The 72,089-nt window shown below is 35.7% G+C and overlaps 1 non-coding gene and 3 pseudogenes across 1 annotated transcript; all 4 read left to right on the top strand.

Moving 5' to 3' along the window:
* Positions 1 to 26,615: 26,615 nt before the first annotated feature.
* On the top strand, positions 26,616 to 37,420 carry LOC149190708 (uncharacterized; annotated as a pseudogene).
* Positions 37,421 to 37,799: 379 nt separating this feature from the next.
* LOC149190707 (uncharacterized) lies at positions 37,800 to 38,918 on the top strand (annotated as a pseudogene).
* A 167-nt stretch (positions 38,919 to 39,085) lies between these two features.
* LOC149190706 (metal tolerance protein 8-like) lies at positions 39,086 to 39,909 on the top strand (annotated as a pseudogene).
* Positions 39,910 to 55,985: 16,076 nt separating this feature from the next.
* On the top strand, positions 55,986 to 56,058 carry TRNAK-UUU (transfer RNA lysine (anticodon UUU)). Its single transcript has one exon. It is a non-coding gene; the product is annotated as a tRNA-Lys (tRNA).
* The last annotated feature ends 16,031 nt before the right edge of the window (positions 56,059 to 72,089 follow it).

Here is a 72,089-nt window from a genome sequence, read left to right as displayed (position 1 = left end):
TTAATATAAATCGTAGTGAATAATTTTGTTAGGTCCAGTCCTTATCACATATCACAATCGAAATGGTTCTTGCCATTGCACGGACGCAGGATTTCAATGAAGTGAAGTTGATAATCCCTATGGGTCTGGTCTTAATCACATCACAATCAGCGGTGGGGTATGGACTTAAGCCTTTTTAGAACCTGCAATGGTCATGGATGCGAGGTTTTATGAATTATAATGGATTTTCCCATTGGGCCCAGGCCTAATTGCATTTCACAAGTGAGCAAGGGAAGTCTTATATAACTTTGCAATTTGCGATGCGATATAGTAATGTGACCTTGTGGGTCCCGACAACCTTGGATTTATTTGTTTTGCACATCATTCCTTTGTTAAAAATATTTAGGACTACAACCCATTTCCTTTGTATTTTTGCGCTTTGACCTTAAACTTTAACTTCCGATTGTGGAGGTTGGGTTTTGGCTTTGGGGATGATTCCTTTTCATGGTTTTTTGTGATTTTGGTCTAAAAAGGGGGCGATTCTTGGTATAAAAGGGGATATAACACAAAACAAAGAAATTTTTTTTTTCTTTTTTTTTAATTTATTAAGGGTCCCCATTTAAATAAAATAAATTTCATAAGAAATTTATAAAATAGAAAAATGGGGGGTTGTTGAATAGCACAACATGTGTTTAAGGAGTTTCAAGATAGGGAACATGTGTACTTGCACATTAATCCCAAGAAGAGCTCCTTGAGGATTGGATCATGTGCAAAGTTGGCACCTTGATATTGTGGACCTTTTTAGATCCTTGAGAGGATTGGACCAGTGGCCTGCAGACTTGCACTGCCTCCGAAAGATAAATTCCATGATGTTTTCCATGTTTCATTACTTAAAGGATATGTGAAAGATGTTGATCATGTGATTGACTGGTTTTTATTGCAGGTGGAACCAAAAGGAGAATTTCAACCGGAATCTAATAGTGCATATTGCAACAGTAACAACTTATGCTTTAGAATCGAGCAATCAAGTAAGTTAAAGTGCAGTGGAGGCACTTTAGGCCGGATGAAGCTACATGGGAGATGGCTGATTAGATGCGGGATATGTATCCTTCATTATTTTCTAATTGAGGCAAAGGAGTTTCGATATATGTACATATCTATGTAGGTTTTTTATTGTAAATATCGCAATGAGCTGTGTTATAAAGCTCCAATAAGCGGTATGATTGTCATGTTGGTTTTTCTTTTCAGTACGTTGTTTATTGTAAATACTGCATCGAGCTAAGTTATAGAGCTCCATAAGCAATATGTTTTAGATTTCAGTGATTCTGTTCTTCATAGGTGTCATAGAACCCCAAAGATGGTGTTGCCTTAAGGGGGAGGGATTTGTAACATACCTGGATTAAAGTTCATGTAATAAAGTTAATATATGAAAAATAAGACCAAGGTCATGGGACATGTATTCCAAGATGAATATTGGGAAAAACACCATAGTGGGCATCACTTGTTGTTTATTATGGCTAAGGAAATCGGTAAAGGCATTGGAAAAGAAAAGAGACATTAATTGGCATTTTATTTATGAAAATAAAGGAAAATAGGAGCACGGGGAGATGAAAGGTCACAGGTTTTCATGAGAGGAAAATTGAAGGAAAATAGAGGCCTCAATGATAAAAAGGCTTATGAGGATTAGTTCACAACTTTTGCTCGTTAACCTTTTGTCAGTTTAGTTTTGGAGCTCTCTCTATTCTCTCATATTATTCCACACTTAGAGAATTTTTGGAAAAGGGAATCAAAGGAAGGACAAGGAAAGAAAAGGACAAGAAAGGAAGGTTGGATCAAGTATCTTTAGCAAGAAGACTTGCAGGTAACAGGTTGCATGTATGATTTCCTAGCTAGTTTGTGAATGCCTGGTACATGCATTTGTGTGTTTGGTTTGTTGGAAATAATACTGAGAGGGGGGGTGAATCAGTATTATCTAGCAATTTAACAAATCTTCCTTATTTGATCTTTTGAATTATTCTTGCATATCAGTACCATAAAATAATGAGCATGAACAAAGAAAATAGACAGTCACACCAAAGAACACAAGATGTAAGGTGGAAACCCAATGTGGGAGAAAACCACCTGCTGCAATATGTCTCTATCTTCTTTCAATTTAGAAACTTCTTTTACAATGATTTTGTACTGGTGCAGTCCTTTACCAGTACGCAGGCTGCAACCTGCAGAGAGCTACAACTCTCTCTCTTTCTCGTTTTCCAGTCTACTCCTGGAAGGGAGCTACAACCCCCTACTTCTTTTCATAAAGCATCAGATGATCAACAAGTACATAACAGATATAGACCACTACAGATATCAGATCAGCAATAACAGAACTAACCCAGAACACCTTATCAACAGAGAAATTCAATCAACAGAACATCTTAAAACAGAGACGCAGTTTTTCCTTCTGTGGCCTGCGACCAGACGCAGTAAACCTTCTGCTACTCTGCGTCCACACGCAGATATCCTTCTGCTGCGCTGCGTGCCCACGCACTGTTCCTTTAACTGCTCTGCGTTCTGTTGCTTCAGGGACGCACCCAAAGATACTATCGCGCCGCGTCTTTCGCTACAGAGACGCACATGAACACACTATCGTGCCGCGTCTTTTGCATCAGAGACGCACCTGAACCTTGATCGCTCTGCGTCCCCACGCAGATCTACAGTCACTGCGCTGCGTCCCAGACGCACCTGAACTTCGTCTGCCCTGCGTCCCCACGCAGATCTCCAAACTCTGCACTGCGTCCCGGCGCGCTTTCCTTTCACTGAACCTGCGTCCCTTCAGATATAAATGATATGAAGACTTCAGGACTAACCCAAATAGTCAGATCTACAGATCTGATCATGCGCCATAGAGATCACAGTCCATTAGAAGATTCGCCCTCTTAGATCTGGACTAGATCTCACCAAATAAGATATTCAACCAAAGACAATGCTCAATCCAAATGAACTCCTTTGCTTTATATAGGCAAGCTCCTCCCCAAAACATGGAACAATACCACGAGCCGACACCATAGAAACACAAAACCGTCGGCTAGATACCACACAAGAAACCCCCACATGCTTTTTCTCTGCCTTGAAATGTGTGCACTGGGTGGACGCACCCCCGGAACGGCTGGCCAGCGTCGCTGGACGCGGACCCTGCATGGTGTACCTGCGGGTACGCACCTCCTGAACTGGTTTCCTGCGTCCTTCTTAAATTTCAACAAACTGAGAGCCTTGCCACTGGAGTTGCCATCAAGTACAACATCTGTAACATACAGTCATACCAGAAAACATAATGCCAACAATCTCCCCCTTTGGACTTGATGGCAACCTTACAAACTTTCAGCTTCATTCTCCCCCTTTGACATCAAGGGCAAAGGGTATGCTCCCCCTAAGCTCATGCTCCTCCAGATCTGCAACAAATAACCAGAGATCCACCATGAAAGAGATAGAGATATATTGCAGCTATTTCCAAGATCTCTTTCTCCATAATGCCAACAATGCATTATGTGCTCCCCCTGAGCCTGTACCACCAATAAGAAGATGTTCAACAATAAGATGATGCATCAACAACCCCCAGCTTTTGCCTGAGGTATTCAAACGTGTCCCTGGGCAATGGTTTGGTGAGAATATCAGCAACTTGTTCCTTGGAAGGAACATACTCCAACTTGACTTTCTGTTCAAGCACTTGTTCCCGGAGAAAATGGTACTTGATTGGTATGTGCTTGGTTTTTGAATGCATAACAGGGTTCTTTGAGATGCTGATTGCACTTGTATTATCACATAAGATGGGGATTGGTGGTGTACAAGTGATTTGAAAATCCTGCAAAGTCTGCATCATCCAAAGAAGTTGGGTGCAACAAGATGCAGCAACAACATATTCCGCTTCAGCTGTAGACAAGGCAATCGAACTCTGTTTCTTGCTGAACCAAGATACCAGTCTGGAACCCATAAAGAACGCACCACCACTTGTGCTTTTCCTGTCATCCACGCTTCCGGCCCAATCTGCATCTGTATAAGCATGAAGAGTAAGATCTGTGTCTCTAGGATACCATAAGCCATAATTTTGAGTCCCTTGAAGATATTTGAAGATTCTCTTTACTGCCTGAAGATGAGTCTCCTTCGGATTTGCCTGAAATCTTCCAACTATTCCAACTGCATGCATGATGTCCGGTCGGGTACCTGTCAAATATAGTAAACTTCCAATCATAGATCTGTAGGTTGGTTGATGTACTGCTGCAGATTCATCATTTGCACTGAGACTACATCCTGTGACCATGGGTGTACATACTGGTTTTGCATCTTCCATGCCATATTTCTTCAAAATCTGTTTGAGATACTTGGTTTGAGATAAAAAGATTCCTCCTTTCTTTTGTTGGATTTGCAAACCAAGGAAATATGTCAGTTCTCCTAGCAAGGACATTTCAAATTCTTTCTGCATGACCGAGGCAAAACTTTGACTCATAGCTTCTTCATTGCTGCCAAAAATAATGTCATCTACATACACAACAAGTATTAGCAATTTGTCATTTTCAACTTTTATATACAGATTGCTATCTGCTGAACCTTTTGAAAAACCTTGTTGATGAAGATATTTGTCCAACCGGTAGTACCAAGCCCTTGGAGCTTGTTTGAGACCATAGAGAGCCTTTTTCAATCGGCATACAAGATTTGGATCATTTCCAAGAATGAACCCATCTGGCTGTTCAACGTACACTTCTTCTTCCAAGTCTCCATTCAGAAAGGCTGATTTCACGTCCATTTGAAATACTTTGAAGTTTTGAAAACTTGAGAGAGCAAGGAACATTCGGATGGCCTCAAGTCTTGCAACAGGAGCAAAAGTTTCTTCAAAGTCTATTCCTTCTTGCTGCGCATACCCTTTACAAACAAGTCTGGCTTTGTTTCTAATTACTTCTCCATTTTCATTCAATTTATTTTTGAAGACCCATTTTGTTCCGATAACATTTTTATCCTTTGGTCTAGGAACCAGCTCCCAAGTGTTGTTCTTTTCGATTTGCTCAAGTTCTTCATCCATTGCTTTTACCCAACATTCATCTTTGCATGCTTCTTTCACATTTTGTGGTTCAGTAGAGGATAGTAATGCCAAATAGCTTGAGGCTTCTGCAACTGTTCTTCTTGTTTGTACACCTGCTTCTTTCTGCCCCACAATCTGAGATTCTGGATGATTCTTCTGAACATATCTGGATGGAGTTTTCTCTTCTATTCTTGTCTGCTCCTCTGGTTCTTCTTGAGGTTCTTCTTGAGGTTCTTCTTCTTCATCATTCTGTCTTTGAGGATAGCCTTCATCTTCTTCGATATCTTCCCGATGTACTTGCCTAGGAATGTATCCCTTCTCATCAACCACCACATCAATGCTGTCAACAATTCTGCCAAGTCTTTTATTGTAGCACTTGTATGCTTTGCTATGTGGAGAGTAACCAAGAAGAATGCCTTCATCTGCTCTAGGTTCAAGTTTGCCAAGCTGCTCATCAGTATTCTTGATATAGCATTTGCTCCCAAAGATTTTGAAGTGCTTTACCGAAGGAGTTTTACCACTCCAGAGCTCATGAGGAGTTTGAGTGCTGTTCACCCGGACATTTGTCTTGTTGAGAATAATAACCGCAGCATGTGCAGCTTCACCCCAGAAAGTTGCGGGAGTTCCTGATTCATCAAGCATAGCACGAGCCATTTGTTGGATTGTTCTGTTCATTCTTTCAACAACTCCATTTTGCTGAGGAGTTCTAGCTGTAGAGAATTCTCTCCTTATGCCATGTTCATCACAGAAATCGAAAAATTCATTTGAAGTAAATTCCCCACCTCTGTCGGATCTGAGGCACTTAATTTTGTGACCTGATTCATTTTCAACCAAGGCTTTGAAGGATTTGAATTTTTCGAAAGCTTCATCTTTGTGCTTCATAAGTCCTAACCAGACAAACCTGGAGAAATCGTCAATAAATAATATCAAGTATTCCTCTCCTCTAGGTGTTCTTTTCCTGAATGGACCACATGTATCTGTATGTACTAGCTCAAGAGGCATGCTAGCTGATCCTTCCTTCTCTGGAAAGTTAGTCCTGGTTTGTTTTCCAAACTGACATGATCTGCATATGGTGTTGTCAGGAATTTTGATATCTGGAAGATCGTGAACTGCCTGATATTTGCATGCTTTCCTTATTTGTGAGAAGCTTAGATGTCCCAACCTTCGATGCCATAACCAGTGCTCTTCATCCTTGCTCAGATAGCATTGTTGTTGTCCTTCTTCAAATATGTACAGATTATTTGGAGTTCTTTTGCCTTTGAGTATTGTTTTACCTGTATCAAGATCACGAACAAGACATCCATTCGATCTGAAAATAACCTCGGTTCTTTGATCACACATCTGGCTAACACTTAGAAGATTATGCTTCAATCCATCAACATACAAAACATTTCCAGCCTTGACCTTTTCTTTTAAAGGAGCAATCCCTTTTCCTTTTATAGTTGCAGGAGTATCATTTCCAAAAGAAACTTTCTTTCCCTTTTCTAAAGTAGAATAAGATTCAAGTTTTTCTTTATCACCTGTCATATGTTTCGAACATCCACTGTCAATGTACCATAGATTTTCCTGTCCTTCTGCATAAAATGCTATCCCACATCTTTCTGTTTGAGGTTCCTTTATTCTCCATGTTTTGGTGCTTGTGGCTTGTTCCTTTTTCCGCTCTTGTTCCTCTTTCTCCTGAAACCTGCTCCTGCATTCAGAGTCTTCATGGCCAAAATTATTGCAAATAGAACATTCAACTTCATTTTCAAGAGCCGAAAAGTTGTTATAGGTCCTTTTTGTAATCCCTGTCATACTTCTTTGTTTTTGAGCTTCCCTAGTCATGATTGTTTTATATGCAACACATTGAGCTGCTTTGTGACCAAAGTTATGGCAAGAAAAGCATTGTCCATTGAAGAAGCTTCTGCGGTTATTGAATCTACCAGCCAACTGATTGTAATTTCTATTTTCATCTATTCTTGAACCAAACTGAGAAGATTTTACCTGTGGCTGGTTGTAGCTTTTGTTCACCCTTAAGATGGATTGCCCCTGATAGTTTTTGTTTGTAATTCGTCCCTGCTTTACCTGATTATCTTCATTGTTCTTCTGCTCATTTCTTCTTGCTGCATCAAGATAACTTTTTGAGGTGGATGCTTGAGAGGTTTCTCCACTATAGCCCAAACCTGTCTTGTTTAGAGGAGACCGCTGCACATTGATAATCTCATCCAAAGTTTCAGATCCTTTGACAAACTTAAGATTAATAGCTTTTGTTTTCTCAATTTCTTTTCTGAGACCAACAATTTCACCTTCTAGTTTTTCAAGATGTTTTTCCTTTTCATCAATTTGAAATTGTAGAGTATCAATGATCACATTCTTTTCTTCTATACATCTCTTGAGTCTAGTAATTTCATCATAGAGATTATCCACATCTACAGCATCCTCATAATCATCATCTTCAAATGCCATTAACAGCTTATATTTATTACCTTGTTCGTCTTCATCACTATTTGATAAGCCATCACTATCTTCATGGGTGTAGTAGCTTTTCTTATTTGTACTTTGTTTCTTATTCCATCTAGCAGGTTCCTTTCCTTTATCCTTATAAGGACATTTTGCAGCATAATGACCTACTCTTCCACAAGCAAAGCATTTAAAAGGTAGCTTACCTCTGAACCTCCCAGAACCCCTTTGAAGATTTCTGACAAAGTTTGATTCTTCTTCCTCTTCTTCTGAAACACGGCTTGCTTCATAGTAATCTTCTTTGCCTGATGCCTTAAAAGCAGCTTCCCTTCTGTCTGATGGACCTCCCTTTCTCATTTCATAAGCAGTTAGAATTCCATGTAGCTGAGACATAGTGAGAACACGGAGATTTTCCTTTTCTTCTATTGCAGATACTTTAGATTCAAACTTGGGGGATAATGATCTTAGAATCTTTTCAACTACTATAGCCTCTTTTATTTCTTCACCCAAATTTTTCATACAATTAACAATCTCATCTACCCGAAGAAAATAATTAGCCACACTTTCATCATTATACATCTTGAGAGTCTCATATTGAATCCTGAGAGTTTGAAGTTTAGCTCGTTTTACCTGTTCATCTCCTTCATAGCTCGTGACCATTTTGTCCCATATCTCTTTTGCTGATTTGAAGTGCATTACCTTCATGAATTCTGTTTGGGATATACTTCCTAATAGAGTACTGACTGCTTTTGCATTTGTTTCATACTTCTTTTTCTCAGCTGGATCTGTAGGAGTAGCTGAAGGAAAAGCATAGCTTGTTTCTACAATGTCCCAAACTTCTGTACCAAGAGATTGAAGATATGCAGTAACTCTTACCTTCCAATAATTGAAGTTTGTCCCATCAAAAATCGGTGGCCTGATTGATGCTTCTCTCTCGTAGTTGCTCATGATGAATGATCTACCTTCAAGCGATCAAGCTTTTCTGAAGGACCTGCTCTGATACCAATTGTTGGAAATAATACTGAGAGGGGGGGTGAATCAGTATTATCTAGCAATTTAACAAATCTTCCTTATTTGATCTTTTGAATTATTCTTGCATATCAGTACCATAAAATAATGAGCATGAACAAAGAAAATAGACAGTCACACCAAAGAACACAAGATGTAAGGTGGAAACCCAATGTGGGAGAAAACCACCTGCTGCAATATGTCTCTATCTTCTTTCAATTTAGAAACTTCTTTTACAATGATTTTGTACTGGTGCAGTCCTTTACCAGTACGCAGGCTGCAACCTGCAGAGAGCTACAACTCTCTCTCTTTCTCGTTTTCCAGTCTACTCCTGGAAGGGAGCTACAACCCCCTACTTCTTTTCATAAAGCATCAGATGATCAACAAGTACATAACAGATATAGACCACTACAGATATCAGATCAGCAATAACAGAACTAACCCAGAACACCTTATCAACAGAGAAATTCAATCAACAGAACATCTTAAAACAGAGACGCAGTTTTTCCTTCTGTGGCCTGCGACTAGACGCAGTAAACCTTCTGCTACTCTGCGTCCACACGCAGATATCCTTCTGCTGCGCTGCGTGCCCACGCACTGTTCCTTTAACTGCTCTGCGTTCTGTTGCTTCAGGGACGCACCCAAAGATACTATCGCGCCGCGTCTTTCGCTACAGAGACGCACATGAACACACTATCGCGCCGCGTCTTTTGCATCAGAGACGCACCTGAACCTTGATCGCTCTGCGTCCCCACGCAGATCTACAGTCATTGCGCTGCGTCCCAGACGCACCTGAACTTCGTCTGCCCTGCGTCCCCACGCAGATCTCCAAACTCTGCACTGCGTCCCAGCGCGCTTTCCTTTCACTGAACCTGCGTCCCTTCAGATATAAATGATATGAAGACTTCAGGACTAACCCAAACAGTCAGATCTACAGATCTGATCATGCGCCATAGAGATCACAGTCCATTAGAAGATTCGCCCTCTTAGATCTGGACTAGATCTCACCAAATAAGATATTCAACCAAAGACAATGCTCAATCCAAATGAACTCCTTTGCTTTATATAGGCAAGCTCCTCCCCAAAACATGGAACAATACCACGAGCCGACACCATAGAAACACAAAACCGTCGGCTAGATACCACACAAGAAACCCCCACATGCTTTTTCTCTGCCTTGAAGTGTGTGCACTGGGTGGACGCACCCCCGGAACGGCTGGCCAGCGTCGCTGGACGCGGACCCTGCATGGTGTACCTGCGGGTACGCACCTCCTGAACTGGTTTCCTGCGTCCTTCTTAAATTTCAACAAACTGAGAGCCTTGCCACTGGAGTTGCCATCAAGTACAACATCTGTAACATACAGTCATACCAGAAAACATAATGCCAACATGGTTCTCTTATTGTCATTGGCATGGGTTTTGTTGGGTGTGACAATGGTTTCATCCTTGCCTTGCCATTTATAGATAACCATGGTGTGATAACTTTCTTTTATTTGGTTTAGCTTTGGACTGCCAGAATATTTTGGAACCAGATGAGGTGGTCAACTAGGAAAATTCCCAAGGGTTGGGGGTGGAGGTGGTTTAATCTCCGCGAAGCCCTTGAAAGGTGGGTGGAGACAGGAAAATTCCTCAAGGTATTGGTGAAAAAAATCAGAGGCATCCAAGCTTGTATTTGGCTTAGTGATATCTTGTTTGGTTCTGGTGAGATCACAGTAGCCTGAGGGTGGAGGTGGTTTAATCTTTGGGAAGCCCTGGTTGTTTATATTTTGATTTGATTATGTGATCTCTTGACCAGTTTTGGCAAGATCATGAGAGAATTAGGGTGGATGTGGTTTAATATTTGGGAAGCCCTAGTTGTTCATGTCTTTAGATTCCACAATCATGCTTGGAATATGGCACGGGGGTGATTGGTTGAAAGAAAGATTTGGTTCAGCTCAATCTATGGTTCGGCGGTACGTGGAAGTCCCTAACTTAGTTGTCTTTTGCATATGTTAATAAGATCTCTTTTCCTATTGTAGTCTATGAGTACTTGTACTTGTTATTATGTGGCTTTGATGGCTATTCTATCATGGTTATTACTCTGGTTATATGTTGGTTATAAGAATGGTTCCATAATAGGTTATAGTTATGGCTCTTGATATGTTTGATTAGTTAATGAATGGTTAATGAATGTAGGAGATAACAAATATTATTGCAACTTTTATGGGAGGGCATTATACCTTCTTAGTGATTCTTAGATAATTTTCAAACCCCTATGTTTAGATATGCATTCATAACCTGTAGATTACATTTTCACCATATGTTTGAAGAAATGATTGTCATGGTTAGGTCAAATACTTGATCAAATTTTGTATGAATGGATTTTTCCTGATGTTATTTATCATTATGGAAAGTCTCATTGACTTCTGGGTAGTGGTCTAGAGTATAGCCTTAAATAGTGGCTCAAAATCTGGGACCACACCCTCTAAACTAGAAGTTTTGGGATATAATCGCATCCTTGTAGGCTTATGCATGCAATTGAAGGCTATAACTGCATGGAGACCTTGGAGTGCATGTAATTTTGGTCCCAGGTCACTAAAAAATAAATCTAGCTCAAGGTTTGGGCATTTGGAGTGGTTATTTATCTCCTAGGTGTCTTGTAGCCCCTCAGGAAGGTCAATAAAGTTCCAATTTGTCGATTCCACTCCCTTAACTGTACTTAGGAGGTTGGGTCATGCCATATTAGCCTTCAACTCATGTTTAGTTTTGTGGGATAGTTGAAATGGATGAATATGGGAGGAGGCATTACAATTACTAATCCCCATGCAAATTTGGACACTAGTTTTCCCTCGAGGCTTAGGAGGACCCCTTCTGCTCCTACCTCCCATGGAAAAGATTGATATATATATATATATATATATATATATATATATATATATATATATATATATATATATATATATATATATCCAAAGAAACATGTTAGAATTTGATATTAAAATGAAAATTTTGTTTCTAGTCAGAATCCTTAGATAATTTCTTGTTCCATAATTAGACTGCATTCAAAAGTTCAAAATATTGATAATATATGCTTATGACAATTTTTACCTATTGTTTTAAACATATGCGTGCTATATTCTTTACAAAAAAACTCCTAATAACAACATGTACCTACATAACATCAAAATATTCCAAAGTGTGATAACTTATATAGCAGATGGTGGTCCTACTTCGGTAACTTCTCCTTGTAGTTGAATTCATCATCCTTGTTTCGTTGTTCCTACCCCCGTATGTTTTTGGCCTTTTTCTTCACTGGTCCCTCACTAGTCTCAACCTCTTCGAAAGTCAATTTTGATCCATTGTTGAAGTTTTCCTCAAAATCTATCAATCTAATGTCTATAGATGCCAATTTTGTTTGAACCTCTGCCTCGAATTTTTCAATCTTGCTCTACAAAAATTAATATTTGGTGTCCATTAACATTTGGTATGTCTTCCTCTCCTTTTCCTCTATATAACTCCTTTGCTTTAGGGTGTTCAACAACCATTCCATTGAATCCAATAATTGTTATAGGAGTAGATTCATTTTTGCTTGCTCGTTCTTGTGGAATGATGTCCCTAAATCTACCATGGAAGGTCGTTGTTGCTCCACTCTTCGAGTTTAAAAAGTTAACGAACACCACCACTCATGGTTGTAAACTCTTAGCAACTATGTATATCAAGTTTGTAAGTGAACATCATTGAGCCACATATATTCTCTTTGTTGGGACAGGGTCCCCTAAGGTCAATTTTGGAGCAAAAGCCCAAGTTTTGGGGCTGAAATCCCAGTTTTTTTATATAAAGAGTAAAGTCTCCACAAGATGTGGTCGCGGAGCGCGTAGATGTAAAGTGTCATAAAGGGTTTTTACCCTTCATTTATGTAATATGTGTCAAATTTAGAAGATATACCCATGGTTCACGGACCTTGGGATTGTATAAAAAGGAAAGTCTTAGAAGAGTATAAGGCAATAGTTTAGTAGCGAAATATATGAATGTAATGGTTCAGTAGAAGTGAAGAGTGAAGAGTCTTAGAATAGAAGAGAGGCTATACAACTATGTGCGTAGAGGCCTAGACTAGAGTCTGCAGATGAGTGTGCGGACCCCTGTAGTTGAGTGCGTAGGGTAGTTGAGCTTCATGGAAGTGAAGAAAAGCTTCTCTGAATCTTCTACTTCAGAAAGTCAGGATAAGTAGACTGAAAAAATGGACCCATCCATGCTTACTACCTTTTTTGGAGACCTGTATGAAGGTTCTTGATGCAGGAAAACCTACGAATACCCACAGTATGCATATGTTATGCATATATCCTATTTGCCCCAGGAATTTCAAACTCCCTGCCAAGTCAAATCTTCATTACTTAAGGTTTAAGGCCCCTTAATTACTTCTCATGCGGAACGATTTCATAAACTAACCATAGTATACCCTTAGATAATCCTTTCCATCAGGATTCTATACACCCCCATCATTAAACCTTTGTTATTCCTTAATGTCGACACATATAACCAACCCCACTCTATAACCTTGGTTATATTTGGTCTTACCCCATAAAACCTTCTATCGCTCTATTTCTATTATAATCTTCGTATAATAGAAATCTTTCACAAAGCGTACGAAAATTTACCTTTTTGCATTTCCTTGGCCTTTGCACATTTACCAAAGCTTTCCTTTATCGCAGTCACGGGGTTCAAAGGACTCTTAAGAACCTACATTCAGAACTCCCGATTTTGTGAGAAGCGATTGCTCTTCCTCCATTCCGCGACCTTTGTATATATCTCGACTCTCTATATTTCGCATCCATTCCCCACCGTTGATTTCGTCCACTAGATCAACGGCTATCACAATATTGCATCACACCAAATGTGACTTCATCGCATTCCCAAGACTTCTTCTCTCGCATGCGATATGCAATAACGCAACCGGACTCCAAATAAAACACAACCGCGCCTATAATATTCTCAGGTCCACTCTGGCCCAAGCCTTATTGCTTCAATCTCCATTGTCGATCTTGCTTGTAATCTGACGATCCATAAAGATATCACAAATCACAATCGTAGTTGCTTAAGGTTAGGGTTGATTTGCTCTTGAAATATTGCGATGTGATTCATATCGCACATCACAAATCGCTTAAGGCCATGGTTCTGTCACTTGTGAAATATTGCGATGCGATCCATGTTGCACATCGCAAATCGCTTAGGGCAGGGTTTACTCACTCCCGAAATATGTTGTGATGTGATTCTAATTACCCCATTCTATGCAACTTAATCCTGGCCACTTATCATGAACAATCTCGTATGTTGATCTGTTAGATCCAACGACTCCTATGCATCAACACTTCACTTCTTGTTCTTCTCTTTACTTGGGTTTTTATGCCATTTCATCAATGTTATATTGTGGTTTCGGATTACTTCAGGGTTTTGGTCCTTTCGCTGTTCTGCTGTGCAACTCCTCCCAAGCTTAACTTCGCGTGCTTCTTTAATCACTGTCCCTCCAGAGCTTTTACTTTGATCCTTTAATCGAATTCAAGATCCATTATGATCCTCCGTATAATTCTTCTCTCTATGTTTTGCTCGAACTCCACCTCCATACTTATACTATGCAAACCTCCGATACACACATAGTTTATCATCAATACTCAAAACGCACACTTACACAGTTTCAGAATTAAATCTCTGTATATGTATATACAAACAAATGATTACATATTGAAACTCACTGTCTCCCTGGCCTGATGTTCTAATGTCAGTGGCCTCTATTTCATAATCTTCCCATAGGCTTACAGTCACACTCTAACTACTAACTTGACTTACTAACCAGCTAACTAGCTAACTCTTTTCTATGCCTTTTTGGCTTACATTTATACAAAAGGATTCTACAACCAATTCCTGGTTTAGAGCCATAAACTTCTCAACAAAATCCTAAAATCTCTTCCTTATCTCTAAGGATCCTCTCTAATCCACAAAATCATGAACTAACTCCTGATCTAAGATTTACAATTAATTCTCAAATCCCTCAATCTCTCAACTATCCTAAATCTCTCATATTCTCCTACATTCGAGAATATTTATAGATATGCCTCACTATTCTTAATTTAATCCTATTCTAGCTTCTCTCATTAAAATCACTCAAAACCTAAATAATTACATTAATTCAACACTTAGGAAACCAAATTCCTTGGAAACACAAGACCCCATATGTGTACTAAAGTACAATGATTTTTCTTAAGCTAAATGCTCCTGCATCAGACTCCCAAAGTAAAAAATATTCATTATCTCCTAGTCATGTGTGTGTTCAGATGTTAATAGAAAACCTCCAGGGTCCCAAACTTTAGTTTGTATCTGCCCAAATGCCTTGCACCTTTTCTGTTGTTGTATGTCTGTTGTCTTCTGTTTCATCTTCCTCTCCTTGTCAATCAGGTTCAAACTCTGATTGATCATCTTTCCTGCTACTATTAATCTCCTCCATATGGATTGTTTCATCATTAATTGCCATAATTCTTCAATCTCCATTTCCAACACATCCTTGGACTGGCCCATGTTCTACCAGTTACTTCTACCTCTTTCTCTTTGTTTCAAGTTTTTGTTGTTGTCCATTAACTCTTCAATCTGTTGTTCTTCTCCTTGAAGTTGTCGAATTCTATCACTTACTCTTTTTCTGCTTATTCTTACTGCCTCCCTTTCATCCTTACCCTCTTTCATGGTTATCTCTTTCTACATTGAATCCTGGCTTTCCAGCATTCTCTCCAGCAATTGAACGTCTTTGTTCCATGGATTAAAGTCTTCCACAGAATCCTCTTCTACCATCTTTACTTGACTGCTCATCTGTGCCAAATTTCCTCCAGCATCTGCAACTACACCTGCACTCACAAAACAATTATTAAAATAAAAAACATAAGGCCTTAGTGCCTTTCTTCCTTTGGAAACACTTCAATATGCTTCTCTGATTTCTCCTCTTCTATCAGCACATCAGTATGCTGATTCAACCCCTTTAAAGGATTCTCTAAAGAACTCTCTAATGTACTCTCAAGACTGTCAGTTAGTCTTCCCTCCACATCATTTGCTCTAATGATGTCTTTCTGATCTTGTCCACTGTCCTGAACTCCTTCCTCTGCAATCACACTGTCATACTCTGAATTTTCCAGCAAATACTCCAGAAATTCAATTTCTCTATGACACTTGATAAGTACTTTATCATTACTTATGATTCCTGCATTTATACAAAAATTATCAATTTGAAAATTACATGGTTCAACAATCTCAACTGTTGCTTCACATATCAGTTCTTTAGACTGAATTTCATCTCCTTTCACAATAAATTTTTCCTGTGTTGTCACAGCTTCAAACATCAATGTATTACTAAATCTTTTCTGCTGCAATAATTCAACTTGATCTTCATTTGAAAGACAGTCATCGTCATACTTTTCTTGGCAACTTTCATCTTCATTCAAGACAGTTCCATAGGTTTGTCTTCAGCAATACCTGCATTCATGCACAAATTGTCAGTTGTAAAACCACAAGACCACATGATCTCATTTGATGATTCAATCACCAATTCCTCCTGTTGTTCTAAGTCCTTTACATGACTCAGAAATATTTTGATGGTCTTCTCCTCAAATCTCATCAAGTCCTTTACTTGATTTCTTGATATCCTTCTCTACTTCTTTTAGAACAGAATTTAGATTCTACCTGTCTTCTTCCTTCTTTATGTCAATATCAAAAAAAATTTATCCTTCACATGTTTCACCTGCAAACATACACAAATTGTCAGACTTAAAATCATGTGACCCTTTGGTCTCACTTGAAGTTTCAGTCTTCAAGTCTTCCTCTTCACCCAGAAATTCACCCTGCTCTAGTTCACAAATGGACACTTCCATTTCCAACTCAGCTTCTCTGAGTTTTTCCATCAGCCACTTTACTTGCCTCTGTTGTAGCCTTCCTTGTAACTTATGCCACTTCACTGGATTCTTCTTTAAGACCCAACCTTGTCTCTAGCTTTCCTTCAGTATCCTCCTTAATGCATCGAGTTGTCCTTTTATCTCAGCAATCTCTTTGTCAAATTCCTCTTGACTCATCCTTTTTCCATTTACCTTGGCATCCTCATTCTTCACCTTTCTTCTACTGTGGTCTTCCTCAAAACCTCTACTATGACTATCAGTAGTCATTTTCTCCTCCATCTTTATGAGTTCCTCACTCATTCCCTATGAGCTACATTAAAGTCTCTGCAACAACGACTCCTCCTTGCTGCCACTTACCTCACCAAGCTTTCCTCTATACTTGGGCTTTTGGTAAGCCCTTGGTTCTCTTATCTCTAGAACCTCCTTTGAGCACTTCTTTCTTCTCCTTCTAGGCTTCAACTCATCTGCACCTTCCAAGAACACAACTATCCTCTTGTATTTCAATCAGAATGAAATACTTGGTTCTGACCACCTCTTCTTTCACTTAGAAAATCTTATTAGCTTCCTTCGTTACTTAGAAATTCTACCCACATCCTTTGTGGAATTTCCCTTATGATCTCTCTGTGAGCTACAACAATACCTCTGCAGTAACAAGTCTCCTTCTTGCTACATATGCATCACTAAGCTTCTCTCCTCTGAGCTCAATTTGTTAGCATTTCTCTGGTTCTTTTCTCTGGAACCAATTGAGCACTCCTTGCTCTAGGCTGCTGCAATCTTCTCTCCTTCTTATGCTGCTACCTGTGCATCATTATAAAAACCACACATTCTCCAATCTTTAAATCAGATTAAAACAAAACATATCATCTCACCTTCAAGATCTCTGCATGATCTTGTTCTACCATTCACTTGCACTTTGAATGGATTGTCCTCTGTCTCTTGCATCTACAAGTCTCCCAATGTTCTGCTATACCTTACCTCTATGTGCTTACTGTTTGTCAGATTAGAATCTGAACTCCTCTTGCCTACTTCCATCACCATTCGCCTGTATAAACATCTTTACACATAAATCTGTTCTAAATTCTTTTAAAAGAAATTTTCACACGGAATTTCTTTGTGTTGCCTTAATACCAAATGATTCAACCACAATTCAGCTCCGATACCAAAATGATGCAGGAAAACCTGCGAATACCCACAGTATGCATATGTTATGCATATATCCTATTTCCCCAAGAATTTCAAACTCCCTGCCGAGTCAAATCTTCATTACTTAAGGTTTAAGGCCCTTTAATTACTTCTCATGTGGAACGATTAAATAAATTAACCACAGTATACCCTTAGTTAATCCTTTCCATCAGGACCCTATACACCCCCATCATTAAACCTCCGTTAATCCTTAATGCCTACACATATAACCAACCCCACTCTTTAACCTTGGTTATATTTGGTCTTACCCCATAAAACCTTCTATCGCTCTATTTCTATTATAATCTTCGTATAATAGAAATCTTTCACAAAGCATACGAAAATTTACCTTTTCACATTTCCTTGGCCTTTGTACATTTACCAATGCTTTCCTTTATTGCAATCGTGGGGTTCAAAGGACTCTTAAGAACCTGCACTCAGAACTCCCGATTTTGCGAGAAGCGATTGCCCTTCCTCCATTCTATGACCTTTGTATATTTCCCGACTCTCCATCTTTCACATCCATTCCCCACTGTTGATTTTGTCCACCAGATCAACGGTTGTCGCAATATCGCATCACACCAGATGTGACTTCATCGCATTCCCAAGAGTCCTTCTCTCGCATGCGATATGCGATAACGCAATCGGAATCCAAATAAAATACAACCACCTATAACCTTCTCGGGTCCGCTCTGGCCCAAGCCTTATCGCTTCAATCTCCATCGTCGATCTTTCTTGTAATCCAACAGTCCACAATGATATCGCAAATCACAATCGCAGATGCTTAAGGTTAGGTTCATTTGCTCTTGAAATATTGCGATGCGATTCATATCGCACATCACAAATCGCTTAAGGCCATGGTTCAGTCACTTGTGAAATATTGCGATGCGATCCATATCACACATCGCAAATCGCTTAAGCCAGGGATTACTCACTCCCAAAATATGTTGCGATGCGATTCTAATTACTCCATTCTATGCGAATTAATCATGGATGCTTATCATGAACAATCTTGTTCATTGATCTATTAGATCCAACGACTCCTGTGCATCAAAAACTTCACTTCTTGTTCTTCTCTTTACTTGGATTTTTACGCCATTTCTTCAATGTTCTACTATGGTTTCAAATTACTTCAGGGTTCTGGTCCTTTCGTTGTTCTACTATGCAATTCCTTCTGGGCTTAACTTCACATGCTTCTTTAATCACTGTCCCTCAAGAGATTTTACTTTGATCCTTCAATCGGATTCAAGATCCATTATGATCCTCCATATCATTCTTCTCTCTATGTTCTGCTCGAACTCCCCCTCCATAAATATACTAAGCAAACCTCTGATACACACATAACTTATCATCAATACTCAAAACACACACTTACATAGTTTCGGAATTAAATCTTTGTATATGTATATACAAACAAATGATTACATATTGAAACTCACTGTCTCTCTGTCTTGATGTTCTAATGTCAGTGGCCTCTGTTTCACAATCTTCCCATAGGATTACAGTCACACTCTAACTACTAACTTGACTTACTAACCAGCTAACTAGCTAACTCTTTTCTCTGCCTTTTTGGCTTACATTTATACAAAAGGATTCTACAACCAATTCCTGGTTTAGATCCATAAACTTCTCAAAAAAGTCCTAAAATCTCTTCCTTATCTCTAAGGATCCTCTCTAATCCACAAAAGCATGAACTAACTCCTAATCTAAGATTTACAATTAATTCTCAAATCCCTCAATCTCTCATATTCTCCTACATTCGAGAATATTTATAAATATGCCTCACTATTCTTAACTAAATCCTATTCTAGCTTCTCGAATTAAAATCACTCAAAACCTAAATAATTACATTAATTCAACACTTAGGAAACCAACTTCCTTGGAAACACAAGACCCCTTATGTCTACTAAAGTACAATGATTTTTCTTGAGCTAAATGCTCTTGCATCACTGCTACACGATAGCAAGGCCATAAAGGGATTACATGAGTTGATCAATAAATGTGTTGGTAATGCCCCTGAGGGACCACGCATGGTCAGGAAAATTGGTAAGCATAAGGCAAGAACAGGGCGTGAGATGAGGCTCACTACACAAATAGGAGAGTATGAAATGGACTACACTATTCTAGATCTTGGGTCAGATGCGAATGTTTTGCAGAAACAAACATAGGAGAGAATGGGGAGACCTGCACTGTAGTGGTCTCCTATTCAATTAAGGATGGCGAATCAACAAAAGATTATCCCCATGTGAATATTGCAGGGAGTGACAGTCAATATTGAAGGCGCGTACGCATTGGCGGATTTCGAAGTAATAGAGATTGTGGATGACAACAATCCCTACCCTGTGCTCCTTGGGATCGACTAGGCTATCAACATGAATGGGGTGATCAATTTGAAGAAGTGGACGATGTCATTTGAAAGAAAATATCTTCCCGTAGTAGTACCTTTGGACCCCACAGAAGGACCACGCTATACTAAACCGGTCTGCAAATATGAAAGTGGTGATGATTTTGACCAAATTTATAAAATAATGGTGTGAGATCAAGATTGGGTGAATCTGAAAATTGATGGATGTATTGCATGGGACCACGAAAGTTCTTGCACATCATATTTAGATGAGGAATTGGAACACTCACATAATAAATTGCATGAAGTGTCTATGTTGCACTATAACATGATGACCAAAACGCTGCGCTGCATACCATCAGAGGTAAGAAGTCTATCTTATTATGATGGCTTAACTGACGTTGACAAATTTTTGGATGCATTTGAAAGAGAAGTGTCAGAGAAGCATCGCTTCCAAGCCTTGGACTTGGCGCTACGCAGGCAAGATGGTGGGGTACGCATAAAGAAAATTTTGACAGATGGTGTGAATACAGAATACTGATGAGGGTGTGGTTTGGTCACCCAAAGGTATGATTAACAGAGAAATACGATGGAAGGAGTGATCCACGCAACCACTTGGCAAAATCAACTGATGCTTATGGAGCGGAACTGCAACTGGAGTGGGTGCATTTGTTATGTCACACTTTAGACATGATACCAATGAATTAGTACTTGGAAACAGAGCTCTGCCATGGCATAGACAAATGGGATATTTTGAGACAGGGATTCTTGATGATATTCAGCTCTGAAGATGGATTCGAGTGCATTGATGAAGTGTTGTAGGAGGTCAAAGCAACGATCTTTAGAATCCCACAAGATCCCTTGGATTTGATTCAACCAGATTGGACCACCCAGCTGCACCATGCATTGGAGTGCTACATTGTGACTACTGAGGAAGAAGAGGAGGATCCAAGGAACATTAATATCCCAAAGATAGAAGGTCGCCGCAAAATTGAGGGGCCATAGATAGAGAATCTCGATATCACCGTGGTGCTGAAAATAAGACATTGAGTGAACATTGGGACAAAGGCGGAGCCGAAGTTTGCGAAGATAGGGGACTACTAGGATTATGGTACGGTGGGTAAGGTCGCTGAGTTGCTCCGCGAGTACCGGGATTTGTTTCCTACAAAATTTTCAGATTTGAAAGGGATAATAGGCGATTTAGGGGTGATGAGGATAACGTTGAAACCAAACGTGAAGCCTATAAAATAGAGGCCATATCACCTTAATCCTAAATATAAGGAAAGAGTTTGTTTGGAGTTGGATAAAATGTTAGCAGCAAGAATCATTGAACCAGTGGAGGAGTTTGATTGGGTCAGTCCTATGGTAGTTCAAGAAAAGAAGTAGAAGGATGAAATAAGGATATGTGTAGATCTTAGGAAGCTGAATGATGCTTGCGTGCATGACCCTTTTCCAACTCTGTTCACCGATGAAGTGATGGATGATCTTGGCGGACATGAAGCATATTCATTCACTGATGGGTTCTCTGGGTACCATCATATCAATACCGTGCCAGAAGATAGGATTAAGACGACGTTCGCGACAGAATGGGGATGCTTTCAGTATACAGTAATGCCTTTTGGACTGAAGAATGTGCCGACAATATTTTCGTGTGTAGTCTTTACGGCGTTCAAATAGTTCATTCACAAGTTTTTGGAGGTATAATTTGACTATTGGACAGTGTTTGGGATGGTAAAACGTCATGTAGCTAGTTTGCGCTTGATGTTGGATACATGCTGGAGGTATCAGATCGTGCTAAACTTGAAGAAGTGTCTATTTTGTGTCCCTTTCGGAATCTTGCTGGGTCATGTAGTATGCAGACAAGGATTAATGGTGGATCTAGCTAAGATCGCGGTTATAATCAATTTGGAGGCACCAAGAAGTGTTAAACAACTGCGTGCAATGTTGGGGCATATTGGTTATTACCGAAAGTTCATCAAGAGTTATGCCCAGATTACCGCGCCGATGGAAAAATTGTTGAAGAAGGATGCTACATTCTGTTGGAATGAAGAATGTTAGCAGAGCCTAGATGTGTTAAAGGAGAAGATGGTCACCGCGCCAATCCTAGTCTTCCCAGATTGGAAGAAGGAATTTCATGTGCATGTGGATGCATCATGTATTGCATTGGGAGCAGTACTAACACAGGCCGGTGAGGGAGAGTTGGATCACCCTATCGCATTTGCAAGCAGGAATTTATTTAAGGCTGAGAAGAATTATTCGATGACAGAGTGTGAAGGTTTGGCTATGGTGTATGCGCTCCAAAAGTTCAGACACTACTTGTTAGGCAGACACTTTAAAATGTATACAAACCATTTTGCATTAAAGTACCTGGTCAACAAGCCTGTGTTGGAGGGGAATATGCAGATAGTTGTTGTTTTTTCAGGAATACGATTTCGAAGTCATTGTGAAGACAGGGCAATTTAATGCAGGACCGAATCATCTATCATGCATTGAAACAAGGGAGGAGACTACCAATTTACAGGAGGGGTTGCTTGATGCGCAACTCTTTGCGGTGCGTGTAGCAGTCAATCATTTTGTAGACATCATACACTTTATGACTACAGGAATGGCTCCAAAAGGGTACACCAGCCAACAAAAGAAGGAATTGGTGGTGTGTGTGACAAATTTTTCTCTTATTGTAGGTCACTTGTATAATATGGGAGCGGATGAGATATTGTGACATTATGTGCTTGAGTTTGAATGAGCAACATCCTAGTCGAAGCTCATGGAGGGGCTGCATGAGGCAATTATGCAGGAAAAGAAACAGTGCAGAAGATTTTATGCGCTGGGTTGTGGTGGCCGACACTGCATAAGGATTCCAAAGCTTATTGTAGGGCATGTGATCCATGTAAGAGGATGGGCAAGCCATCAAGGAGGGATGAGCTACCTTTGAACCCGTAAGTGTCATTGCAACCACTTGAAAAATGGGCAATTGATTTTGTAGGACCGATTCAACCTCCAGGAAAGAAGATGGGTGCCCGGTATATCATCACTGCGACTGCGTATTTGACGAGATGGGAAGAGGCACAACCTATAAAGGATTGTACAGGGGCAACAACAGCGCAGTTCCTATTTGAATATGTGCTGACTAGGTTTGGTTGCCTGAAGATTTTGATGAGCGATCGTGGTACGCACTTCCTCAATGAAACGATTAGTGTGCTTACAGAAGAGTTCCAAGTTTATCATTAGAAGAGTATGTTGTATCATCCTTAGGCTAAAGGGATGGTGGAAGAATTTAGTAAGATATTGGAGAATGAATTGACCAAGGTTTGCAATGCGCAGAGGAATGATTGGGATGTGTGCGTGCCAGCGGTGTTATGGGTTTATAGAACTACTTGTAAGAAGCTAACTGGACAGACCCCTTTTCGACTGGTCTATGGCGTAGAAGTTGTGATGCTGATGGAGTACATTGTGCCTAATCTACGGATAGCAGAGTTCATAGGTATGGTGGATCGCAGAGCCTTAGAAGAGAGGCTCGCGTAGCTAACAAAGCTGGAAGAAGATAGATTCTTGACTAGATTCCATCAACAAGTTGAGAAGGAGCGCGAAAAGGCATGGCACAATCGACACATCAAATTGCGCATCTTCAAGGTAAACGAATTAGTTTTATTATATGATAGTAAGTTTGATAAATTTCTAGGAAAATTTCAGATGCATTGGCTGGGGCCATATGTGATCAAGGAGATTACTGATGGTGGAGCAGTTCAGCTTGTGAAATTGAATGGAGATTCATTTCCTGGGAAGGTAAATGGCAGCCGATTGAAGCCATACACCAGGCATCCGACTCGATGGCTATATGATGGTAGCACAGTCTTAGTGCTCCAGGTAGCTGCAAGGAAGCGCATGACTATAAACTACACTGCCAAGGTTGTAGAGCTGCGCGATGAGGGGCCTGCGCGAAATAGAAGGGTGTCACAAAGTCAGCAGACACGTGAAGGGAGCTGCACTACAAGAGCAGAGACCGCGCAGCATAGCCAGGAAGTGACCGTTACCATCACCGTTCATGATTTGATAGTGAGAAAATGGCTAAGAGGAGCGGGGGGGAGGGTGGCGGGCGACATTTAAGGCTGAATTTAAGAGCAACATCTTTGAAAAACTGCCGCCAATCTAGCATTTATGAGCGGATTTTGGGGGAACAGTCGAATTTGAATTCGAATTTTCCTATAAATTATAGATGGTCATCCAACGAGAGACAGTTTGTATTTTAAGAGTTTATGTGTCGTGCTGTCTGGTGTGCATGAACCGTGCGTTCTATGAGGACTTGGTGGCTAGTTATGTGTTTGACAAGGTACCTGAGGAAACCCAGCAGCTTATTAACAGCTTCATGTATGCTCCCATGGAAACTGCAAGTGCTGGAGGGTCTATTGCCTCTAAGGGAGTTGCCCCTGAGGTCGTATTTATGGAGGTTCCCGCAGCAATGCCGCAGTCACCGAGGTCTCCTAGGCTGAATCCTACGCCAGCAAGAGAGGTCCCTAAGCCGAAGAAGGATAAACAGAAGAAGACGTTGTTGGTGCGAAAATCACCAAGAAAACATCAGAGAAAAGAAAATATCATCGCGTAGGAGAAAGGCAAAGTAGTAGACCTAGAGGCTGAGGAGGGTGCAGAGGACATTGATATTGAGGGGGAATACCCTATTTTGAAGCTGCCAGAGTACATCCCTCTACGCCAGGGCAAGGTGAAGGTCCCGAAGGACCTAGATGAGGGAAAGTTTCTCCTTAACACACCCCTGCTACCATAAAATATCACGTTTGAAGGTCCGCGCTTGGCATGCGTCCCACATCTGAAACTTGAATATTGGGACTTGGGGGACACTGAGAGGTTCCTCCACGTAGCTACCGATAATTTCATGAAGTGGGTATTCTACAAGGAGTTTGGTGTCACCATGCTAGAGCCGGTGGAATGGATTTAAGGGGTAAATAAAGCAGGATTGTTGAACCACCTATGGGTGCCCCATTACCATCGTGCTCCCATAAATTTGATTGTTATCAAACAGTTGTTGTGCTTGGTGCACGACGGGTGCCTATGGTTGGAAGAGCTAATACCAATCACGGATATGTTGATCCATCGGATCACCTTGCTACCACATTCAGGACTGAATCTGGCCAAGGCATTTGGTGGAAAGACGGGCAAGCGCGACCTCGCTGAGAGGATGAAGGACAAGTTCAAACTTGTTAAGAAAGCACGTGGCTATTACATATCTAGAATTAACGACCCCGTAGTGAAGGTGGCCACCCAGATCTTGGTTGGCAAAATAATGAGAAAGTGTCGCATGGACGAGGTGCCAGCACTAGTTTTTTCACTAGCGGCCCAGTGCGTGGAGGGTGTACAATTCAAATAGCGTGCTACCTATGCAATGAGTTCCTCGCGAACTGCAGCGAGGCACAGGACCAGAGAAAGATGTTTCATTATTCATTACTTTTACTATCAATTGTGCTAGTCGCATAGAAGTTTTTGGAGGACAACTAATTTCCTCCTATTGAAACAGATTTGCCAGAAGCAGAAAAATTTGCATCGTTGTGGGCTACCAAGGACGCTGAGCGGGTCCGGGAGAGCAAAGTGTTTTGGGTATTGATGGAAATGAGCATTAATATGGCCATCAACTATAAGCCATGATTGTCACCAACTGTCTTTGAGCAGTTTTCTGGGTACGTGGAGTTCAAAGCGGACTTCCATTGTATTTCAATTCGAGTGCGGAAGGATCCATTAGAGAAGTGGTATGATTTACCATATCTAGCGACGGATGATGCCATTGCAGAAGTCCTCGAGTGGTGGCTAGCAGACTAGTGCACAACATCATATTTATCTGTCGAGACTAGTAAGTCTGTGAAAAAGCAGAAAAAAGAAGCGGCTTGATTGAAAGTTCAGCAGTTGGCTTAAAAGAGAGAGCAGGAGATTGAGGATAAGGCACACGCAAAAGCGGAGTGCACTGCCAAGGAACAAGAAGAGCAGGAAGAGTGCATCTTTGAAAGGAGCAAGAAATCCTCTTCACCACAGATGGAGGAAGAAGAGAAATCAGAACAGGGTAGTCGAGATCTGGAAAGCACTCCCTTCCAAGTGAAGTGGAACAGGGAACAGGAAAAATAAGGACACGGAAGAATACCAAGGCCTCTAATTCATCACTCGACCCAATCACCTTGAGAAAAGGTGACTTAGACAACATTGGTGACAAGGTAAGGGACACAATTGCAGAACTGCTGCAGCAGTTTGAGCAACAGCAGAAGTAGGCACTCAGTGCCATAATGACGGGTCTGTGCGAGCTACATATCCAAACAACCAGACTCCAAGAAGGTATAAGGCAGAGAAGCACGACATCAACTAGTTTCACATCAGGGACCACTCAAGCCGCAGAGTTGGTTCAATCCTTAGATCTCCAAGCAGTCGCATTGTCGGATGGAGCTCTAAGCGTGGAGGCAGAAGCTGACAAGGCTATTGTCAGCATGCTAAGGAATGTTGGCCTCAACTTGGCCGCACTCCCCAGTGAATTCCTTCACACCCTACAAGCAGGTGTTATTGAAGATCTTAAGGCCTAAGAGTAGCGCGCGCTGAGCATGATCAGTGAGCAGAAAATTAACAACGAACAGATATTCGTTGAGAAGACAGCAGCGCTAGAAGCCTGGAAGAAGGTTTAGGAGAAGAATGAACACACCACAGTAGTAGTGGCTAAAACATGCAGAACCATTTTGGAACTACATATCCCAAAAGAAGCGTCAGTGTAAGCAAAATTAAGAAATTGGTTGCAAGTGTGCGCAACACGAAGACCAAGATGGCCAAAGTTCAATTTGAGCTGAACCTGAAAACTACAGAGCTTGAGTTGAAGACACCGCCTTCAACTCCACCATAGGTCAAAGAACAATGTGAAGCTGCTGTGAGGGATGGAGTCACTGCAGTAGATGTCGCGGTGGTAGAATGCACTGTGCTCTTCAAGAATTCTATGGATCTAATCATGAGTCTGCAAGAAGATCCTAACCTGCATAGATTGAACACAGAGGCCCGGGAACTGCAGCAGCAGTATGACGAAGCAAAGGCGACAACGTGTATCGTTGTTGTCATGCAAGATTGGCAAAGTTGCAGGAGGCAAAGCAACTGTAAGAACAGGTGGAAGTAGCGCAACGGAAAGAGGCAATCCTTAATGCCAAATTGGGGCCTTGGTTAGAGGAGGCCTTTGTGATCTTTGCCACCATTGGGGAGAAGTTGGCCAGCCTGCAGAGAACTCAGCAGAAGATCCAGGAAGATAGCGCAAGACTAGCAACCAAGCAGCTAGTGGAGCAGGTCAAGCAGGCAGCTATGCAGTGCACATCTGAAGTTGCAGTGGTGCAAGTGGAGCTGGGAGGTCTTCACAGTAAGATCTCCATGCCAACAGAGTGACTCGAGGGTGAGTCACGATATTTGTGTTGGGGTCCTATTGGGACAGGGTCCCCTAAGGTCAATTTTGGGGCAAAAGCCCAAGTTTTGGGGCTGAAAGCCTAAGTTTTCATATATAAAAAGTAAATTCTCCACAAGATGTGGTCGTGGAGCGCGTAGATGTAAAGTGTCATAAAGGGGTTTTACCCTTATTTTATGTAAGATGTGTCAGATTTAGAAGATATACCCATGGTCCGTGGACCTTGGGATTGTATGAAAAAGAAAGTCTTAGAAGAGTTTAAGGTAGTAGTTTAGTAGCGAAAGATATGAATGTAATGGGTCAGTAGAAGTGAAGAGTGAAGAGTCTTAGAGTAGAAGAGAGGCTCTGCAACTATGTGCACAGAGGCTTATAGTAGAGTCCGCAGCTGAGTGCATAGGGTAGTTTAAGTCTATAAGAAGATATGAAGCATTAATAAAGAGATTGTTTTGGAAATATCTGTGTTTTGTCCTTTTACTTCTATTATGAATGAATGCGATTATGTTATGATGAATAATGGGTCTATGATTTAATTTTGTATTGATGCATGAATATGTATGTTTTACATTGTTATACGAATGCAAGTCATAATATTTGTTTATGCGAGAATATCTTAATGCATGTTAAAATTATCAGATACTTAAGCTAATCTGGATAAATATAGAAGTAGAAGCAATCTCAGAAGCATGTAAGTAGTTGATTCACTTGTTTAAGGTCCACGAAAGTTAGTCATAGACCTTCACGAAGGTCTAAGGGTGATTAAGAGAAGTATATCGATAAGCCCTAAAAGGCTTATAGATCTGCACAAAGGTAGAGTTATGGCATAAAACAACATTACACTAATCTTTGGGTGCAGAAACTTGGTTCCAACATCCCACCATACTGCTTCAGGTGGGACTTTAGTCCGCGCTCTGCGAATTGATGCCGAAAGGGCTAGTAGTGTAGGAATATTTTTGGCTAACTTAACATTGAACCTCGGTCAGGACCCCCTAAGTCAACACTCTTCAACCTTTATTTTGCCACCCTGGAGCATTAATTTTCAAGGCTTTCAAATCCATGCCTAAATCACAATTAATTCTTTAGAATGGTTATCAATTGATATAGAGGGAGAATAGAAATAAATCCATTCTATGATGAATTGAATGTATTAGTAGGATCGAAGTTCCATTCACTTGTGTATACCATTTCCTACCTTGAGAAATTAAAACCTATGGCCACCTATGTGTGCATGTTGCTTCATTCCTTCGCCAGATGTTACTGTGATATAGACAGGGGTGCACTTTCATTGATCTTCGTGGATAGAAATTTAATGAAGGACACCATTCCTTTCTTGAAAGCACCAGATTGCGAGCTGAAATATGATTTCTTGGATGATGAGATGATTGGGTGTCCTCATTTTTGTATGCTTAATCGTTTATTTGACTATAGAAGCCTTTATGTGTAGTTTTTTTATCATATACATTTTTCATTAGCTTCATGGTAGATGTGAGTTTCTTATCAACGTTTGATCCAATTATAAGTATCCATGTTCCAGTGTAGATCCTTTATGTTCCAATGAATCAACTTTTGCATTCAGTTCTCTATACACCTGAAAAAATTAAATTTGTTCAAATTGCAGTATTTGTAAAACAATCCTTTGTAACATAGGAGGAATAACAAAGTTTTGTGATCCCCTTGCTTTCTACGCTTATCAAATTACAATCATTGAGTATTCGAACACTAAGACTTCGGATATTTTCCTTTCTATTGCTAATTCCAGTCCCTGCCATAATGCTAGATATTCAACTTAGTTTTTGGATGTTACATGTAGGTCCCAAGTGTTTTTTGTCTCTATTTGTTCATCAAAGCGAAGGATAACATGTCCCTCTCCTAAAACTCCTGCAAACAAAATTATTTTTGAAGGGGATGAAATTTTATATTTTGAATCCATGAGTGATATAACCTAAGTTCAATAAAGTTTTCAAGGCCTTTAATTCACTTTGTAACATTAAAACATGCAAATTCCACAATTTTCATACTTAAATTTTGTCTATTTAAGTGTCAGTACTTAATATTTACAAATAGAAAAGGGTTGAGTTTTGACATTGACAAATAAAAAAGAACTAAAATGTTAGTTTGTCACTTCAATGGAATTACATTTTTTTAATTGAAATTGTGCAATTTGGTGTCATGGATGACATAATTAGACTTTGTTAAGTTACATTGTCACTAACAAAAACCCACAAATTCCATAATTTTCATGGGAAAATTTAATAAAATTGAAATACACACACACACCAAACTCCAACATGGATACTATGACAAGGGTTAAATTTAGTGGAATCTTTTTTTGGTCAAATACTATCTTTTTTAAATTGACATAAGGCATAACCCAAGTCTACGAGGTTAACAAAATATGAAATTGCCATAATTTTCGTATTTACATTTATTAAAATTTAATTTAATTGATAGATTTCACATAAATGGACAAAAAATATAACTCCAAGTGTTAGCTTAAGCTGTCTAGAGCTATATGTGAAGTTCTTTGATATTGTTGTTGGTTGTTGTTGATCACGGGTTCGACTCTCTTCAATTTTCTTAGGGTCAGGGCTCGTAATCAAGGCAAATAGTAAGAAGTACTCCAAATTTCTTGTGCTAAAAAGATAATTAATATTTAACATCACCAAATTAATCTAACCCAAGAGTATAGTTCATAAATTTGATAAAGTATTAAACAAATGTGATATGTTGTGTTGCTTCTTAGTATATGTCAGTGATGCAAAAAGTAATTGATACCAAAATAATCCTCGTGAGAATAATTATAGGGTAGTATAATATAGAATTACTATATTAAAAAAACGTGGAAATTCGATTAATTAAAATGCTCACCTACATGCTGATGGACATAAAATAGACAATGACAGGGTATTCTGTTAAGGCACTCCATGCTGAAAAGGTTATCGGTTCAAAACCCCATCGATAGAAATTTAGCCATGATAAGGGTTGGTGTGGCCCAAGCCAATTGTGATCTTGAGTGATTTTGAACCCTTAAAAGCCTCGGGATCCTAGTTACTCAAGTTACAAGATAAGTGTGTCAATCATCTCAAGACTCACAATATCTCACAAATAAAAAAATTAGTCACCTAACTTAAAAAATAATTATTAATTATATAAAAAATTAAAATATTATATAGAAATTCATATAATAAGATGTATATATAAATTTTTCCTTAATTATAAAGATTATTATTAATTTAATTATTAATAAAAATGTTTTAAATTTAAAACAATTACAACAGAATATTGTATATAATTGTTATAATATTGTTATATTAATTATATTTGCTATATGAACCAGATATGCTTATAAAGCTGACTTACGTACTTTTCTTTTGTAGCATTATTGATTATTGATGGCATAAAAATCTACACATTAAAAAAGAATATGAAATATGGTAATCCATTTCCTGCATTTCGAATTGGCATGAATCGATGCAAGATTGCATAATGGAATGCATCAATATGGTGACAACAATCGAATGAATGCACTTGATCGAAAACACACCCTAGCAGGGTATACGATAGACCATGATAACCATAGTAATAGTAATAATAAGACCATGACAGTCGGGATCACTGACCAGCGAGTGCAAGGAAATTTAAGGGCTACGTCCGACCAAATGTAACTGTTGAATGGCATTTTAGCCAGAGATCAATATAATTACATACACGTTCCTGTTAAAAAAAAATAAGAATACTGATTTGTCAAGTTAATTAATAAAATAATTAATGGTTAAGATATTCGACAAAAAATGTAATGTTTTTATTCCAACAGACCCTGTACAAATTTACAATATTGTAATGTTTTTTCTCCCTTTTACCGCAGTTTAGTTGTGGGACAATATTGAGTAGTGTTTTAATTATTATTTATCATTTTTATGAGAAAGTAGTATAACGCTTCTTCAATTATTAGGATTTTGATGATCGATTCTTGACCACAATAATAATAACACCATGACAACAGTAATATAACGTATTTATTTGTCACTTTAATCAATAAGGTAATTAATGGTTAGGAAATTTCGCAAAAGTGTTTTTTTTTTACAATTTTATTGGTGACAATTCTATTTAAAAGTAGATAAAATTAATTATCTTGTACATCCGTCAATTAGAAAATAAGAATTTCGATGGAGGTTTGGAAGTAAGCAGGAGTTGATCCCCTTACTCACCCAAGACCTCATAGTTTACAACCGAGACTAAACCATTTTCCCTCATCTCTTTCCCCATTTTTACCGCATTAATCATTTCCCTCCTGCCTTGACCCTCACATTCATCCCCTCTAAAATATTTTAACTGCATGTCATTTTCCTTATTCCTTCCACACCATCCTTAATAATCCTCAACTTAAAACTAGAACAATTCACCCCTGTAATAATAAAACATTAATATCCTATCATAAGATTGAAGTTAATAGTGCATTAATAACAACTCTTAACTTTATTATTTAATTATTTAATTTAATGATAATGATATCATAAACTTCAATACCTAATTTAATCATTAATAACATACCATAATAATAATTACCCTATCTATATAGATTATAAACCCTAAATAATTAAACTTTTTTATATATATATATATATATATATATAACTTTATTATTATTATTATTATTATTATTATTATTATTATTTATTAACTTTATTATTGGTAATAGATAATAATTGTTATTAATAATGATAATAATAATAAAAATATTATTAACTTTATCATTAACGATAATTATTCTATAATAATAATAATTAATCATATTAATTACTAATATCTTCCCCATAATAATTTAATGAATTTTCTCTTTATAATTTATGTTGTAATTAATTTTAGAGTTAGATGGTTGGTTCTTTTTTATTTTTTATCCGTATGTTCCATATTTATTACCCTTCTTCTTTGCTCTTATTTATGGATTTGTCTTTATCATGAAGTTATAGACTTGAAAGGTCGACACAAAAATGGCTAGACACTCGAGAATTTAGATTTTAAAAAATAAAAAATTATATTTTTATTTTTCAAAATATTAATTTTAATATTCAATTTTTATATGAATTTTAATCAACATTATAAATTGTTTAAAAAAAAATTAGAATTAAAATTAAATACCAATTGCAATATAACCTAAATAATATTTAATCTATAAAAAATATTTAACATATTATAAATGAAATTTTTTTGCATAGTCTAATTTATAGACGAAATGGTCTTCTTTTTCATGACATTTTTTCTAGTTAATTTAATCAAAATCAGACATAGATTTTTAAAAACTTGATTTTAAATTGTTTAATCTCCATAATTCCAGTGATCAAAAAGCTTTTCAGAGTGTTGAATCCATTTATACATTCAAAAATATATTTTAAATTAAAAAAAATCTGAAAACTTTATTTTAGTGAATTTTGGTAAAAATTATTATTTTATCTCTAAATTAGATTACAATATTTTTTATTAATAAACCAATTTCTATTTGCCAAAATCAACTTAAAATAATAATAAATTATAATAAACAAAATCCTATATCTTAATGATTTTTCTTAAAATAAAAAAATTAACTTAAAGTAATCGATCATACCATTAACTTATTTTCTTAAGACAGAGACTTAAAAAATGTGAATTAGAACTTATTTCCAAATTTTCAGTTAATTAAATCATTCATAATACCAATTATTATTATAGAAAGGTTAAATCACCCCACTATTAAAATATTGAAAAGAATATTTCAAATTTTTATTTAAAGTGTATATAGTCAATTAATGTCATACCATTTTCTTTTATTGATTACATACAAAATTGTTATAAATAGTGAATCCTTCATTCATTATCAATAATTATGTTTCCATGAATCTTTCACCTATTATTAAAGCAAAAACAAAAATGAAACAAAGATGAAGAGAAATAGAGACCAATCTTTTTTAAAGAGCTGTGCTGGTTAAAGAGAAATTAGAATTTATTAAGAAATATATAATTAAATTTATTTATTTATTATTATTATAATATTAAATTGAAATTAATTTTGACTATTTGACCATAATTATGATTTAAATTAAAAAATAAATAATAGTAAACTATTAAAAAAGTTGAATTATAAATAATAAATTACTGAAGTATTAATTCTTAATAAGACTAAGTATATTATTAAACTATTAAATATTAATATTTACTAAAAAATGAATTATAAATAATAAATTTCTGAATTGAATTCAGGTTTTGTGATCCATAATGAATCAAGAAAAGTCTTTAGGTAGAAGTTATATAAGATAAATTTTTTACCAAAGCGTTTGGAACAAATAATATGGTCCCGATGATTTCTACCAAAAGACTTTTCTAAATAATAAATTATTAAAAATATTAATTTAAGACTAATTAACATTAATAAATTATTAAAAAGTTATAATAATTAAAAACGAATATTAATCTATAAAAGTATTAATATTAAATAACGGATAGGACTTGTAATTGTTAAATTTAACTTATTAGTAATTGATAAAAAATTAATAAAATAATAACTACTAAGATAAATTAATAATAATAATAATTAAATAACTAATAAAAGGAGAAAATGAGAAAACTATTATTATAAAATAATAATGTTAATAACCAGATTAAATTTATAAGGATGATTACTATTATATTAATATTAAAACTAACTGGTAAATAATTAATATTATAATTATTAAAAATTAGAATGATTAAAATATTTATAATATTATTATATTAATATTAAATTTATTTAGTAAATAATATATTAAATATTAGAATTTGGTTAAATATATAATGACTAAAATATTATTAAGACTTAAATTTGATGGAATACATAAGTAAAATAATGATTGATTAATATCAATATTAATATAAAATCAACCAATATTATTAAAAATGAAGTTGATTAAGATACCTATATTGATTAAGGAGCACATGCCTCATAATATCCATAATCGGGTCTCAAAACCAGCCATTGTTGAGCACTCTCGTAATACCAAGCATCCATTGTTAAGCACTCTCATAATACCAAAAATCACATTTGCTTTGATAAAGTGAGAATCCTTGCCTCTGCTTCCTTTCACACCACCCATCTAATCAGGGAGGCCCTTGAAATTGAAAAGAACCCTAACAATTTTAATCGAGATGATGATTTTAAGCTTATTCAATCTTGTCGTCCCACTATCCATTGTCTTTTCAGCAAACATTTCTTCCAATCTACCCAACCCTAAGCTATTCCTTGGCTCCCCTTCCCTCTTCCCCTTTTGCTATTCACTTTCCCCTCTATCTTCTAGGTTTTCTTCCCAATAGCTTCTTTATAACAAGTATCATAAGTTCCTAATTTCTTTTATTATTATTTTTGTTTTTAATAATATAGTCATCTTAATCAATTTCAATTTTAATAAAATTAGTTGATTTTATATTAATATTTTAATAGTTAAGATTAATAATATTAACCAATGAATCATAGTTTTCCATCAAATTTAAGTCTTAATAATATTTTTATCTTTATATTTTTAACCCATTTTTAATATTTATAATATTAATTATTTACCAAATAATATTAATATTAATATTAATATAATAATAATATAAATATTTTAATAATTATATTTTAAACTAATTTTTAATAATTATAATATTAATTATTTACCAATTAGCTTTAATATTAATATTAATAGAATAGTAATTATCTTTATAAATTTAATTTTGTTATTAACATTTATTTTTTAATAATAATAGTTTTTTTATTAAAAAAAAGGTCTTTCGGTAGAAATCACATAACAGAAATTTTTTTACCAAAGCGTTTCGAACCAACAAGTGTGGTTCATCATCAAGGCCAGATGAAGAGGGAGACCATGGCAAAGGCTTAAATAGAGAGCAGTGTACATACCATAATTTAAAGTAACAACTATATTTGAACAATAATTGTTCAAATATAGTCGTTACTTTAAATTATGGTCTCTATATTGCTCTCTATTTAACCTTTGCCATGGTCTGCATGAACCACACTTGTTGGTTCGAAATGCCTTGGCCAAAAATTTCTCTTATGTGATTTCTACCAAAAGACTTTTCTTAATTCATTATGGATCACAAAAGCCTGAATTCATAAATTACTACCCTATATGGAAGGGCCACTACTATTAAAGTTTTTCATTTTCTTTTTTAATTAATTATTAGATATTTAATAATTATCAATATTAATAATTTATCCTATTGTTTTATCCATTTATCAATTACTAGTAAGTCAAATTTAATAATTATAAATCCTATTAACTATTCAAATATTAATATTTCTATATGTTAATATTCTTTTTTAATTATTATAAATTTTTAATAGTTTATTTATGTTAATTAATCTTATTAGATATTAATATTTTTAATAGTTTATCATTTATAATTTAATTTTTTTAAGTAAATATTGATATTTAATAGTTTAATAATATACTTAATCTTATTAAGTATTAATACTTTAATAATTTATTGTTTATAATTCAACTTTTTAATAGTTTATGTTTTATAAGTAAATTTAATTATTTATATTTTTAATAAATTCTAATGTCTAATCTTTGATGGGTGAAGGGTTCACCTAAAATGTTAGACATTTCAAAGATCATTAACACGACATCACTGCTATTTAAAAAGGATTGGTCTCTATTTCTCTTTTTCTCTTTCTCTTGCTTCACGTCCCTGATGATGGGTGAAGGGATTTTCCATAAACTTATTATTCATTAACAAAGTTTTTCTATAAAATTATTATTCATGATGTATTACAACTTTGGAAATATGCATTCAAAGATTATATTTTATTTTATAAATAAAATAAAATAAAAACCAACCAATTATATTTTGTTTATAAATAAAATAAAATAAAAACCAAGTATAGAAGAGATGTCATAATGTTATGAACAAGCATGTCATTAATGGGACTAGAACCCAAGTGGGGATGATAATAACAACTCCTCCCTACCACCCAAGCTACACCCTATCATGTAAGCATTTTGACTTTCTAAATATAATATAATATATATATATATATATATATATATATATATATATAGTCTAGATCCATCTTAATTCCAGATCTATCAAGTTCCAAGAGGGATCAAATCTCTCAGCAAATATTTCCTCAAGTTTTGCATTAAAAAAAAGGTTTGCACTTTAACATATTTGATCCCTCTCTGTACATGATATATACTAAGTTAAAATAAATATAGACTAATTACACAAAATGTGTTTTATCTACAAGATTGGGTTGGGCTGACACTATTTGGCCTAGCTAATTAAATCAATCAATTTTCGTTCTCTTTCGGTGAATCATTTTTTACCACATGGCACTGTCCCATCTTTATATTCAGAGTCATATATAGCCTGTATTGGGTCCATAAATATCATTTAACAATTGTTTTTGTTCCTTTCTCTCATCTCTTATGCCAGAGAAGCGAATCTGCGCATGGTGTTCTCTCATTACTTGCTCTATGCAAATGATAATGTGCAGACATTGAAGCCAGAGATACAAGTGGCTTAGAGAAAAGACAATGTCGCCCTCAACATCAATGTTGGGTGCCTAACACTTGTTGGTAATATCTACCAAGATGCCCAGGAGGTACGCTTTGACTTCAACCTTTTCTTCTTTGTTGATATCCACAATGACTCTAATGGCAACCTCAACCCTGCCAACATTGTCGAAATGATGATCATATACAAAAGCCACTCAAACTAACTATCATTCCAAAGAAATCAGTTCTTCTCAACATGGTTGGGCAGTGATGACTCTAGTGGAAATCCTACACTACTAGTTATTCCTTTGCACTCAGCGGCTGGTAGGACGTATTCACATGTCCTGGCGACAAGGCGAACTATTTCTTCGTGCCCTTTTCCCCGCCAATGGAGCTCTAAGAAACGTACAGGTACAACTCAACCAATTCAATGATATCATAGATGGTCTCATAGCATGGGACACATCCACTTGGCCTTACTACGACTTGGCTCTCCAAATCCCCTAGGATGACAGGGAAAAAAACTATATGAAGGCTTATAACGAGAAGGGAAAGGTGTACATGGAGATAATGCCAAGAGCCTGATGAGTTTCACCCACCAAGCATACTTGGATCTTGTTGAGCATTAGATTTGATGGTACAAGACAGGAAACAAGACCATTGTGACATATGACTCTCTTTGTTTGTTATATTGGATTTTAGGGGGTCGAATGTGAATTGGGTCGAAGTTAGTTTGGCAAGAGGTGGATTAATTTATGATGGGTACCACTCCCACTTTCTCGCCCTGAAACCCTAATGGTCATATGATTCCTTACACATTCTTCCAGTTATGTATCAAATGGAGATGATGTTGTGTGTGTGATGTTTGTTTTCATATATGCTTGTATGATATTTTATCATGAATGAATTTCCAAATTTGAATCCCTTCAACATAGGCTCTTAATTCACCTAATTCTTTGTTGTAATGGCCCCTTCTAGTGATTCCCTTCACAATTGCCCTCTTACCCCCACTTTAATTCATCCATCAGTTTTGTGGGAAAAAGTTTCTTTCAGAGAAAGAATTGGCATGGCTTCCTTGTATATAGTTCCATTCGCAACAAGGTTTGTTTGAACAAAAATTGCCCCTCATGGGCCAATCGGAGCTCTGTCAATATGTACTTGTCTGCTAAAGCTTATCTTTGGCCTTGAGCTTTTGTTGTTAGGTTTTCTTTTCTACTCCCTTATTCTCTGGATTGCCATGAGATATTTGGGGTCCCATCTGGATGGAATGAATATTCAATTCTTGAATCTAATCCCTCTGATTCACTTTATTCTTTGTTTAAGAACCCCTTAAAACATATTTTGAGTGAAAGGAAGTCATGGAAGATCACACTTTTCCTTTTGATAAATATTGTCTTTATGGCGATCCAATTCATATACAGATTCATGAACAACAACCTGGAGCTTATTCTGGAGGCTTACCACATGTTGTTCGATTGTGCAGCCTTTGCGATTTGGCTCTAAGATTCATATATTTCTTGGTTTCCTGCAAACAACATGTTCAATTATGGTTATGGGATGTTTTAGGTTCTTTCTGGGTATGTGAATGTTGTTTTCTTTATCTTGATTAGGTCTCTCATAGTTTTGGAGTCCATTGAGTTAATTCTAGAACCCAAAAGAAATTTCTACAGATTGTTTATTGTTTGTTTCAGTCGGAGGACTTGTGGTCAATCTTGTGGGGTTGGAATTTTTCCATGAAGCGCCTCATCACACCCATGGTGGGGTTTGTTCCCATTCTCATTCTCGTGAAATTCATGGAAACAACCATTCCCATTCTCATTCTCATGAGAGTCATGGAAACAACCACATCTTCACAATTAATGATGCTCCTTGCAGTGGTAGGGATCAAAAAAACTTGAAAGATGGTGATAGTTTGGATGACGGAAATAGTTTCCATGACATCCATGACCATAGCAGTGGTGTTCATAGTGATTCTCATATTAGGTGCAATGATCATAATCATCATGAGGACAAGTTTTTTCATCAAGTATCACATGATAATACTTGTAATAGCCACAGTCACAGTGCCAAAGATGGCAATTGAACCATGAGCAACATCAACTGATTGTGTCATCACATGAACACGGTAAGGATAACCACCCTTGTGCACATGATAAGATAATGCAGGGTGAATATGAGCATAAAAATTATCTAGATGATTCAAAGAAAAAATATGGTGCTCTATAGGGTGAAGAAACAAGATTCCCCTGTATGTCTCACCGTGTTGGAAAAACAAGTGAACATCATCAACATTGTGAAGACAACCATTTACATACCCATTCTCATTTTGGACACGAGCATTCTCATTTGGAGCATAACCACTCTCATTCAGGACACAATCATTCTCATTCGGGACACAAGCATTCTCATTCGGAGAATATAAATTCTCATTCGGGACATGGGCATTCTCATTTGGAGCATAGCCATTCTCATTTGGGACATGGGAATTCTCGTTTGGAGAAGAGTCTCTCCAACTCGGGACATAAGAATTCTCATTCTGGACATGGGAATTCACTCATGGAGAAGAATTTTTACAATATTGGGCATAATATTACATCAAAACTTGGAAAGTCTAAGAATCACCAACATTTTCATCACAATATGGAAGGTATTTTCTTGCACATATTAGCAGATACTCTAGGGAGTGTGGGGTTAGTTATCTCTACCCTTCTGCTAAAATATAAAGGTTGGATGGTAGAAAACTTGATTTGATCAATTTTCAAATAATTTATGATTATTTCATCTTTCGTCATCTTCTTATGAATTCATCAGAGATATTGTTGCAAAGAGTACCTAGATTCAATGAGCATGACATAAAGTAGAAATTCAACATTATCCAAAACCTAAAGAGGGTGCATGGCCTTAAAAATATCCATGTGTGGAGCTTCACAAACAAGGAATCTATAACAACTCTTCATCTGTATATTTCAGCTGAAAGTAACAAGATTTCAATTGGGAACCAGGTCACCCACTTGCTTCATGATGCTGGAGTCAAGGATTTTTCACTTCAAATGGAATCTTCGAGAGATTCCTAGGTACGAATTTTAACCATCATTTGCATCAAATGCATCAGATAGATCTATTTTATGGTGTCTACAAGTAATAGGCTTACTTTTTGACATTTTACCTCACTTTCAAGTAGGTTTTAGATTATTACTTTTAAAGTTATTTGTAGTTGTGATTCATCTGATCTGAAATGTTTGACACATCAAATCCTTTGAACTATTGTAGAAGGAGCATCTAAAAATGTTTTCTTTGCATTGAAAAGTAACCTAAACAAATCTATGTTGCATCCAAAACAAGATCAATAGTATACGCCTTAGAATAAAAAATCAAATGAGTGGATTCATAAAAACAAATATTGAGGAAAATGAGAATCTAGGTTTCAATTTAAAATTCCTCAAGCAAGAAGCTTTAGTCTAAAATTTCTTAGGAATCACGTTTAAGTTGTGTAGAGCTTAGTACTCTGACCATACATAACATAATTTACTTTAATGCATTGGAATTTATATGAAGCCCCTCTTTTCCAATCATCTAGAAATAATAATAGAATGTTAGGGATATGTGGATAATATTCTGATAGTGTATCTAGCGATCCTCGGTAGGGTGTGCAGTAATCAATGCATGGATTAGACTGGATTAAGTCATTGTGGAAGTAGATAGGTTTATTTTTGGGGAAAATTAGCAATCCACTAATTAAAAGTAATCACATGGATCCATGAGAAGGCATTCTAGACTACCTTGCTCTCCTATAGTCAATTTCGAAAGGGCCAAGCTTTTAGGTATGAATTTTCTCATCTAGGTAGAGCCTCATTGAATATATTCATGTAACAATCTATAAGCTAATATTTTCTTTGTATGGAACATGTTTATGAAGTGCGTTGTTTTAAAATAATCACTTCTAGTTTCTAGAATAGCTTTCTAAACTATTACCAGTGTTATGAGTCGCCACTCGATGTATCTTAAAGCTTGCAATTGTTCCATTGTGTATTAGAAAGCTTTCATTCTTGAATCTCCGGGCTACAATCAACCTTCTTCATTTGTTCATATGTATGGTCCTATTTTATCAATTTCAATTTTAAGTAGATACATGTATTTTATTGTAGATTTATAAAATAGTCAAAGCAATTGTAGAGATAAATTGGAAATTTGTTTTATCCAACAAACTATTTAGTTGAAAAAAATTAGGTCTGATTGTAATATTAATAAAATTATGAAGATTCATCTAATCAAGATTGGAAGAATACTTGGATGTGGGTGACATTCAAGGGAATTTATGATGAATTTGATGAATGGCGGCGAGAGGACAAGCCACTTGGTCGATGGCGCCTCTTCCCACACCCCTCTGAGCCGATCTCATGACACACCGCAGGCAGCATTTAATGCAAGCTCGGGACGTGAAAGAGCTTTCATCTGCTCGAACATGGACTCCCCTCGCCATTTTGTGATTCCTTCTGCTCTGCTCCGCTGCAACTGCCCACCTCAAGCCATTGATTCCAGCTCCCGCACAGTTACTGGGCGTCGCTGTTGGTTAACGAGTTGTATCGATTTCGGTAATGGGCATCACCATTCCCATTCCAGGCTCTGTCAGTTAACCACCCCCTAGCAGATCCTTGTTCCCCTTCTCAATCCATCCACCATTGCTTCCACTGAACTCTTAGCCAGTCATTCTGATATGGTTCGACATCGAATGAGAAGTCGAAGAGGAGGGACACGGGGAGGTAGTGCCCGCCCTCAGACGGAGCATAATCCTGAGCCTGCTGACTCCTCTCCTTCCCCTGAAATGTATCACCCCCATAGCTATGGTTCAGGAAGATATCCCAATACTCGTAGTCATCGGGGTCGTGCTATGTCTCCGAGTGAAGGTCGCAGAGAATTTGTGGTTCACACAACTAATTTTCCTTTACCCCGTCACCCTGCTCCCCACTCAACCCAATTCAGATTTTGTAGCACCTTGAACAGACCAGTGATTACTACTACAATCACCATCCTCTTCACTGAAGATAATGAACAGCCTGATACCCAGGCAGAAAACTCAGATTTGAGGGAAGAGGAAGCTCTCAGACACAGAAATGGTTGAGACACAAGAAAGAATCTACAGAATGAAGTAAAAATTGTTTTGCATGGCCAAACCACGGGTGGAGGCCAGCATGCTGAGGGTGGTAGTTCTGGTGCCACGTGCTCGCCAAGTGGAATAGGTATTGAAGGGCCGGATTCAAAGGCCACTGCTAGCTGCCATGGTGATGTCCAACTTGAGGGTGAGCCACACGACGGAGCGTCGGCGAAGGAGGAGGATGATTGGATGAAGTGTGCCTATCCGGTTGTCGAGGAGCCCATCCGGTTATCGAATGATATTGCATGGCTGCCAGGTGTCATCTGTCTGGAATTTTTGATATGTTAGTTCTATTGGATTTTGTCTGGATCTTTCTGTCTATCACGGAGAAACTTCTCTGGTTTTTGTTTTTCCCGGTCTTAAAGACTGATATTCCATCTGGATATTTTTGTCTCTGCGGACTAGTTTCCCCAATGTTGGGGTAGTCAAGACACTTTCTGATACTCTCTGTTAGGCACTGTTGAGGCCCGAGCCTCATTGTACTTTTTGGTTACATATTAATAGATTAAATTAACTTAGAAAAAAAAATATCAAGATTGGAAGAATATACATGGTTAAGTTGTATCATATTGATGTATGCCAACACACTAATAAGAAAAATAGAAAACATAATTTCATCACAATTAGGAACAAAGATGATCATAGGAGTCGAAAGGAGACTGGTGTACCAAAGGAAACTGAGTGGGAAAGTCGAATAGAAATATCTAATGTATTTGAATGATGGTAAAAATTCATAGAATGGAGCGACATATTTACAGTTCTTGTGTGGAGATAGTAATTTGGATCCAAGTAGGTTGTCATTGTTCCCTTGCTTTGTAGTCAGATTTCTTGGATTTAATGGGCTTAATGACATTTCCCATGTATTAATTTGTCTGATTGATATGGTATCTTACATGCTTCCATTGATTTGATGTTTTAAATGATACCAATGTAGATTTAGGGTTAAATTGACTTTAAATAAAACTAAAACCTTACAAGTGTGATCTACATTTTTACTCGACTATGGAGTTCGAAGTATTAATTGTTGTCTTTATTGTTGTGTTTAGATTCCAGAGACCCTTACTAGGTTTTTGTCTGAGCCTTTGATGTCAAGATTGTCATTATCTTTTGTATAGGTCTTTGTTTGAATATCATGAATTAAATTCCTTCATAGGAATAATTCCATTCGACATCAAGAAAGAGTTTTCATAGCAATGTTCGATTAAGTATCTGAACTGGTGGTTCATTTTATGGGAGTCCTTCAGTTTCAACAAGGGGATCTGACGATTTCAAGGTATGCTATTTTACAATATTTTAGGGCAAAACATGAAACCTAATAAATGATTCTTCTTGAATTTATTCAACAATGAGTCGACCACCTCTGTTTTCCACATTTATGTCGGAAAATAAAAGATCTTGTCTATTATGTTTGACTTTCCTTACTTGATAATTACTTGTGATGTTAGTTGTCCTTTTATTACTTCTTTATTTCTTATTCATCAAGCAATTACCAAAACAATGAAGATCACAAAGAGACAAAGTACACAAGATATAAGCTCCAAGCCAGGGAAAAATCCCTCCAAGGGGAAAACCCAAAAAGAATACTTCTCTTCTTATAAAATCAGTTCAAAATGAGACTTCCAAGACCCAAGACCAAAGCCAAAATTCCTCCCAAGCACCAATCTATCCCACCAATAAGATCTCTTCCAAACAAACCAGGCCTTTCCAAAGTCAGTGAAGATCAAAGCAACTTCACCTCAAAGTTTCAACCCTGCAACAAGGTTTGCAACTTGGACCTACAATTTTGGCCCCTGCAACTCACACAGAAAACCCTAGACAGCTTTGCACGTGTGGACAAAAAATAGTGTTTTTCTCAAGAGACCTTCCTTCTTTGACTTCTTCCTCTTCTTCTTGTCTTTCTCACTCTTCCTTCTTCTTCACTATTATAAATCGAACTTACTTGATTGAGTGATTGAAATGAGTTGAAGTTTTTCTTATTTATAGCCTTTTGGAGGGGTCAAATAGGCCTTGTTAGGCCGACTTGTCTTAGTTGGGGCTGACTTGGGCTTGGAGGATAATTTTTATTTCTTGACTTAAAAATAATTATTTTATTTTGTTACAATGTCGAAATGGGACTATAATACATGACAAAATTTCTTCTTTGACCTAGAAAGTCCTAGAAGCATGACTCAACATGCTTTGACCTCGACTTGAGCATGAAACCCATGCTTTTACAAAAAAAAAGAATATTTTCATATACAAAATATACAATGTCATGTTTATAAGGTCATTATGAAGATTGACACTAGTTACAATCTTCAACACTCCCTCTTAACTAGGGAGGTATTCATAATCCCATCATGAAGTACAAGCAATCTCAAACTTGAAGTATTCTCATAAGAAGAGTCAAATTGATAAGCCATCTTTTAAAAATCTATATTACAACCAGCATTGTCAATAAGGCCTTAATTTGACAAGCTCAACTTATATGAGAGCATCATGTTGGGAGGATTTACATGAGATAATGCACTACCTCTAAAGGCACATACCCCATCCAAATTTTCACCAGGTATGTCCTTTTAGGAATATTCTTATCTTAGATTACCAATCCTCAAAGAATATCAGTCCTCTTTGACTACTATGATCTTGGATGCCCTACCTCATCCTCAAAGAGTATCGGTCTATAGGTTCACTTCTATCTTGGATTTTATGATCCTCAAGAAGTTCCAATATTAGATTCTTATCCAATCCTATAAACCCCGTTATTTTTTTATGGCCTTCATTAAGACTTACATCTGTTAGTCCTGGTCTAGTGCATGACACAGAAAGAGAATAATATATTGTACATCATCCCTCCCTTTATATCATAGAATATATATCCACCAAACTGAGCTTGCCTCTTAGGTACTCAAGCTTCTTGTTTGGTAATGCTTTTTCTAGAATATCAACTACCCATTCATCTATAGGAATATAGTGTAGTTTTACAACCCCGTATCGTACTAAATTTATGATCTAGTGGTACTTGTTATTTATATGCTTTGTCTTAACATGAAACACTAGACCCTATATCAACTTTATGCATATTTAATTTTCATAATGTATACATGTATAGCTTAGTGGTCCTTCAAATAAATCTGATAGCAACTTCCTAAGCCAAACAGCTTCTCTGCAAGCTTCACTTGCAACAACGTACACGGCTTCAATAGTACTCAAAGCAATAATATCTTTCTTCTTTCTCATCCATGAGATCATGGATGATCCCGAACTTAATCATACACCTATAGTGCTTCTTCCATATATCTCACTTCCACCCCAATCAAAATTTGTATATCCTCTGAGTTGGATTTCATTACCAACATATCGAAGGCAGTGATGTATGGTTCCATGTAGATATATTAGGATGTGTTGATTGCTATCCAATGGTCATTCTTTGGCTCCATATGAAATTGACTAAGGACATTTACTACAAAACAGATGACAGGTCTAGTAATTACCAGATACATCAAGGAGCCAATCAATTGTCTGTCACAAGAAGGATCCACCAGACTATAATTTGAACTCCTCAAATTCTTTAGATTAGTAATCATGGGAATTTTCATTGGCTTACTATCAATCATGCAAAATTTTTGTAGAATATTTATCACATATTTCCCTTAACCAAGATATAGTTCACCTAGCTTCTGCCAAAGTTATAGCCCCAAATAGTAATGCATAATCCCAATATCCTTCATGTCAAATTCAATTGATAACTACTTTTTTCATTCTTGAATTCGATGTTCCACACCTGTAACAAGTAGATCATCCACTTATAAAAGAATGATAAATGGTTCATCCTTGACCACATTAATGTAGAGGTTAGGATCAACAGAACTCTTGACAAATCCAAGTCTCAATAGGTATGCATCCATCCTAGCATACCATGCTCTAGGTGCTTTCTTTAAGCCATATAGAGCCTTCTTCAATCTATATACATGTGTCTCCTTCTAATTTACTTCAAATGCTTGAGGTTGTTCGATGTAAACCTCTTCATCAATGATCCCATTCATAAAAGTTGTTTTAACATCCATTTTATGGATGTCCCATCCCATAGTAGCAGCTGAAGAGATAAGTGATCTAATCGTTGTATATCTAGCTATAGGAGAAAAGGTTTCTTCATTATCAATACCTTCTTTTTATGATAAGCCTCTAGCTACAAATCTAACTTTGTACTTATCAATGCTCCCATCCAAAACATGCTTTATCTTATATATCCATTTTGAAGTGACTATATATTTGTTACTCGGTCTAGGAATAATTTCCTAGACATAGTTCTTCATAACTGGCTGGTATTCTTCCTGTATTGCATTCCTCCACTCTTGATGTTAAGCTGCATCTTCATAGGAGGAGGGTTCATCTTCAATGAGCTTAGTCATATAAGTTTCCTAACCAGAATACCTCTTCAATCTTTTACTTTCTCTAAAGGTCCCTTTTTTGTGTGTCATTTTGCTTCTTGTAGAGTTTTCCTCAACTAAGCAAGCCTCTTATGAATTTCAGGAACAACTACTTGATGCATAGGCTCACTAGGACCTTCAACATCTTCTTGGGTTGATGTAGGATCTTGACCATTTTTTCTTTTGAGATATCCTCAAAAATGGGTACCTCTTCTTCATCAAAATTGAATGGACTATCTTTGGATCTCTCGTAAGCTACATTTTCATCAAAGATTACATCCCTTCTTACTTCAATACGATGATCCTCTTTAATGTAGATTATGTACACCTTTGATGAAGCATTACATCCAACAAAGATTCCTTTCATACTGGTAGGATCTAAATTCTTCCTCTTTTCCTTTGGAATGTGTATATAAATAGGGCATCCAAATATTCAAAGATGATCCACACTAGGCTTATTTCCTATAAATTCTTCTTTCGGAGTCATGTTGTTGAGAATATTATGAGGGCTTCAATTATGCAAGTAGACAATTGTTACACATGTTGCTCCCATAAGAATTGATGGAGATATTGATCATGTAGCATGTAGCATGGCTCTGACACATTCTTCAATTGTTTTGTTCTTTATTTCTACCACACCATTCTATTTAAGATTATAAGGAACAATTAGCTCCCTCTTAATCTATTCTTCCTTGCAAAATGCTAAAATTTCTTTGGAGGTATATTATTTACCATTGTTAGACCATAGGGTCTTGATCTTCCTTTCTGTCAAGTTCTCTACTTTCATTCTTGAATTCTTGAAACTTCTCGAATACCTCACCTTTTTTCTTGAAGAGGTTTAACCATGTTTTCCTTGAGAAATCATCGATGAATGTCTAAAATTTCCTTTGATCTAGTATCACTTCTTGTAAATGGTTTCTTCACATTATTGCCTAGAGAACCTCCCCTACAAATTCCTTCATGTTCTTCCTTCAATTCAGGGATGCCATTGATTATTTGTTTTAAGAGATGGAAAAATCTTATAGTGAAGATGTCCATATCTTCTCTGTCAGAGTTTAGAAGGACTAACATCTAAGTGAACTAGGGCTTGAGGGAGAGGAGTAAGTAACCTATACAGAGTTCCCTCACGGATAACAATTATCCTTGCATGATCAATACTAGTGTCCCTAAAAACGTTTCCATCAACAAAATCTATTCTACCACCTTTATCTTCTATACAAGAAATAGAAAGTACATTTTTCTTCAATTGAAACATATAGAATATTGTTGAGATAAATGATGCCATCGGTCTCTATCTCCAATGAGATAGATCCAATTCCCTTCACTGGATAGCTCTTCTTGTCTCCAAGTTCGACTGAATGAGAGGAGGTTCCTTTTGATAGAGTCTGGAGTTGACTGCATTCACCTATCATAAGTCTAGAAGCTCCACTATTTATAACCCATACATTATCATCCTTGAAAGTGTTAGAGGGAGCAAATAAGAAAATTCCATTCATCACTTATTTTGCTAGCTTGGGGATGATCTTCAAGATGCAGTCTTTGATAGTCACAACAAGGTTCCCAAGGAACTTGAAACCCTTCTTCATAATCCTTTCCATTGAGAAGAGAGCGTCAACTGAAATGTGATCTTCAGTCTCCTTCTTTCACTTTGGTTCTAATACCATGTTGGAAAATCAAGGATCTTGTATATTATGTTTGAATTTCATTACTTGATAATTACTTGTGATGTTAGTTGGCCTTTTATTACTTCTTTATTTATTGTTTATCAAGAAATTACCAAAACAATGAAGATCACAAAGAGACAAAGTACACAAGATATAAGCTCCAAGCTAGGGTGATGACAACTAAGCCACTTTTACGCAGCGGTGCTGCATATTTACATAATTAGTACATGGACCTATGGGTTATGGGCCCACGTATATATCATAAGCTTTCTTATTAGTGGAATTCACAATAAACCCGTAGTCCGTGGAATCACAACAAACAGCGAACTACAACATAACCCGACCAATCACCATCGACCCTCCTTGAGCGCTTAAGACCGGATCTCAAATAAATTTCAACCCACTTTGATAACACATTGGGTCCGCTCGAAATGTTAACCTACGCACATGTTCCGACATGATTACCATCAGATCCATCAACCAACAGACGGTCCTGATCATCGGAACTCAACGAGGTTTTAAGCACGTTGTATAAATCCGCATTGCGTCTGGTTTTTGAATTAAACTCCATTCATTTTTCGACACGATATTTGTCCGACTAGCCATTCAATGGACAGCCGTGATCTATCCGGACTTCAATTGGATTAGATCACAGTCTATAACTTTCTCGGGTCCATTTTTTAAATCTCGCTTACGGCTTTGAGGTCACGCGAGAATCTGCTTCTGCCTATGAAAATCTCTCTTCCCATTCTGATTAACGCCTGCGCGTCTTCACCACGCAATGATTGTTAGATCTATGGATTTGTTGATCGACGATCCAGATCTATTCCCGCGTTTCTTCACGAACTTGTCAGGTTTCTCACGTTTTGTCAATATTGTCCGTCAATCTAGACGATCTGATGGTTCTATTAAAATGGATTCCTCATTTGCACTTGGTGGAATTACGTTAGAATACAAAGTTATCTCTGCCACACTCTGGTTAAACACTCACATCACTCCATACAAAAGTTTACTCTGATATCATTGGATCGCCATCGATCCTTACAATGATCGATGGTCGATCAACAAAACTATAAACAGGATTTAACTATTTCAATGCATAAACAATATACAGCCACACGAATTCCACATAACGCACATATTTATATTATACAGAACTAGATTACAGTCTAAGGCATTTCAGCCTCAGTCACAATTTCTCTATCGATTACATTGTATTCTCACTCTCTGTCTATGCTCTCCCTATCTCACAATATAGACTCTCTTTATATAAGAAATTACATAAGCGTGGATCATCTTAGATCCACAATTTCCTCTCACAAATCGCCTAAATCTCTCTATTCGCATACATGGCAGATAATTACATTAAATTAAGTCTTCTCGAGACTTATCAATTCCATCAAATTTGCTATGTTTAAACCGAATTTGCCCCAGTTTCCAATGATTGTCCACATTTCCCCTTTCACAGCTTTAACTTTGACTTTTGATTCAGCATGGTCAGATTCTCCTGCATCAGAGGGAAAAACCCCTCCAAGGGGAAAACCTAGAAAGAATACTTCTCTTCCTATAGAATTAGTTCAAAATGAGGCTTCTAAGACCCAAGACCAAATCCAAAATTCCACCCAAGCACCAAGTCGACCTACCAATAATATCTCTCCCAAAAAAACAGGTTTTTCCAAAGTCAGCAAAGATCAAAGCAACTTCACCTCACAGTTTCAGCCTGCATCAAGGTCTGTAACTTCGACCTGCAATATCAGCCCCTGCAACTCACACAAAACCCTTGGACAGCTTCGCACGTGTGGAAAAAAATAAGTGTTTTTCTCAAGAGAACTTCCTTCTTAAACTTCTTCCTCTTCTTGTTGTCTTTCTTGCTCTTCCTTATTCTTTGCTATTGTAGATCGAACTTGCTTGAGTGAGCGATTGAAATGAGTCAAATTCCTTCTTATTTATATCCTTTTAGAGGGGTCGAATAGGCCTTTTTAGGCCAACTTGTCCTCGTTGGGGCCAACTTGGTATTGGAGGTTAATTTTTCTTCCTTAACTCAAAGATAATTATTTTCTTTTGTTACAATGAGTCCAAATGAGACTATAATACATGAAAATAATTATTCTTTGACCTAGAAAGTCCTATAAGCATGAAGAACATGCTTTGACCTAGACTTGAGCATGAAACCCATGCTTTTACAAATAAAATTTAATTTTCTTTTCATATAAAAAGTATACAATGTCATGTTTACAAGGTCATTATAGAGATCGACACTAGTTACAATCTTCAACAACTTAGACAACAATCGTGCAAGAGAATTTCACACAGATTATGTAGTTTACATTATCTTCTTCAAGCCTGGTTTTACTGCAAAAATGTTTCAATCTTGATCTGAAGGTTTAGGTTCCTTATATGGTTCTTTGTTTCATTTTTTGTCTTCTTCCACTGGGTACAATTATGTTATTTAGAGTCAATTTCATTTATAATCCCTCTGGTTCTTTCTTATACATTTGAATGAAGAGTATAATAAATTTACAGCAAAAACTCTTACCTCTATCATTGATTTAATCTTGGGATGCATTGATGTTTTCAATTGAGCATGATGAAGATATTTTACCCTTTTTATTAATGTTTGATCTCTTTATAAAATATATGCAAGATAAAAATATAAGCTTTTGTTTCAAATACTAGAAATCTTTAGATATTTTACTTTCCAATGCAGACCAATAAGGTTTTGCATGTTAAATAAAGTAGTTGTGATCTGCCACAAAAGGTCAAATTTGCCATTAAACATAAGAACAACTTTTCTATTAGGATTCTTGAATGTTTTTATAGTTCTTTCATTAAAAGGGTCACCTTCCAACTTCATTCTGGGAGTTAAAAATTTATAGAAAATTTCATTAAAGCAACTAATGTCAATATTTTTTATCTCGAGTGGTGAAGGGATTATTATGCCAAGTCATGCCACATGTGTTTGGTATCTCATCTAGATTGTGTTATGGTACTAAGATACCTAGTGTTTGCTTGGAGACTCTAACCCTGCAAATTTTAATTTATTGGCAGTTTTGTAAGACTATCAACTCAACAAAAACATAATTTGGGGGAAAAACAGTAGGAAAATGGTTGAAAGATATAAAATAGAAGAAAAAAAGAAGAGACTCGTGTTCATAATGCACAAGTGCAAGCAACTATTTCAGTTGTTGGTGTAGATTTTGTCATTGTTGTAGTTGCAACTGCAACTACTACATCTTCTAATATTGGTTAGAGTAGTCAATCAAAGACAAGTATGGCAGTTGCATCAACAGCTGCACTTGTAGCAAAACCATGTGTTGAGATTGTAGAGTGTATGGGAGAAGACATGGAATAAATGGCATCCATGGTAAGCTCTGTTGTCAACTTCAAAATGCATGTAGATATTATGACCCTAACTACCAAGGTAGCCACAAGTACTCAATTTTTCCTGAAGAACGAACCTTTCAAGCAACTTGCATCCATTTTGGAAAACTGAATATACTAGATTTCCTGTTTAAAATGTAGTCATTGATTGCATTGATAATTTCTTCCTCTATCACTTTCGAGTTTATGTTTGCATGATGAAATTAGAATCTGTTAATTCCAACCAAAAGTTGACTACCATAATATCTTGTTTGATCTTGAACACAATATTCTTACAACTTTTTCGGTTGTTGTGCTAAATTATTTCATTAAATGTTATCTTGCTCTATGCAATCAATATATGATCAAGTTTGATGGGGTAGATGACTTGACATTGGGATTTTTTGTATGGAGTGAAGAACTTCGGTTTTTAAGAGAGTTATTTCACATGTTTTTGGAATATCCCATAAATCCTTATCATGTCCAACCAACTTTGCATGGAGTGACAACTCTGAAAGCAAGAGTACATAGATAATTATGGAACCATTATTCCATATGAAAAGGGGCCCAATCCAGTAGTTGGGTTTAGTGAAGCGTTAGCTTCTGAGGATAATGAATCATAGATCTACTCCCAGGATTTTCTTGAAAGAGGAGTGAAACTTCTAAAGTGCACAAGAAAAGGTAGTGTTATTATTCAAGATAATGTTTGTTTAGGAAGTTTAAGAAAATTTGGGTTTTAACTAATTAGTTATGTTTCCTAGTGTCAGGGGCAATTCGCCAGAAACATGTTGTTGTTTATGTCAACAAGAGGTCATAAGTGAACACAACAATTTTTTGTTTGTATTTTCTCATTTAAATGTCATATTTGAGTCCTGCACAGAAACAGGTACACATTATGTCTTGAGGAAATTCTGCCTCGTTTTTTCTATTGGTTGATGTGGATCCCAGTCGGTGACAAATTTGTTTGCATGGAAATTTGGGTAATAATCCTCCTTTGTTAGTGGATATATATTTCCTTAAATCTCCAGAATGAGATGCAGGTGGTGGTGAAACTTAAGAGCAAGCACATCAGTGGTACATTCTCAAAGAAGAAAAAGAGTGAATAAGGAAGATAGATGTACCCTTTTGTTTTAAAGTATATTGTAATCATTCAAAAATTTATTTTCCTCATGGAGTGATGATTTTAGTAATATGCCTGCCATGTCTTTTAAGAATTAGGCACTTGTTGAGCATGTGGCTAGGTATTATCTATGATGTATGCAAAGACATACCAGCATGGTCTCGCAAAGACTTATCAAAGGAAGGAGGAAAAAGATTTTATTTTTCTCTTAAATCAACCTTTGGACTTATGGAGTTTGAGTGCAAAATTGATACATATTAGCAGATGTGGACTGAAGGGATCAGGTGATTACTTCTAGAACGAACTAAAAATAAACAATAAGGTTGTGTTGATCCTCATAAGTTGCATTTGGAGTAGCCATATAAAATATTACTCAGTTTTAATGTTGAGAAATAGGTAATTTAAGTGTGCTTTTATCAATATACCAGTCATAATGTGTTGTACCTTGGGTTTGGACCTTTTGGAAGACTTGGAGAAGTAGAGAAAATCCATGTTAGGTTGATTTTTTTTATAAGCCATTCAGACCTTTTTCTATGCTTCAAGTAAGGACCATATGTTTTTCAAGGTTTGTAAGATTCCATATTACAAACCATCCTTAGGAAGAGTCATTATTAGGTGAACAAAAAAATCATTCCAGAAGGGATAGGCTTTTTTATTAATTAAAAGTTGTTAAAAAGGCCATTTAGCCATCCTTTCACCAAATTAAATCTTAGTAATTGTGCTTGTTAGATGGGGTAATCGTATTATTTTTGGGCATTCATATGTCTTAAGCAGGGAAAATTTTAAGAATGGAAAATTCTCTTGAAGTTTGAAAACATTGGCGAATCTCACTAGTCCCTAATATGCAAACTATAAAATATTTATTGATGTATTTGTAAAACTATTCAAATTATAATGATTTTATATATACTCTCTATATAATGTTGGTGATTTTTAAGGTAAAATAATTCTATGTTGTAAAATTTGGGCAAATCATTTTTATAAAAAATGGAAATTAGCGAATATTGTTTTTTGAAAAATCATGGAAAATTAACCCACCTGCGAATATTAGCCCCTACAATTTTCCATGTCTTAAGAGCGTTACATAGGAAGATTATTTTTAGTTCTAACTGAATCACATTTGTAATATGTTTTGCATATTTTGACTGTACACATACAATGTAGTAGGTTGTTCATCATGTCCTATATAAATTACATAAGAACAAGAGAAGTATCATTCAAGGAAATATGATCATGCAATCAAGCTTTCTCTTTGGAATAATGAGAATCCAAGAGATTTTATGTATTATCAAATTTACACACGACAATTGCAACTTTTTGAGGTGGGCAATGTAGCAGTTACAACCGCTTACCAATATGTCTATCATGATTTTATCTTCCATTCTATTTTGTACCATATATTTCATTTTGTTCCTTTTTACATGTTGATGGTTTGTATTCAATTGTTTGAGGGTTTTGAATGGCTAATTAAGATTTATTTGAAGATTTTGAATATTTTTGAGGGAGTTTGTTGACATTGTTTGCCTATAACACCGAAGATTGGGTTTTCATGCCATTGTACCACACAAAAAACCTTGAAATTTCATGGCTATGAATTTCCTAATTGGATCTCTATGCTCAGAACTTGATATTCGACTAAACTAGTTATCATAGCATTGTTGCATATTATAAAGGCTTATAAGATATTCCTGATTTGAGAATGATAAATTATGTTAAAATTATATGCTCATTGAATTTTCAAAGGTCTTTGCAAAAGATATAATATTTCTGGAATTAAAAAAATTCAACATATCTTTGTTTTTTCATTTAGAAAAGTTCCCCATGTTTCAAGATAAAGAGATGCCAATGTTAAAGCCTTTTTTACAAAATTATGTCCTTTGCAGAAGAATATGTTTGAGAGATTAAAAACGCTACATAATTTTGAAATTGTAGATATGGTTACAAGAGACACTTAGCAGAATATCTGAAATGGCAGTTAATGACCAATGTTCATATGATGTGAGAATGGATAGCAGTGGAGTTGGTGAAATATTTATTTTATTTTAATTAATAATCACTCATTTATAGTAGTTGATGAAATATATATTTTTTATTTTAGTTGATATTCACTAATTTCCTTGAAAATAAACCTTGGGAAACCTTTACAACAACCTAGGAATTGAACCACTGAGTTGATTGTTGGCCACATTGAAACTTGACAAATATGATTTATTTATCTTTAATTGAAACTTTTGAATGAAATATTTATATATTGTTGTGTACTAGTAATAGCATAAACATTATAAAAAATTATAATATTTATCTTATTTACATGTACACAACAATATATAAATATAGTATAAATAGGATAAACAACCATATATAATATAATATATTATATTATATAATAGAAAAGTGTTAGACATGGGCAAGCCGCTGAGATCTGTAATTAGTGTTTGCAAACTCAAGAGTGGTTCCAACCTCCTCTGCACAATCTCTGCATGGTCATTTTTTTTGCAGCTCTTTAAAATTGTCTTTTGAGTTGTATTGCCCCGACTGGTAAAATCAATGGTGTGAAAATTGATCCATTTTGTCTTCACAATTTTTCCTGGTCAACATGGAAACATAAGAAACCAACAATTTCCTCAATACTCAAAGAATTAAATAAGGAAGTGTATAAATTTTGTGGTCATTTAGCTATTTAATTGCGTATTTTTTCATCAGCGATCTTACTCCGACCACAGTGAAATGTTGTATTGGAAAATTTCCATCAACAAGTAATCAACCACTAAAGTCGAAGGTTGCTCTTTGTAATCCAACAATTTTTGTGTTTTTCTTGTAATAAGAACATAACCACTAAAGTAGAAGGTTGCGCTTTGTAATCCAACAATTTTTGTGTTTTTCTTGTAATAAAAACACTAACCTCATTAGTAAAGTAGTGTTGATTATGGTAATGGAATCGCGTAGCAAGAGAAAACAAGTTGCTAGGCTCTATATAATATTTATTATATTAGAATTTTTTTATTTATCATTTATTTTTATTTAGTGATTTAATTTATCAAGATATTCTTACCAAATCTTTTGTATATCTTTACACTTTATGGCCCCTACTAATTTTAATATATATAAAATTGGATCTAAACACTTTCTATCTCAATATATTAATACATTACTAATTGATCTATATTATTTATCTTTAATTAGTTAATTCCTCTTTATAAAAATTAAAAATTATTAGCGTGGACTGGAAGTTTTGAGGCGTTGTATATGGTAGTTTATGGAGCCTCAATACCGAACTATATACATTGAAAAATGATTCTTTTAAACCGTTTTTATCCTACGCCGCCGCTTTTGAATGTTGTTGGAGAGTAGAATACAGGATTTTATTTCAGTCACATTTAGACGGAATTGGTCTACAATTATATCACCGTAATCATCATCTTCAGTTTGTTACTTACTGTGTCAGGCCGTCTTAGCTCAGCTGGTAGAGCGCGTGGCTTTTAACCACGTGGTCGTGGGTTCGATTCCCACAGACGGCGATTGTGTTTTACAGTAGTAATCCTTTCTTAATCATCTCTAATAAAAACTATTAGATTAGCAGCAAATCAGAGGTTCTTATAGTTGAGAATGATCGATCATAAATGTACTATAGCAAATCAGAGTTCTTATAGTTGACAATGAACATAAATGTATTATAGCAAATCAGAATTCTTACAGTTGAGGGAAAACTCCCTTGTATTTTAAAATATAAATGAAATAATTTTTTTTGAAAAATAAAAAATTATATTATAAAAATTAAAGAATAAAAAATGAATTTGATGAATAATTTTGTACATAAATAAATTAGAATTTAAATGATATATAAAATATTTTCGGAAAAATTATAGAAGATTTTGGTCAGGTTTTTTTAACCAATCACTGTGGTTCATTTTCAGGACAAGATGAAGAAACAGATCTATGTGGTAAGTTAAATATGAAAATAGATCACAGATCTATGTAGTAGGTTAAACATGAAAATAGATCATCCTAACGGCTATATTTGAGTAAAGAAATATTTTATATTGTTTAATATATATATATTTTTTTAAATAAAATATTATTAAGTAATAAATTTTTTTATTTAAACAATATAAAATATTTCCCTAGTCAAATATTTCTTCTAGCTGTTAGGATGACCTATCTTCCTATTTAATCTACTACCTAAATCTATTTCTTCATTTTGTCCTGAAGATGAACCACACTAGTTAAGTTGACCAAAACCTTCAATATAATTTTTTCTGAAAATATCTTATGTATCAAAATATAAATCACAAAAACTTAAATTCAAATATCACAATTTAAATAATATTCAATTTAATTATTAATAAAATAGTTAATATTAATAAATTATTTTAACTTTTGAAAATAACATAATAAATCATCTTATCCGTTTTTCCCTCTTTGAAATGCACTACTAATTCATGTTCTGAAATAGTAGTTACATTATAAACTTAATTCATTTTTCCAAATAAATTTTTACTATAAAAAAATATTAATAAATTTTTACTATAAAAAATATTGATAATGACACTTATATTAATTCAAGATACAAACTTAAAAAAACTTTGTTATGTGAATTTGATTAACAATTATAATTATAATTAGGTATATGAATTTGATTAATAATATTTTATTATATTTTTAAAAATAATTTTATTTATTGATTTATTTTTATATGTAGTTTATGATTTCAGAAATGAGTTGTTTTTAGTGTGATTTTTTGGAAGTTTTTCTGGTGGATTTTTCTGGTCTAATTTCTCTAAAATCTGGCTGGAATTCATTGAAATCACAAGATTGATGGGTAAACCCTGCACAATAGAAGTGCCGTAGGGTTTTTTCATGGTGCTAATCAATATATACAATCAAAAAACTAATTTAAATAACACAAATCAAGATTTCACCTCAAAATTTTCACGGGATTCCGGCACCGGAAACTCCAAAAAGTCGCACTATAGACAACTCCTTTTGGAAATAGTGCTATTGTTTTATCACTAAAAAATAATGAAAAAACTTTTTTTTTAATGTGAATTTGAATAATGAAATATTTTTTTAGATGAATTTGATTAACCATTATAGTTACTTTATACACATTCATATAAATTTTAGTAAAATTAATTTAAACAATTTAATTTATTTATATATGTGGTTTATGGTTTTTATAAGTGAGTCACAGTTGTGTAATTTTCTGCTAGTTCAACTATGGAGCCTAATCCCAAGAGTGTTTAGAGAATTGAACCTATAATTTTTTAATAGTAGAGATGCTTCAATGATAGGGACTTGACCAACTAAAATAATCCTAGAGGCATTTTTCCATATATATATATATATATATATATATATATATTCTAATTATTGAGAAGCTTTTGGATTGTAATATATTAAATATTATTTTTGGGATTAATTGTGTAGAATAAATTATATATTAATTATAATTTATTATTTTTTAAGATTTTTGAATAATCAATATAATACTCATTGCTTTGACTAGTGTTTATAGATGTGAACAAGTGGGTTTGAAATTAGTTAAATGAATTTCATAAGATTAAACATCACGTCAAAAGCCTTAAGACGACTTTTAAGCTTAAATATAAGAACTCAATTAACTCAATTTTCCTCACGATCAAACCTACTTAACTTACTACCAAATCTACGAAATCTTTATAATTAAAATTTTACTAAAAAAAAACAAAAAAAACTTCCAAAATACAACATATTACATATAATTTTTGAAATTCTGAAATTCTCTGTATAGAATAAGAGTTATTAATTTTACCATGAATCATTTTGATTTAAATATAGTCAATATAAGGAAAATTGCATAGTAGTAACCCTGTGCTTTTTGGTAATGGATTTCACGATACAACATACAAATAAATGCACTAATAATTTCATCACGTAGAGGTAACATAATCTTGAGGCTTTCCACGTTTCGTTTTCCAAGCAAACCTACTTGTGAGCTATTATGATGTATGGTCGATGCTACTCTTACATCCCTATAACAGATCCTAAAGTTTGACATTTTTGTCCTTTTATTCCCTCGTTCTTGAGAATATAATTCTAATTCCATGATGCATCATGTAGTGAATGCTATTATGTTGGAAATATATATTCTTTTCACGACCAAATGCCAAGTTATATAACCACTCATTTTCAAAACCCTATGACCACCATGTGCATGACCACCATACTATGGTTTGCAAAACAACTCTAGTATGTTAATGCACCCAATATAGAATTTAATGAGGATTTTTTTTCCTATGGAGTTGATAAGTGATATTAAAAAAATATTAATAATAAAATAATAATTTAATGTTGATTATAATTAAAACATTTTAATGTCCACTTTAAGTGATATAATTTTATATCAATTTCTCTCTCACATACACATTAAATTTTCTAAGGAGATGTGTAATTCCTTCAATACTTAGTATGGAGATACATGGCATTTAAAAACAATGAAGAACAAAAAATATTTACATGTCTGTATTAAATAGGATATTTCAATATCAACTTATGCTTAAAACATTTGAATGGTGTTTTGCTCACTTTGAGGAAGATTTTTAATTCCTTCTATGTTCAACATGATCCATTTTAACACCAAATCTATTATATGTTGAGAGGGTTCGAAATTTGAGGAAGGGATGCACCTCTAGGGATTTGATAACATTAGGAGCATGGTGGTTAAACCATTTCAAAGGCATGTTGCTCAATATGATGGAAATGTATAATTCATGTCATATTCAACATGGAGTTGACATGTGGCATATTAAGAACCATCATAGATCCATCTTAACTTCAAATCTATCTTGCACTAAGAGGGATCATAATTTGAGGAAATGATTGCACCTTAAAGGATGTCATCCCTCTTGGCACATGATAGATCTAGAGTTAAGATGGATATTTTGACATATATACATTGCAAAATGGTTCATCTCTATCTTAGTTTGTCCTCTTTACCATTCACAAGCTTTCATAATGGGATTATTTCAATTTTAATTTCTTCTTTTTAATTAAAAATGTATTTATTTAAGGATGAATCCACTTGGAAAATATGTTCTCATGTTTGTGGGTAATGTGGTTACAAGAGATACAATTTACTCATGCATCTACCACATGGGTGAACTACAATGATCTCCAACTTAATTTCAATTTTCAAATAAGTAGAAAATGCTTGCACTGCTCTACTGCTTACAATTACATATGAGCTCATTCATTAGGAGAAATAACAAATCATGAGGGGATGTGTTTATGCATTTATTATACTTGTTTGATCCCTTTACAAGGATTTAAATACTTTACTCTTTAGAAAAATATCACCTTGTTTATTACACTAATAAGCCACATCAATAGCAATGGTAGGATGTTTGGGCCTTTTACCATTTTTCATAAAGGCATGATGGTTTTCAACCATGGTTGGTAGCTTCCCGCTCACATTTTCAAGGCATGCTTTTGAGGATTTTATCTTTTCTCATGAAGGCATGATGGTTCGCTACCATGCCTGACATCAATATACACACACTTTTAGGTCATGCTTTGGAGAATTTGTTGGTTTTTTAAGGTGAACTTTGTGTGTAGATTGAGTTACTAATTCTAGCAAAAAGACAACTATTTGAGAGAAATTGTGACAAGTATGAGAATAATTCTAGAGGTTTCTCAAGCAATTCTAATTGAGGGGAATTATAAGGGAGTAGATATATTAGTTCAAGATAAGTTACAATGTGAAGAAAAGATGACATGTTGGGAAGAAAATCTCCATTCAGGGCATTATTTGTAGGGTACTTGATATAACTATAATTTTGTGTGCATGACATCAACATCAGATCATTTTCGGTGTTCACGATAAGCTATAGATCTTGTGTAGGAGTGTCGATCCAAAGTTGCGACCATGCAAACACTCCCTTGCACTTTCCTCCCCCTTTCGCATCTTGTCATGGACGTGATGCACCCTACAATTCAATGCCTCGACTTGATTCTTGGTGTCTTCCAAAATCTTAGAAAGTATTTTGTATTGCTCAAATAACATGGTGATTATGACCCTTGGTACAACAATTCTCTATGAGTGAGCTAGATTGAAACAAATGTTGGGAGGAATAAAAGGGTTGAAATATTTCATGCTAATTAAAAGAAGAGAAACAACTATTGCATGGACACTGATTTACAACAAGATATGGAATATATGTTATTGAAGGGAAGAAAGGATGCAATAATCGTATAGCCACCTATTCCTGAGCAAATAATGATTGAACAAATGTTTTGATAAAAAAAAATAATAAATAATTATGGCAAAGAAATGCAAATTCATCTATTCATATTAGTGATAAACACATTAAAAAATAATACTAAATAAAATATAGTATTAACTCACTAACCTTAATAATTTACCTCATTCTCTTGCAAGTAGTAACTTGAAACTTAAAAATTCCTTCTATGAACAAGGGCAAGAGGGAGTGGTAGTTCCTATCGGGCAAGATGAAGGATTTATTTTCAAGTTTAGGATATGTTTTTAATTTATTATGTGTCTATGCATATTATATAAGGATGTGTTTTCAAATTTAGGACTTATTTTCAAATTATTATGTGCCTAAGAATAGTATATAATCTAGTTTTTCTAACCATTCCTTGCAATCTCTCAAGTATTCTTTATAATTCCAAAAACATGTTTGTGGCATATTTTTGTTAATTATATGAAAAATGTTAACAAATAAACTTTCCTTCAGAAGTGTTGATTTCATTTTTGGACTTAATATGATAACAAATAAGCCTTCCTTTAGAAGTGTTGATTTCATTTTTGGACTTAATAGGGCTCAAATGTAAACAAAATATTCTATTGAAAAACAAAATATATAGTTGCACAAAGCATCTACTTTATCAATGTTAACCAACACTTTGGTTTTATTACTTGTAAGATGAGTAGCATAAATGCTCTTGTAAGTTGTAAGAATATTACTATAATCAAGTGTAAAAAATTTCAAAATAAACAAATTTCAAGTGTGATAGAAACAAAAACAAGTGTGTACCATGACTAGGAGATGCTTGAATTAAATAAATGGGAATTTTGGATACTTGCTTGTAAATAAAATATAAAAATATGTGGGATGGGAACAATGGCAGTTGTGGGAACAATCAAGGGTTTTAGGATCTTCATAGATTAGAAGGTCTTCAATTTCAAGAATCTACATATAACACCCAAGTTATTATTTATTTCTCCTAATACTTTTTGGATTGCTTCTCCCACAAGCGTTGGTGTTGTTGTTTCTCTGAGATCTACTATTGGGATTGTTGAGAAGTGTATTAAGAAAGTATCAATTTGACTTTTCCTTGGTCAAATTGAGAAAATTTGAATTTCCGCATCAACAAACAACTTGGAGGTAGCTAACTGAGGTGACATGGCTCTTCTCACTTAGTTAGATCAGTAAATTCAAGTTAGATGGATTGGAGTTCAATTATGCATGTGTGATTGCTAATTTGTAGCAATCCAGTTCAATTATTTCTAGTTGTATTCAGTTAAACCAGTTCTAACTATTGGTAGAACTAGTTGGAGGTCAGGGGTGCAATGGGACAACAATCTAACTCAGTGATCATCCAGTTAACTGATCAATCAACCAAAAATAGCTAGTGCATGTAGATAATTTGAGTTCCCCTACTATGGTGTAGATTCCAAGGTAGTGTAAAATTAGTTGTAGACTAGTCTTGAGTGTACAGGTGTTGCTTGCAATCAGAGATACAACCTTTGTAATTGTACAATCAATTTGAGGAAAATTCCTAAAACATATGGGCCTAATTCCTCGGGATTTTCAAAAGGAAATAGGGTCTCAAGCAGAGGCATAAATTGACTAAATTTGGGTTAAAGATTCTCATTATGCAAAGAAAAAGGTTATTCACTTGCAGGTTGAGCTTAGAGCGAGCAAGCAATTGTAATACATTAGTTATTCATTTGATTAATGCAAGCAGGATTAAAGGGTTTTTACGAGTTGGTTTCCCCTATATAAATTTGTACTTGTGTTTGTGATTGATGCATGTTTGTGAATGTTGTTCTAAATTGTGAATTAATTTCCGCAAAGCAATAGAGTAGAATTGTGTCTCTTGATTTAGATTAAATTTCTTGAGCAATTGCAATTATATCACTATATTTCTACATAGTATCGAAGCAGGATTCACATTAGAACAAGAATTATGAAGTTGTTCCTCAGGAGGTTCAAATTTGCAGCTTTAGTGTAACAGGATTTCTTCAGAGTTGAGAGAATGACCTTCAACGGACTGATATTAGAGTATGCCTTTGAAGGCAACTCAAGTTTCATTTCCTCGAAGGATCACATGTTGGTAGTGCTTGATGAAAATGGATTGTTGGAATATGTCAAGATAGACATTCCAAAACCAGGATTAGTTGATGTCTAAAACCTAGCCCAATGGAAGAAAGATATATCCAAGGTGAGGTGAATAATCTTGGAGGGAGTGCGAGACTACATTGTCTCAAATCTCCATGGCAAAGAAACTCCTTTCGCAATGTGGAAGGAATTTACTGAGCTATTTGAAAATAGCAGTGACCATAGAAAATTAGCCCTCAAATATAAACTTTGAAACATTAAGACGTAGAAGAATGATACTATTCTGCATTATCTCACCAAATTTACACAAGTTTAGGATGAGCTTGGAGGGGTTGCTGTGAATGTTATAGAATATGACTTGGTGAGCCTAGCTCTTCTAGGCCTTCCCAAAAGTTGGCATATCTAGCAGGACTCAGTGATCGAGAGGGAGAAATTATCGAATTGGGAACACTTATGGTTCCATTTGGTACAAGAAGAGATTATGCGAAATAACAGAGATGGAGGTTCATTGAAGGGAGAGGATGAAGAAAAATTTTCATTGGTTGGAAAGGGAAAGAAGGGAAAAAGGAAGAAATCTCAAACGAAACTAGATTCCTACTAAGGGGGTAAGAAGAAAGACTTGTCCAAGATAAAATGATTCAATTGTCATGAATTTAGGTATTATGATACAAAGTGTCCATACAAAAAGTCTAGCAAGAAGAACTCAGGAAGAGTAGCAGGTGAAGCATCGGCTTCACAGTTTGAGCTAGACATCACCCTTATCACATGTATGGATAACACTATGATGGGGAGTGTATGGTACTTGGACTTAGGTGCCTCATTCCACATGACAGGGTGTAGAGAATTTTTCAATGACCAAGAGGAGAAATACTACTAGATTCATATTGAGCTTGGGGACAATGGAAAGCATAATGTTACTAGGATTGTTACTGTAACCTTCAAGAGGGAGTCGAGATCCCCTCTTCGCCTCAAAGATGTCATTTGTGTACCATGCCTAAAGAATATTCTCATCTTTGTAGCAGTTTTGGAAGATCGAGGCTAGGATGTGATCTTCAGTAAAGGGTAATCCTTTTTTAGGCACATAGCTAATGGACAGGTGAAGCAGATCGGGGTTCGTGTGAAGAACTTGTATAAGCTTGATGTGGAATATTATGTCGCATCAAGCAGTAAGGCAGAGAAAGTGTAGAGTTGCGATGTCAGTGAGCTCTCGCATATAATATTTGGCCATTTGCATGATGAAGCCTTAAAATTATGCAACAAATAACCATTGGCCTCCCTAAAGGATCACTTGAGTAGAAGGATGTCTACTAGGGTTGTACCTTGGGGAAGCATGTAAAATCCACATTCCGTGATTGAGACAAGAAAGCACATGCAGTCTTGGAGAGAGTTCACTCTAATGTTTGTGTACCCTTATCGACAACCTCCATTGTAAGACATAAATACTATGTTATTTTTATTGAGGATTTCTCAAGAAAGTGTTGGATCTTCTTCATGCGAAAGAAGGATGATACATTCTCAAAATTTGTAGAATTCAAGGCACTAGTTGAGAATGAGACCGACAAGAAGGTGAAGGCTCTCGAGAGAGACAATGGAGGTGAGTCTGTTTTGAATGACTTCAAGGATTTCTGTGCAAAAGAAGGCATTCAAAGAGATCTCAAAAACCCCACAACCCACAACATAATGGGGTAACTTAGAGGAAGAACCAGAGAATTGTGGGAGTTGTGAGAGTTATGCTACATGACCAAGGCCTGCCACTACATTTGTAGGCAGAGGTGTGGTAGAGGCATGTAACACAATAGTCTACTTGCAAAACTAGAGTCCTCATCAAATTCTTAGTATGATTACATTGGAGGACGATTTCTCAAGGAGAAAGACATATGTGTCTCATTTCATAATTTTTGGAGCCTTTGTTTACTGCCATGTCTCTAAATATTTGAGGAAGAAACTTGAGCCGAAATCATAGTTGGGATTTTTTGTGGGTTACACAGAAACTCCACACAATTACTGGGTGTACTTACCTTCCCTCAGAATGAAATTTGTGTGAAGGGATGTAAATTTTGATGAGGAGAAAGCAATGAGATTCTCTCTTGAGAGGGAGTTTCATATCCCACCAGAATAGGAGGTTTTAGATCCAAAGGAGGAGCCTCGAGAAGTTGTAGAGAATCCACAAATGGAGGCGCAAAGAGGAGGCAAAGTGGAGAGATCCATTCAAGAAGGAACATCCAGAGAAGGTAGAAAAAGAATGAGGGAAACTGATACATTGGTTCGGGATGCGAGGGAGGATGTGGGAGCTCCTTCAAATTTGTGCAAGCAAAGGAGGTCACCTGAGAGGTACACTGGATACATGGCTCGAATGAATGAGCTTATAAAGACTGAGCCATCCTCTTTTGAGGAAGCAGTTGAGTAACCGGTTTGGGTTGGTGCAATGGTGGAAGAATATGAATCCATCATGGAGAACATTATTTGGGAAGTGGTCCCAAGACCGACAAATAAATCAATTGTGGGTTCAAGATGGATCTTCAAGGTTAAGCATGCAACGGACAAAATCATAGAGAAGTATAGGGCCAGATTTGCGACCAAGGGATTCTCTCAAATTGAGGGAATTGACTATGAGGAAACCTTTGCTCTTGTAGCAAGGTATTCATCCATTAGATTAATTATTGCACTGGCTGCACAAATGGGGTGGAAGATCCACTATATGGATGTAAAGACAACATTTCTAAATGGTTCTATTGAGGAGGAAGTGTACATAGAGAAACAAAAAGATTTTGATACATTTTATCGTGAGTCTCATGTGTGCAGACTCAAGTGAGAATTGTACGGTTTGAAACAGGCACCCCGAGCTTGGTACACTCAAATCGATATTTGTCTCACTAGATTGGGCTTCACTAAAAGTGAAGCGGATGTTAACCTCTATAATATTTTGGTAGAAGGTAAATTGATTTCCGTTTTTTTATATGTTGATGATTTAATATTGATAGGTGATGAGAAACTGATCACCTCTTGCAAGGAGGACCTTGCAAGGGAATTTGAGATGAAAGACATGGGTCTCATGTAATACTTCCTCAGGCTAGAAGTATGGCAAGATGATGGGGAATTGTTTGTGTCTGAAGGAAAGTATGCCACCGAGATACTACAGAGATTTCACATGGAGAGTTGAAATCCCATGGAGATACCTTTAGCGACCAACTAGAGGAAGGAGAAGACCACTTTAGGTGAAGAGGTTGATAATACCATTTACGAAAGCTAGTGGGTTCACTGATGTATCTTGTGAACACATGAACAAATATGTGCTATGCAGTCAACCAACTAAGCCAAGCTATGGTTTGGCCAACAAAGTTGTATTGGAAGGAAGTAAAACATGTCTTATGGTATCTTGGAGGCATTACCCAATATGTATTATGGTACAAACAAACAAATGGAGTGAAGTTGTGTGGATTCACAAATGTAGATTGGGAAAGGATTCCATCTGACCAAAAGAGTACATCAGGTGGAATTTTCAATGTTGGTTTCACAACAATTTCTTGGTACAATAGGAAGCAGAGGTTTCTAGTGCTCAGATCGGTAGAAGCTAAATACATGGATGCAAGTCAAGAAACATGTGAGGTGATCTGGATGAGAAAGATACTTGTGGGACTATTTGGTTAGGAGATGGATCCAACTGTGAACTATTTTGTTAATCATAGTTCCATTAAGCTCTCTGAGAATCCAGTATTTTCCAATCGATCCAAGCATATATATATTTGGTATCATCATTTACAGAACTGTGTGCAGAGGAGGATAATGTTGCTACAATACATTCTGACATAGGAACAAGATGTTGACATCTTTACCATGGATTTTTCAAGAGGTAAGTTCGAATTCCACAAGTGAAGGATAGGGGTGATTTAAAATCCCTTTCTTGCTAAGAGGGAGTGTTAAGAAGTGTAGCAAGGAAGTCTCAATTTGACTTCTCCTTGGTCAAATTGAGAAAATTCAAATTTACACTTCAATGGACAACTTGAAGGTAGTTAACTGAGGTGACATGGATCTTGTTACTCAGTTAGCTCAGTAAATTTGAGTTAGAGGGCTTGGAGTTCATTTATGCATGTGTGATTACTAATTTATAACAATCAATTTTAGTTATTTCCAGTTGTATTCAGTTAAACTAGTTCTAACTATTGACATAACTAGTTGGAGGTCAACTGTGCAGTGGGACAGTAGTCTAACTTAGTGATCATCTAGTTAAGTAATCAATCAACCAAAAATAGCTAGTGCATGAAAATAATTCGAGTTCCCCAACTGTGGTGGAGATTCCAAGGTAGTGTAACATCAGTTGTAGACTATCCTTGAGTGTACAGGTGTTGTATGCAATCAAAGATACAACCTTGGGAACTGCACAATCAATTGGAGGAAAATTCCAAAAAAATAGGGGCCTAATTCCTCAAGATTTAAGCAAGAAAATAGGGACTCAAGTAGAGGAAAAAATTGACTATGGCTCAGAGCTTCTCAATGAGTAGAGAGAAATGTTATTCACTTGTAGGTTGAGCTCAGAGTGAGAAAGACATTGTAATACATTCTCTATTCATATGATTAATGCAAGCAAGCTTAAGGGGTTTTTACCAGTTGGTTTACCCTAGACAAATCTATGTACTTGTGGATTTGATTGATTCATGTTTGCGAATGTTGTTCTAAATTGTGAATTAATTTCCATGGAGCAGTAGAGTAGAATTGTGTCTCTTAATTTAGATTAAATTTCTTGAGCAGTTACAATTTTATCACTATGTTTTTACAGGGATTACTTTTTCCACCGACATTGGCATAGCTACTGTTTCTCTGAAATATGATATTGCTTCTTTTGTTTTTGAAGTGAATCTGACTCCTCATGTTCAAGAAGCACTAGGAAAATCGAACAAAGAAGAATTAAAGGATGATTCATTGAGATGTGTGATGTTTCTCAGTTGTTGGACTCCAAACTAAAATTGAAATACAATTAAGATCCAAATTTGAATATATAAAGGTCTCTCACTTAATTCCTTGGAGTAGCAAAAATATATACATCCTAAAACACCATACTCATTGTTTTACATAATTAAATATAACAAAATTTCAAGATTTTATTTCCTATGTCGTCATCATTTTAAAATAAGCAATAAAAATTAACAATAAAAAAGGTGATAGATCTCAAATTCAATTTCCTTGAAAAAACTTCAAATTATAACTCCCATGCAATTGAGGTATTGTTTGAAAGCATTGAAATTTACAAATACTTGTGAATTGTGCTCTAAATTAGACAAACATGCCATAAAAATAAAATTAAGTGTGCTTTGGTAAAAGAAACAGATCTTAGATTACACTTTGCACATTAGATTGAATAAAATTTTTTTATGTCAACATAATGAATCTTTAAGGTAGAAAGAGCCTAAATTAGTTGATATCTGTCTCATTTCTACTTTCTTCTCTTTTGATGGGGAATTCTATGAGCAAACTTGTGGTGTCACCATGGGTTTCCCCCTCTCCCCTGTGGTAGCTAATCTATTCACAGAGTATTTTGAATCAAAGGCGTTAGCCTCTTCTTGTCTTCTGCCTAAGATGCATAAGAGGTTTGTGGATGAAACTTGTGTCATTTGGTCCCATGGTAAGGAAGAGTTGGAACTTTTTTCCTTCATCTTAATAATCAGTATAGTTCCATAAAGGTCACCATGGAATTTGCAAGAAATAGTAGTCTGCCCTTCCTTGACGTCCTCCTTTCAAGGAATGATTATGAATCTTTTTCTCATCAATTCTTTTGGAAGAAAACTCACACTGAGCAATATTTTCATGCTAATTCTCATCATTTCTGGCTCAAAAGCTTGGTGTTCTCAACACTTCAGCGATTAGATCTTTCAGACTTTCTGATGACAACCATCTTAATGATGAGAAAGTGCACCTCCTGAGTGTTTTCTTTAATAATGGGTACAGTAGACACCAATGTACTAAGGTTTTCCTAAAATCTGAAAAAAGTCCTAAGGCTAAGAAAGAACCCAAGGATCGTTTTTCAGGTGTTCATCTCCCTTTTATCCAAGGAACCAATGACAAGATTGTGAAGATCCTAAGGAAGCATAAGGTTCGTTCAACCTTTAGGCCTCTAAATACCATACGGAGCTCCCTTAGATATGTAAAAGACCAAGTGGACCCTAAAAATATGAAAGGTTTTTATGTTATCCCTTTCTCTTGTGGGACTCCCTACATAGGTGAGACTCGTCACTTGATTAATCAAATGATTCGTGAGCACGCCACTGACATTAGGCATGGCAGGACCCACTCCTCTACTTTGGCAGAAGATGCAGAAAAAAGTAAGCATCACATCTACATTGAGGAGGGCCAAGTCATTGCTAGGATGAGTCATTTCCATCATCAAAAATTCAGGGAGGCCCTAGAAATCGAAAAAAGGCCCTCTAATTTGAATAGAAACGACAATTGGAATATTAGCAGAAGTTGGGTCCCTGTCTTGTCCTCCTAATAATTTTTAGTTTCTTTTCAACATTTGTATTGCTATTTTATTTATCTAGTTTGTTTTTACTTGTTTTCAATCGTTATGGTTAATATTTTTTTATTGGTTTTTCATCAATTAAGTTTTTTCACCTTGATCATTCTTAGAATTTTTAATTGTTTTTATCATCTTCTTCTTTCTTAGCTCCTTTAAGTCTTTATTTTATGTTAGACTTTGTTTATTCTGTTGTTTTTCCTTAACTCCTTGATTTTTGTTTGTAGGGCCTTAGCCCTTTATTTTATGGTTGACCCCGATTCATTATTTTGATTATTTTAGTTTGGATTTTATTTATTATATTTTCTAATTTTTTCAATAATTTATTTTTTATTAATAGGGTCTTGACTCCATTTTATTAATAGGGTTTTGACTCATTTTATTATATTTTTTGACTTCGCTCCTTGTTTGAGGTTTGAATTTGAATGTTTGATTCTTTTTATTCTATATATATTTCGAACCTTAACCTATTACTAGATTTTATTTAATATAATTGGATCCTATTAATTAATGTTATAAATTAAATAATATTATTCATAAACTAGTCATTTATTATAGTTGTTATATGAACTAAGGGTCTCTACATTGATCTCTATTTAAGCTGGTGCCATGATCTGCCTCTTCATTTTGTCCTAACGATGAACCACACTAGATGGTCCGAAATGCGTCGGCAAAAATTCTCCTATGTGATTTTTACTGATTTTTTTTTCTTAAGAAAGGAGTCTTGTTAAAACTGAATACTTCTACCAATGTATATTTAAAGAAGAAACCACTCTCGAACCAATCTCCGAAGAAAACTTCCATGAAGTCACTTCAAATTATAATATCTATAGTGTTAAGGTTCAATTACATATTGTCTTGTAGTTCAAATAGAAATGAAAATAAAAACAAAATGAAGTGCATTTAAAAAAAGGAAATAAATGAGTTTTGAGTTCAATTTCTATAAAATAAAATTATGAAACTCATAGATTGTATTATACAAATAAATAAAACAACATAATGACTTTAAATAGGAAAAAAATAACCACAATCAATTTAAATAATATCTCTAGGGTCCACTTGGGGTAGCTCAATTGACAATGGCCATGGAAATGAAGTCTCACTGAACTAGAAGTCTTAGGTTCAATCATGTGCTCCCCCCCGATCGAGGTGAGAAGTTGGACATGATGAAGATGTAGTCCTACCAAGATTACAAAAAAAAATATCTCCAGGGATTTTTCCAAATTACAGCCCATATTAAAACCAACATCCACTCTTTCAAAATTCTGATTCGAATATTGCAATGGACTCTAATGAGACTCACCTTCAGAGTTAGAAGAGACACTTAAGGATTAAAAGAAGCTTGCCACTACTATAACCATAAGGATTTTCCATGGAGAGCCCATTTTCATCTTTGTCAATGAAGCTTGTATCCCTGTATCTGAACAATACAAGGACTAATTTTTGTAGCTTGTTTTGTGTTGAAAATGCAACAAGAAAATCCTAATTCAATTTTGTTCTTGAATTAAATTAGGAATTAAATTGTAATTCCACATCTCAAGACAACTTGTAACAGTTAATAACTATGCTAATTTGACTTAGTTGGCTCAATTAATTTGATTTGAGGGTCTAAATTGAGTCATGTAGAATGTCTTCTACTTTTTAGGAACACTGGTTGAGTTTGTTTTGATTTGTAATTATTTAATTCAGTTTAACTGAGTTAAATTCAGTTAAACTAGTTTCAATTGATGGAGGAATTAGTGGGAGATCTAGTAGTGGGGTGTAATCTGTAGTAGCGGGGTGTAACTAGCACTGATCAATTGGTAAACTAAACATTCACTCATAATTAACTCATGCATGTTAGATCAGAGAAAGACACAATTGAGATTGGAGTTCAGGGACAATGTACTATCAGTTGTATAATCATTTGAATTTTACATGCAATCAGAGGAAGGCCTATGAGGATTACACAATTCATATTTTTGGAATTTCCCAATTAAATATGGGCTAATTCCCTAGGAAATTGCGTAAGGAAATAGGAGCTTGGCAAACAACAGAAATGGATAAGTATTGGCTTGAGCTTGTTTGTAAAGCAGTGAGATAGATAAAGATAGTGCAGAGGTTGCTCAGGATTGAGAAAATCATTGTAATCTTCTAATATTTTTTTATTAATGTAATATACAGATAGCAGGGGTTTTTAGTTGTGGCTTGCCCCAGAAAATTATTGTGTTATGTGTGATTGAATTATTTCTCTTTTATGCATCATGATTTCATCGATTATTTATTATTTCCGTTGATGAGTAGATTAGATTCAAGTCATTTATCTTAACATATTACAATCTGCAATTTGAATCTACAAGGAATTTCTACATGGTATCAGACCTGAAATCACTATAGAAGAGGAGAATATGAGTTTGTATTTTGCAAGAGAAATTAAATTTGCAGTATCATACTTCAGATCTAACAGGATGTCATTCTATGGGTTGAGACTCAAATATTCCCTTGAGGGTAGTTTGAACTATATTGCTTGGAAGGACATGATGGAGGCAGTTTTGGAATACAACAGGCTTAAGTAATTCATAGACCAAGATATTCCTAATCCAGCTGATGCTCAAGATCTGGAAAAGTGGAGAAAATATGTGGCAAATGCAAGAAGGATTATCCTAGAAGGAGTTTGAGAACATATTGTATCGAACCTCCATGGTAAGGAAAATCCATTTGC

The sequence above is a fragment of the Pinus tabuliformis genome, chromosome 3_1 (genome assembly GCF_031772625.1).
Source record: "Pinus tabuliformis cultivar Carrire ecotype Pingquan chromosome 3_1, CPIR1, whole genome shotgun sequence".
NCBI classification, from domain to species: domain Eukaryota; kingdom Viridiplantae; phylum Streptophyta; class Pinopsida; order Pinales; family Pinaceae; genus Pinus; species Pinus tabuliformis.
This window is presented reverse-complemented; position numbering and strand designations above follow the sequence as displayed.